Genomic DNA, 60,948 nt, shown 5'->3' with positions numbered 1-60,948 from the left:
AAAAATGCCCGGGAAAAAATGACGGGAAAAATTGGCCTATACCAGTTTTTCGATTATTAGCTTGTTAGTTTCCCCCTCTTTTTATCTACCTTGGACCCCTCTTAATATCATGTCCCCCTTATTAAACTGTTTTCTTTTGTCTCCTTTAATTATTATTTGTTCGATTGCCGCCTCCCCACCCCCCGGCCCCCTCCTTATTTTTTCTCCTCGCTCGACGTGCCTCCAGCCGCCTGCCTCGTTCGCTCCTCGGCCTCGCACTCTCTTGATTAAAATGCGCATGCGCTGTTCTTGTTCGTCGATTATCAACCAATCAGTGTTCTGCTTTCATTATGATCAACGAACAAGCGCCCTTTTTGATCACATTCTTCGCTGTTTTGTTTACTGATCCAAAGTAGAATTTACTGGTGGTAAGTTACTGTTAGAACATTGCAAAAATACTCCATTTGATTTTGGTAATGTGTGCTAATGTAGGAAGGTGATGTGATTGAATTCTTTGTATGCTCTTCTGAATAATTGGGTGCAAGAATTTGCCATTTTCGCGATATAGGGAAGACTTCAGTCCCACTCGTTGCGGTCTGTGCTGTTAACAACAACAACAGATAAAGAAGTAGTATAGTGAGTGATTGTATTACCGACCGGCCTTGTATCACCGAACGCGCGCATCATATGCGTCAGAAAATAATCAAATACGCTCAAACCTTTGCAACTTCCTTCCAAAGGGAACTTGAATAGAAAAATGATGAAAAATTATCAAAGAAACAATTTCGAAGTCTTTATATCCTCAAAACAATAAAGGCAGTGTATACAGCCACACGCGTGTGTCTTTACCATCCAGCCACACGCGTGTGGTTATATCCAGAACACCTATCTGTGGATACCGCCACACGCCGCCAGTAATAACAGTAAAACACGTACCGTATTAGACAGCTGGCAGCCGTCTGTTTCAAGGAGTTTTTTAACATTTTTTTTTTATTTCTCCTCATACACAGACGGCTCGCTATCGTGCAGCCACCATTAGGGGACTTGCAATGCAAAATCCCCCCGTCGGGGCTCTTCAATTTTTGTCTTTAATGAATAAAAATTTTGAAAATTAACGCGACCAAAATGCAAATTAATATTCCCTCTTGGCATTAATTGCCAAAAAACGGAGAAAAATAAAGTTAAAAGGAACAAAAACAGTGACTTACCTCGGCTGTCGCGCAAATTCACTTCCCCGTTTTATCCAATCTTAAGTACATAAACATATGGCCATTGAGTCCCCTGTACAGATCGCGCTAGAACTTCGGTCTCTGTATTTGGTGAGAGAAGCCAACGGAGTTCAGCTGAACAACCAACATAACAGAGACCGAAGCTTTTGGTCTAGTACCGTATATAATATAGGTCTGACCGTCTATATCACGATCAAAATAACCTCATTTCTTCATTAAATTCTTACATTCTAAACCCCTTTGATATCCTTAGATCGTTTCAATTTCATTCTCACCGTCTTCTCTCCTTGCTTTTCTTGTCTTGTTACAAACGGTCGTCTGTTTAACAGCAAATTCTCTTTTTCTACTTGTGTCGATTCTGGCTTCCTTCGCGGTGGCAGACCCATACAGCGTTAGCGCAGCGCAGTAGTAGACATACCGGTACACAGTTTGGGTTTACGTAACGTAAACCCAAACTGTGTATGTCTACTACTGCGCTAACGCTGTATGGGTAGTACAAGTAGAAAAAGAGAAATTGCTGTTAAACAGACGACCGTTTGTAACAAAACAAGACAAGAAAAGCAAGGAGAGAAGACGGTGAGAATGAAATTGAAACGATCTAAGGATATCAAAGGGGTTTCGAATGTAAGAATTTAATGAAGAAATGAGGTTATTTTGATCGTGATATAGACGGTCAGACCTACATACGGTACGTGTTTTACTGTTATTACTGGCGGCGTGTGGGCGGTATCCACAGATAGGTGTTCTGGATATAACCACACGCGTGTGGCTGGATGGTAAAGACACACGCGTGTGGCTGTATACACTGCCAACAATAAAATATGGTCAAAATAGCTCATCAGTGACTTTGTTGTTTTCCCAACTTTTCCCATGCCATAGAAAACACACGTTCGGTAATACGATACCTTTTCAAGTGACCAAAATATTTCACTTGCGAAGAGGGGTCCGATTGGAAGCTGATGCCGTAAAAATGAAAAACAATTTCGGCAAAATTTCTGCATGTTTATATTTTGTAGGTATTTGTGTATTTATGGTGAAAGTTTGGTGAATTTTATTGGAATAATGTGTTTGATATTATCAAATTCATGAAAAGTGTTCGGTAATACGATCCACTACCATACAGTCAGTGGCAGTCAGCAATCTTTGAGCATAGTTTACACTCGAATTTACACTCGGGTCCAGAAAAATAGAGTGACCAAGCCAGAACAATAGTTTCACTGGATCATTTTCTTTGTTCGTGCTAGAGTTTAAAATCGGGTGTATGCTAAAAAAAGAGTGCTGAATGGGCCGGGCCGCGGCCGGGCCTGTGTGACTGTGAACCAAAAACAAAATTGAAAAAAAATTCCTTATTTTCAGTCAAGGTAGACTACTGTCAGATAATTTGTTTTTCTTGTTTCGAAACGGAAAAAGCAAAAACAAAATATTGAGTGAAAATTGATTCTATTTTCGAGATTTTAAACAGAAAAACAGACATTGCATTGGTCATTGTTATGATTCAACTTTCGACAAGAAAGAAAATTAAAATGTGTAACGTTGAAGACGGGGAAAACATAAATTGGAAGTGAGAAAAACCGATCATTTTTCTGTTTTTACATATTTATAAAAATTTGTGGTTTTTCCTTTGAAAAGAAAAACAAAAATTCAAAATTGAATTGATTTACCTAGGGATACCTAGGGAAGTTTCTGAATGTAGGCATGTTATGCCTCTGTATTCAGTTCTAGGTTTTTCCTCCTCAAGATGGCTGGCTCACTTCCGGGAACAGGGCTTTCGTAGTCATATTTTATTGGCTCATTTTTCCAGCATCTATCCAGGGCAGCTTCAAAACTGTGCACACTTGGGGCAGTGACAACATCATTATTTAGGCTGTTCCATGTCTTACGTATTCTAACATAAAAAGAATTCCTATATTTTTGGGTCTTTGTCCTTGGTATGAAAAATTTTTTACTGTGACCCCTGGTATGTTCACTATATTTTTCTTCTAGATTAAGTTTTGTACATTGATCATAACTATTAAAGTGTTTATATGTTTCAATCATATCACCCCTAACTCTTCGATACGCCAGAGTTGGGATTTTTAACCGTTTAAGTCGTTGTGGATAGGAAAGCTTCCTTAATTCAGGGACTAATTTTGTTGCCCTTCTTTGTACGTTCTCTAATGCATGTATATGTTTCTTCAGTATAGGGTTCCACACAGCATGGGCATACTCAACTTGTGGTCGGACAAGCGACTTATAAACAGAGCAAAGTTATTTTTGTCAAGATAAACAAAAGTTCGTCTGATCAAGCCCATAAGCCTGTTGGCCTTGTTTATTTTTGATTGCATGTGTTCTTCAAAGCTGAGTTTATCATCAATTACAACACCCAAGTCCCTTTCGGAGGTGACATGTTCAAGCGCATCATTCATTAATGTGTATGGAAAAGCTTCCTGCTGGTCTTGCGTGTTACCAATAGAGAGTACACTACATTTCTTGGGGTTGAATTTCAGCAGCCATTTTTCTGACCAGCATTTCAGATGGTCAAGATCTCTCTGGAGTGAATTGCAATCATTTCTTTTTTTTCCTTTTTCTGTTTCGTGAAAATGGAATCAAAATGATTGTTTATTGACTAATTTTGTTTCCTTCTTATTTGTGTTCACGAAAGTTGTTAGCCTCACCAATATCTCGGGGTTAAGTAACCCAGGGAGCCCAGGAGCTTACCGTGTATTTGACCATACTCATGGGACTAGTGTGATTTATGGTCTAAATATTTCTCCAAATGAATTGTGAAAAGAGAAATTATGCACTTACCATGATTGTATGGATGAAGGTCTAACGAGTGGCAGTTTTCCTGACATCTTGGCACAGACTGGAACCTCAAAAAACGAAAAGTTCTCTACTTCTACCCCCGTTTCGATCGGCCATTTTGTTGCAATTCTTAACAAAAATGGCCGATCGAGACGGGGGTAGGAGAGAACTTTTCGTTAAAAAGAGCCCCTGAAATGCAAAAAGTAGCCCCCGAAATTTGCCAAAAAAAATTTAAAATGGAGCCCCTGAAAAAAAAAATTGTCAGTGACTTAACTTTAAGCCAAAGTCAAAACCTAACTCAAACAGGTTTTGATAACACACAATCTAATGACAAAACATTGTAAAATTATTACAAATACTTCCTTTGGTTGTTGATTGTAACTTTATAGTACATACATTTCCTCCATCTGTTTTGTTAAGTGGACAAAAAGCTCCCCTTGTATGTTGAAGAAGAGATTTTTGCAGTGCTCCTCTACCGCTCTCCTTAAAGGATCTAGGAGAGCTATTTATTGCTCCCCTCATAATTATAAAACTGAGTCCCTGTTGTTGGGTTTTCTCCTTTTTTTCAAATCAACTTTTTGTTGGGGTGGACTTGTCCTTTAATATATTCTTTATTAGCATTATTATCACAGACATTGATCAAAACTCACCTCAAAATTTCCTACATAGTGAAAGTCCTGGTGAAAGATACTAAACAAAATATGCTGGGAAATGCATATTGGTTCATCCCTATATACTGTGTGGGCTAGTGGCTAAAAATAGGCATTTTAAAGTCTTTATGCTGACTTAGACTGTGTGAGCCTCTGAGAGGAGCCGTGGAAACGTCAATATATAATCAACTTGGCTGTCAGAAAATGTGAAGATGTCACTAAGTTGGTCTACATTGTTCAATCAAAATATAGAAAGAAAATTTTAGGCAAACTCAGCTATTGACTTTTTGGACACATGTCTACAGCACAAATCTAGTGCCAAAGTGTAGCCTACCCTAGTAATAGTATTGTGTTCAAATAATTCCTTGAGACACTGTAGAATCAGTCAATTTATTTATTGACTCGGTGCTTATTTTTTCCTTATCTATATTCACCAGGACTGCAACAAGATGCCAGTGTTAGCAGAACCAGAGCAAGGCAAGGTTGAGGGTGAAGTAGAAAGCCAGCCCATGGATACCAATGAATCCATTCCTCAGGAACCCTCGACTCCCACAGCACAACCCAGGCTCATGATCACACAGATTGTGACTGAAAACTTCAAGTCTTATGCTGGCAAAGTTGTCCTTGGCCCGTTCCATAAGGTAAGTTGGTGTGGAACATGGAGCAGTCTTGGATTGTCCCTCTAGGTCGAACGTTTCCATCTAAAATTTTGTGGGGACAAGGCCAGAATTAGAATCCGGTTGCAGAGAATGTCCATTTTGATAGCACAAATTTCACATGTGACAGAATTGTTGTTATTGTTCATCAGCTCTATTGAAAACTAGTGTACCAGGATTCATAGTTGCAAATATGTATGTTCGAAATTTCCGCCTTGCTTATCTGAAAAGAGAATAAAGGAGTAAGAGAGAGAAAGAGTTCAATCCTAGTTTGATATTATCCCAGATAATTATTTTACTTCTCAAATTGGATTAGCATTTGTGGTTGTGAGAGATTTCGACTCTGTTCTGTTCAGTCATATAAACCGGTAAATACATGTAATTACTCAAGAAATTTTGTGTAGCGATCCTAAAAAAATGTGGAGTAATGTGTGATGTGCTACCAGGAAAATTATTCCCTTTATTATTTTGTATGCAGAGTTTCTCCTGCATTATTGGGCCGAATGGAAGTGGAAAGTCTAATGTCATCGATTCCATGCTGTTCGTCTTTGGCTACCGTGCTGCAAAGATTCGATCCAAGAAACTGTCAGTACTCATACACAAGTCAGAGGATCACAAGGACCTGAAGAGCTGCACCGTTGCTGTCCACTTTCAGAAGATCATTGATACAGGGGTGAGTTAGAGGTCTACCTAAGATTAGCTTAGGTTCTTTTTTAGGAAACTTAATGTAAATGATGTTATTTTAACCCCAGCGTACAATGCACAATCTATTGTGATAATCCAATTTTAAAGAAATTATAGAAGCAATTGATATATATATATTTCAGCTTATAAAACCTTAAGATACCGAGGTTTCAGAAGATCATTGAAACAGGGGTGAGTTAGAGGTTTTCTTTAGGAAACTTATGAAAATGATATTGGTTTAACCCCGGCATACAATGCACAATGTATTGTGATAATTAAAGAAATTGTAGTAGCATTTGATATGAAGATTCTAACCTATAAAACCTTAAGATACCAATCAAAGGTCTGAATAGTGATATACGATCTAATTGAAATTCCATCATTCCTGTCGAAATGAAAGCATACTCAATTCCAAATTGTAATGACGTCATCATCAACTGCAACTTAAGGTGATTTGAATGCTACTCAGATCAGAAGGCTTGCATCAAAAGAGAATTTGAATTTCAGTATTCCTCGCATTTACATATATGCCAAACTTCAAATGGAATAATTTTATTTCTTGAAACTTTCATATTTAATGCAAAATTTGATTTGTTTGTAAATCGTATAGCAGGTGAATCGTGGAGTGTGAGCAACTTTACAAAGGACTGGTGATCCTTTCTTGAGAAAAGTTATAAATGCGCACCAAATATTCATGGTTGTGGATTTAGCTTATAAGAAATAACTGTCAGTCATTCGTAAAAGTCGCTTGTATTGTAACTTCCGAACTGCTTTGTGAAACGGCCCCTCGATGTATTTCCTTATATTGAATAGGCCGGGGTTGATGAGTATGAAGTGGTACCCAACAGTCAGTTTGTGGTGTCAAGGACAGCACACAAGGACAACAGCAGCAGCTACTACCTTGACGGAAAGAAGGTCAACTTCAAAGAATGCACAGCTCTCCTCCGGCAAGCTGGAGTAGACCTCGATCACAATAGGTTCCTCATCCTACAGGTCAGTAGCGTAATGAGCCAACAATTTTAAGGGGGGGGGGCTAGAAATGGTGTATGGGGCAAAATTTCTATATCAGCTGCAAATGAGCATAGATTTTGTGACCTTTTTATGTGACGTCATAGTGATGTAAGGCAAGAACTACTCAAGTACTCCAATACATTAAATACATAAAATGGCTAAAAGGTAATTTTTTCAAAAGTTTTACTTCAAATTATATTTTTCTTTCATGATGACATAAAACAGTATACTACCTGGGCTATATGAAGATTACTGCCCCAGGGGAATGGATACAGGGGAATGAAGAAAACCACAAATTCCTGATAATTGGGTACGTGGTTTATGGGAAAGTTGTTCCTGCCCCTTCTCATATTTTACTTACACACTTGCTAATTTAAAATCTACACTCTATTTTAAAGCAGCCGTAACTTTCTTATTGCTTGTCCGATTTCTTTTAAACTTTCACCGTTCTGTTTTATTTATATTTTCTGCTTTCCAACACACCATTCATGACCATGGCTGGATTCCCCTTTATATACAATAAGATTTAAAGTCTTTCCATTGTTGACGAACTCTCTGTTTGTAGGGAGAGGTTGAGCAGATAGCCATGATGAAACCCAAAGCCCAGACAGAACATGAGGAAGGCATGCTAGAATACCTTGAGGACATCATCGGAAGCAACCAGTTCAAGGAACCCATCGAGGAGCTCGCAAAGAAAGTAGAAGAACTGAATGAGGAAAGGGGTGAGAAGGTAAGCTATTGTCATTAAGTGATGAATTGAGCTAAAGCTGGGGTAAAAATTGTTGCACTTTGAGACCTCTAGAAATATATAAATCCAGCTATTGTCATTTTCATTATTAATTTTTAAGATTCCCTTACTTGTATGTCACAGAATTTCCATAACTTGAAAGTTCACCATGATTGTTTTCACCAACTCCACAACAGCTGCCCATTACAGGAGTGGCTCATTCAAATGCAAAGTACATGTTTCAAGCGCAACTTGATTAAAAAAAATTAGAAGTGGACATTGGGGACTTCCATTTGATTTTGTTAGTTGCAATTAAAACTCAACCCTGTCTGCAACAGGCCAAAGAGTTTCCATCTTAAGAAGTTTGTAATCATTGTATTGACCATTTTAACCTGGCATCATGGTTCAGGACTAGCGTGTTCATCTCGTGTTCAAATTGGAACGCAGTTAGGGTTCAATTCTCAGCTAAACTATACCAAAGAAATTGAAACTTCTGCCTTTTAGCTTGGCACTCCGCATTTAGATAGAACAAGAGTAATGATAACTTTATCATGTTATGCAGGGCCTGCAGGTAGAGCAGTTTCTTATAACTGAAGTGGCAACATGTAAATAAAACACCATTATTTTTATTGAGTACTGTACCAATTTGATTTATCCCTTACCAGTTAACTCGTGTCAAGGCAGTGGAATCAGAGATGGAAGAGTTGGAGAAACCGATGAAAGAAGCCCAGGAATTCCTCAAGACTGAGAATGAGGTTACCAAGAAAAAGAACAAACTCTACCAGAAGTACATGTAAGTTTGACACACAGCTTTACATGTATAGCCTCCTTCCCTTGTTCTAACTCTGTGCTTTACATTATGGGAAGCTGAAAATGTCATCATTTCTTTCACATTGTATATTTCGCATAACTGCACAGTTCTTTCCCCCATGCTTTAATGATGAAAGATGAAAAATTAGTTTAGCTATGATTCCCCCAAAGTTATGAAGTTTTGTCTCGCCTGAACGAAGTTTAGCAGAGACCTAATAATTACTTTTGGTTTGGTGGTCTTTTAGTCTGTTTTCAAAAGATATGGGACCCGTTTCATAAAGGACTTGCAACGGTTGTAACTTCAACATTATGGCAACTACCATGGAAACAGGGCTTAGCAGCCAATCTTAATCAAGTTGCCGTAATGGCAAAGTTACAACAGTTGAAAGTTTTTATGAAATGGGCCCGTGATGTCATGTCCGTCATTGTATGAAGTTTTTATTCATATTCTCCTGATTTCTTTATTTCTGCATCATAGAGTAGATTTTAAACAAATGGGAAAGATTTGACTCTTTTACATAGATAGCAAGTACAAGTACATATTTTTTTAAATACTTATTCATCATTTTACATTTGTTCTATCTTTTGCAATGATGGCTTTACTGAAATGGCAAAATTGGCAGGGTTAAACTTTCTTATTGTTTGTCTGATCTTGTTTATAACCCGCTCCTCTGTGCTTTTCGGATATGTCTTTTTATATCATAAACAACTTTCTATTTTCCCTTTTAATGATTTTACTTTGTGATGTTTATTTCAGCTCTGAGTGTAATGAGAATGAAGCCAAGGCACAGGAGAAGAGGAAAGCCGTCCAGGATGGACTGAAAGAGATGGAGGAAGGTCTCAAATCTCTGGCTTTAGAGAACAAAGAGAAGATCAAGGAACACAAAAAACTCTACAAGTAAGGTCTTGATCATACTTTTTATTGATACCTATAACAAGGCTCCACATTAACTTTTTTTGGTGGTGGCCCGAAAAATATAAAGAAAAACATTAATTAAAAATGAATAAAACAAATTTCTGAAATATTAATTCTGCAGTCACTACCACTAAGTTACTTCCATTTTGTACATCTTGTATGTAAATCATGCTAGCTGGTATTTTACTTTGCTTATTGATTTGTGGTAATATATAAATTGTTCTATTATTGTAAATATGAAATGATTGAAAGAGAACAAAAGAATTGTATTGTTCCCAGGTATTATATACAAGATAATATAGCAGGAGAAAATCACAGAAAAATATGCAGCAAAATTAGAACAATGCTTAAAAAGGGGAAACAAAAATATTCAATGGGAAGGGGTACAAATGGTTTAATCACTATAAAAAAATGAAAGAAAAAATATTATAAAACGGCAAAAGTTATATCTGGAAAAAACAGTGAGAAAAGTACTTCCCTATATTTGACAGAATGATGGAAAAATTCACATTTCATATCAATGAAATGCCTTCCCAAAGTATTTACTTCCTTAAGAGTGGTTTAAGAAGTCATTTATAAACAAGAAAGAAAGAAGCTGTCTGTTTATTTTTGGCTAGAAACGACACAGCTTCGAAAGAAACCAAATATCAACATACATACAAATGCACACGTGGGACTGTGATGTACTCACCTATGAGTTTTATATTTCTGGTGGCCCCGGGCCACCGCTAATGTCGAGCCTTGCCTATAATAAGAGCAAAATTGAAGGATTACTATAAGGTATTCTAATTGTTAACAAATTGTGTGATAGGACTGATCCATTTCTGATTTTTGATTACAAATCTAAACAGGGTGTATTCTTAAAAACCCACATTTAAATGTATCTCCTGAGCACAATTCTAGGAATTGGATTTGAAAAAAAAAACACCACATGTTGATTTTTTGCCCTCCTCAGACAATATGAGAAACTTGCAGAAGTAGCAGAGCAGAAGAAAGCAGACTTTGCTGAATTTGAGAGGCAAGATGTGAAATGTCGAGAAGACCTGAAACACACCAGAGAAAAACAGAAGAAACTTGTCAAGAACTTGCAGAAAGAGAAGACAAAGGTACCGATTTTGTGGCATTTAAATGATATTGTATAAAATGGGGATGTGGGTGTGGTTGGAAAATATGCAGGTGGGTGTTTCATAAAGCTGTTTGTAAGTTATGAGTGACTTTATGATCAACTGGTGGCCCTTTCTTAGGCGCTGAATTGGCATCAATGAAAATTTGATGTATATTATTTACCACAAGAAAGGATCACCAGTCGGTCTTAAAGTCGCTCGTAACTTACTTTATCAAACACCCACCAGAAGTAGAGTGAATACAGGTGGGTTTTTCATAAAGTTGTTAGTAAGATACGAATGACTTTACGCATGACTGGTGATCCTTTCTTATGCTATGTGACATCCCTGTGTAATTGAGTTACAATTGAGACCTACATGTAAGAACATGTTCCAGTCGTGCGTAAAGCTGATCGTAACTTTATGAAACACCCACCTGGTAACTTAACCAAAGTCAAATCTTCTAGGACCACAGGAATCTGTTTGACTTTGTATTCATTTGACTTAGAAGAAGAGCTACATGTGCATGTATATAGCACATGTTTGCATAATCTGGAGGTATTGTGGAGTAGTGGTTTAGTCACTTGACTCTTAAACCAAGGGTTGATGGTTTGAATCCTACCCGGCGCTTACGTGCTTTGGCAAGGCACTTATCCACGTTCGTCACTCCACCCAGGTGTTCAATGGGTACCCACTGGGATTTGAACCTCATTGTGATTAGATCCTCCTGTTTGCACTGGTATAAAAATGGTTGCCTCGCTAGGATGCTGCCCAAGGAGTGGACATGGTGCACTTTGTGTGTGGAACAGGGATTTATGCAACGATAATGTAATAATAATAATTACATGTAAAGCACTTTAAAATAACATAGAATATGAAGCGCTTTATAAATGTTACTAGTTTTACTAAAATTTTGTTTCTACTTGGACCAATATTCCAGTAAGGAGGGTCAACTCGTGCGATATTACTTGTACTTTGTTTTTATCAGATCACATTTAGTTAAAGGTCAAGTCCACCTCAGAAAAATGTTGATTTGAATCAATATAGAAAAATCAGACAAGTACAACGCTGAAAATTTCATCAAAATTGGATGTAAAATAAGAAAAATGTAACATTTCAAAGTTTTGCTTATTTTTAACAAAATAGTTATATGAATGAGCCAGTTACATCCAAATGAGAGAGTCGATGATGTCACTCACTCACTATTTTGTTTTTTATTGTTTGAATTATACAATATTTCAATTTTTATGAATTTGACGATAAAGACCTCCTTGCCTGTACCATAAAATGTTAAAACATTTGTAATACCACATGTTCAAGAGGAATAAAACTTTGTTTCATAGGACTACAGATAGAAATTTGGAATATTTCATATAATAAAATACAAAAGAATTAGTGAGTGAGTGATGTCATCGGTCCCCTCATTAGCATACCGACCAGGATGTACATATAACTGTTTTGTGAAATGAAGCGAAACTTTAAAATGCCATAACTTTCTCATTTTACATCCGATTTCTCTTTTTATTCAAATCAAGTTTTTGTTGGGGTGGACTTGTCCTTAAACAATGCCCTTGACTGAAATTTCATCTCTTCTCGGTCCTGTCTCTTTACAGCTGGAAGGTTTACTGAAAGTCCCGGGGGAAAGTGAGATTGAGATCGAGGAACTTGAGAAGCGTAAAGTGAGTCTGGAGGAGAAGCTTAAAGTAGAAGAGGGTAAGATGAACGACATCATGGCCTCTCTCAAGACAGAGACAAAGGGATTACAGGCAGAGAAGGAGGTAAGTCATTGGCCCGTATTCTGAAGTCAGGTTTAACTTCGACTATTGTCTAAACTCTGTGCTAAAATTATGGGCAGCCAAGAGTGTCAAAATTTTTATTAAGTTGTATGTTTCTGATGTTTACTGTGCTCTTTCCTGATTCATCGATGGTGAAGACAATCATCTATTTATACTTCCTACACAATTATGAATGATTTGCGAGCCAAATGAGGTGAAATATTATCTCTCTACTGTTAGTGATTTATGTAACAATTGGCTATCCATACTTAAATCATAATTTTAAACCAGAGTTTAAGTTAAACCCGACTTCAGAATGCAGGCCAAAGGGTTCATCATCACTTGATCTTCAATTTTTCAGAATTAAAAGGGTACTCTGGGCTGAGAATACTTATATCTAGATAAATCGAGAAAAATTCATTGAGCAAAATACTGAAAATTTCATCAAAATCTGATATGAAATAAAGTTAATGAATGTGAAAGTCAAGCAATATTATTTGAAAATACCAATGTGCATGCCATCATGAATATGCATGAAATAGATGGGCTGATGGTGTGTTGGCTCAGTTGGTAGAGCGTCCGTCTCACAACCGGGAGGTCGGGGGTTCAAACCCCGGCCGCCTCAGACCAAAAGACGTCAAAAGATGGGAGTTGCTGCTACCCTGTTTGGCGTTCAACGATTAAAGGGATAGAGCCTCGTCGATCTGGCGCTGCACAGCTGCTGTCGGGCCCACGATCAATTGGGCGAAGCAAATTTTCGTAGTATTTCATTTCATGTCTATTTCGAACAATAAATTATGGATATTTTTTTTTGATGAGGTCCCCACTTTCCTATGTGATTACATGAGATAATTATTTCATATTTTCATGCATATGTGTATGATTTGTCTCCCTGCTGATAAATTGGGTTGTAGCAATTATGTTCTTACAAATTAAATCAATTTCTAAATCTATTTCTGTCATTCTTGAAATGTGGATGAAGTCAGTTTCACTCTATAGAATACAAAAGAATAGGCGGGGATATGATTTCATCGAATTGCTCATTGCATATTCATGAACACATGTATGTTATCACTGTTTCATGGAACTAACGCAAAATTTAATAATGCCATAACTTTGTTATTGCTTGGTTAATTTTGATGAAGTTGTCCGTGTTTATTTGAATCTGATCTGATTACTATGTCTGCTCAGCTTATGTTTTTTTCCGCCTAGAGTACCTGTTTAAGATCAATATTGAGTTTTATCTTTGAGCGGATGCTTCTCAGTTGTTCATGGTCATTTTCGTATTTCCATTCTCGTATTTCCTGCTGACTTGTTGATTTATTCATATTTGTCATCTCATTTGTAAACTTATTTCCTTGATTTTGTATGTGTAATGCACCAGTGAAAAGCAAATTTCCCATCAGGGGATAATAAAGTTATCAATTCAATTCAATTCATGATTCATTGAAGGCTAAAGAGACAAAACTGATGGGCTTCCAGAAGGAGCTGAATGAAGCCAAATCACAGAAGACGATAGCGGACTCAGAACTCAATCGTCAGCGCAAGAAGGTAGAGGGTGCCAGATCCAAGCTTGAAAAGGCACGTGACAATGTGAAGACCATTGCTGAGAATCTTGTGGAATGGCAAAGGTTTGTAATTTCAGTGATTGAAAGTCTTGAGAGTAATATGATAATAATAATATTAATAACGGCATATTTGCCAAGGGTAGCCACTTCGGATCCGAAAACTGTTCTCCCAGCTGGCCCTTGTACATGTACATGTATTATTATTACTCCGGCTTTAACTAGGCTAACTTGGTGCTCAAGCATTCAAGGAATTTCTATGGGATACCTATTCACCTCATCTGGGTTGAGTGCAGCACTATGTGGGTAAATTTCTTGCTGAAGGAAAACATGCCACGGCTTGGTATTGAACCCATGTCTCTAAGACTGAAAGACGAGTTTCACCACCACTAGACCACGATGCCCCTGCTGTGTGTGAGCATGCATTTTTTGTGGTGGAATATTTATAATGAAATGGATGTGTGGAAAATAAACTCTTTATCTTCCGTCCACTGTGAGGGACTAGGTGGTTACCGGGGGCATTATTTTGTTTGTACATCTTTCCCATTTTTATTCTCTCAATAACTAGAGAAATATTTGATAAAGTCAGTTCAAACTCTGCCCAAATATGCATTGGAGTGACAATTATCCACTTTTGGGGTATCAAGGTCAAAGGTCACAAAGTTTACAATATACCCTGAACTAAATTGTTCTTGCGAAACATGAAATAAAAAAACAACTTTCTTTACATATCAGAATGACGGTGATCTGACTATATTTGGGGTTCGTGTGGTCCAAGGTCGCAAAGTTTATTGTCTATTCATTGTATTGCTCTTAAAGGTGGAGTTGATTTTTGCCATGTCTGTTGAAAGCAACATACAATGAATGTAGATTCACGTATTAGATTTCTACCCAGTAAATTAGATTGCATATTTGATCTGAAATATAATTCGGGTAAATTTTTTTACCAAGAATAATTGAACTTCTTGTATAGTATACAATATTCAACTTTCTTAAAAGCCTTTTATTTTGAGTTTAAAAAATGCAATCATGAAATTGTACCTGGTTTTGGTGGAGGATTTTACTTGTGAGGCTGCAAGCTTTCATCAGACCTCTGTCGTAGATGCTGTTATTACTGATTTAGCATGTGGAAGAGCTGTGGTTTAGTAGTTCTGACTCACCTTGTACTCAAAGGGCTATCATTTGTTCAATTCCCACTGTGGTCTAACATTTTTTGGCAAGGCATCAGTCCACACTTTGCCACTCCCCACCCAGCGAAAATCATTATAGTTTGTCCTGCATTGGCGACTGACTGGATTACTCCCAAAGGAGTGGAGGATGTGCATACAGTTGAATGCGAACAACAGCACTGCAATGTTCGGCGCACCCAGAGAAACCCTGTATTTGATCATCATATTATATTTTATCAAGTAAATTCATAATTGAATATCTATACACATGGCAGAATTTGAACAATTAAAATATGTTCATTTTCTGGCGGGGTTCATTAACTTTTGAGCAACACTTTATGATGTTGTGCAGGAATGAATGATTGAATCCAATGATAATAAATCTGTAAGCGCTTAGTTAAAAAATAATTCAGATTATTTATTATTACTATTATTATTATTATAATGACAAGGTGAAAGATGAAACTTTCAGTTATCTATGATTTTCTTTTTTAAATATTTTTCATGCTAGCACTATCAAGAACCTTGAAAAGGAGATTCCTGAGATGGAAAGCAAACTGGATGCTTCAGAGAAGGAGCTTGTGGAGGTCAGGGAGTCTGAAGGAAAGGCTAGCTCGGGGGTAAGAATACTCTTTTAGTTGCTGGGATGTTTAGTTGATGCTCTCTTGCATATCTGATGTCCCCTTAAGGACAGCTGTTCCCTTGGAAAGTTGCCCCCCCCCCAATTTTCAGAAAAATCTGTACTGGACAAACAGAAATGTGGTTACAGATTGCTAGAGCAAGAGAGGCCCATGTTACAACCGGTAATGTTGCAGCGATGTCTGATGTCGCAACAACGAGCTATTTACATCTTGGATCAACGTTTGACATCACAATCTGAATGATTTGACTGGGATTACTGCTGGTGCTCTGTTTTGCTCTGAAAACATTTCTGCGTGGCCGGTACTGTATGAACACTATTTCTCTCCAATTCTTGTGTATCTTTGTGAGTTTAAATGGTAGCTAGATGAATTTGTTGGCGGTCATCCAGATCGCCATACCACACATATGACAGTGCAAACCCGTTTTAGAGAAAATCAACTTCAATGTTAATTTCAATAGATGTCCTTCATTTGTGTGTAAGATCTTCCCATTGTAGATGACTTTACAACTTGAAGGAAACAATTTGAACTAGTAGTATCACACATTAGTATGTGTTTAAAAAATATTTGAAGAGGCATCACACATGTTTAGAGGTGTAAAATGTACCATTGTAGATGACTATCCATGCCTGTCTATTAAATTCATGGAATTCAAAGATTTGTTTTGATATTTTGATCCCATCAGCTGAAGGATCTTACCGTGAAGGTCCAGGAGGCACGAAGCTCCATGCAGTCAGCCAAGGATAGAGGTACTCTCATCTCCGCCCTCATGGAGCAGAAACGGCTTGGCAAGATCAGCGGCATTCATGGACGATTGGTAAGAAAGTCACAACAGGCCATATCAGAAGAGCGTTTCATGGAAAGAATCGTCAAACTTTTTACCTGACAATTATCATTGTAACATGTACTGAAAAATGAGAAAGAATACTGATAATTACATGTCAAAATACCGATTTCTTAAGTTTTATGTGTTGTTCTATGTTATTTCTTTGACAGTACCGATTTCCTCACCATTTTCAGCCTTGAAAATACCGAAATGTTGTTCTGATTGGCAGCTCTGCATAATGCATATGACGTCAAAGCGGCCTCCCTCAGAGGCTTATAGAGATACGTGTGTTAGTGGAGTTGTCAGATATTGATGTAAGCATGTAATGTAAGGAAATTCTCATTCTAGTTGTCTTTCACAAGAAAACATGCAGTAGTTTGGAGATCAAAATATTTCTATTTTTCACTTAGGGTGATCTTGGAGCCATCGACGACAAGTACGACATCGCCATCTCTACTGCCTGCGGGGCACTGGACTACATAGTGGTCGATACCATCGAGACTGGGGAGAAATGTGTCAGTTTCCTGCGTCAGAATAATATTGGTGTAGCCACATTCATCTGTCTCGATAAGGTACGGTTTGAGACCTTCCTAACTGTTTTTTCAGAATTTGTATATGTGTGTTTCTGTTATGGTAACTCTCATAGGAACTCAGCAGGACAGCTTTTTTCCGCCAAGCTGGTATATTAACCAATTACATAGGAAACAATTTAGGTTAATCAGGATAGTGGCTGACTTTATAGACCAAAGAAAGCTACTCTCTGGTCTTTTTTTATCAAAGTGTAGACAGTAGCAATTTGGGGATTCGAACTCGCAACCTTACTTTGATGCTTGTATGAGAAAATGTAATATGAAGTAGATTGCAAACAAATGTATTCTGTTTATCTCTTCCGCTATAGATCAGACATCTGGAAAAGAGTGCTTCATCCAAAATGACCACGTGAGTTTATTGATATTTCTTTAAACTTCTATTCATTTCATCATTAATATGGACAAATATGAAATAATTCAGACCATCAATAAAGGTTCTGATGATAATCTGACTGTCCGATTGTTAATGTGTGTTATTAAGAATACATGTATATACCAAATAATTCTGGTGGGGGTTTCATAAAGCTGTTTGTAAGTTTAGATTGGTGAACCTTTCTTACGTGCTAAATAATCACCAATGAACATTTAAGGGTGAATATCATTAACCACAAGAAAGGTTCACCAGTCGTTCTTAAAGTCACTCTTATCTTACAAACAGCTTTATCAAACACCCACTGGGTAGAAAATTTGTAAATTACAAAGAAGTGGACAAAACAAGCATGGTACTTCATGCAGATGTAGGCTCTTTATATCACTAGTAATACACTGGAGCATTGTGGGGAAAAAGAGTCATATTTTAGGAATTATCTCAAGTTATTTTTTGAATATTTCTTTTTTTATATACATTTTCTTACATGTATAGGCATTCCAGACATGAATGTTTTGGGTTATCCTTTTGAATAATTAGAATTTTCTTTATTTTATTATTCGATAGACCTGACAACGTGCCTCGTCTGTATGACCTGGTGCGTGTGAAGGAGGAGAAGTTCCGCATTGCATTCTACTACGGTCTTGGAAACACCCTCGTCGGCAAAGACTTGGAACAGGCCACCAAGATCGCCCTTCAGGGTACAAAGCGCCATCGTGTGGTGACGCTTAAAGGAGAGTTGATCGAATCTTCAGGTGAGAGTTGTTAAAGACCATAAAATTTCATGTTTTATTTTGTCATCAAACCTTGTTTTTATTTTCTTAATTTCCACTCTACAAAGATAAGGAAAACAAATTTTCCGACAGGGACAAAGAAGGAATGAATTACGACATGATATAGATTTTATTTGCATGTGTTTGTGGATGAGTGTCAAGAAAGGAAAGGTGAAATAGAAATTGTAAAACTGATGTAAACCAGGGCTCGACACTAGCGGCGTTCCGACGGTCCCGGACCGGTAAAAATGGCTGTCGGGCCGGTAGATTTTCAGAAATAGGAAGATTTACTGGTCCCACATGACCAGTAAAAAAAATCATTGTCGGGCCAGTAATTTTTTCAAAAATAGCAAGATTTTAAGGGTCCGACATGACCAGTAATATAAACCATTGTTGGGCCAATAACTTTTCCAGAAATGGTCAAATTCACTGCAAACCATTCCCCCCCCCCCCGATAAATTCTGTCATTCACACACAGAATACACACAGAATGAATCGCACGTAATTGCTACTAGTGCAGATACAGTACAGTGTACAGCTAGCCAGCAACACAACTCACGTGGTAAATTCTTTACTGGCTGCACGAACGAAGCTTGGCTAAACTCTGGCAGAAATCTCTCACAGAACTGTCAAAATTCGCGGTTCATACTCATGAAAGGCTCTTATAATGTCCATATTTACTAAAAATTGGAGTAACTCTGTCATTTGTAAGCAGTAAAAGGATAAATTTTCACTTCTGTTTGGTTCAAACAGATCGGGTTTCGGGTGATATCGTCTGAATACAAGTTAGCCCCACATATGCATTTATGTGTGTGTTGATACACTTGGTTTCTGACTTTCTTTCGTAGCTATTTTAATTTTGAGCCAAAAAGAAATTGATAAATTATTTATGATGATAGTTTTAGCTTTCTTCCTCTGTTTTCTTCCTATCTTTCTTTCCTTCTTTCTTTTCAATCTTTCTTTGTTTCTTCCTTTTTTTTTTGTTTCTTTCTTTTTTTCCCTTTTTTTTCTTTAATTCGTTCTTTCATTCTTTCTATCCTTTTAAAAAATGTTTTTCTCTATTTCTTTTTTTTTCTTTCTTCCTCCCTTCCTTCCTTCCTTCCTTCCTTCCTTCCTTTCCTTTCCTTTCCTTTCCTTCCTTTCTTCTTTCCTTCTTCCTTTCTTCCTTCCTTTCTTTTTTATATTTTTCTTTCTTTAATTCTTGAGTCCATCCATCCTATAGTATATTCATCTCTTCTTCCTTTCTTTCCTTCCTTTTACCCTTTTCTCCTTCATTCTTCATTACTTTCTTTGTTTCTTCCTTCCACCAATCATTTATTTACCTTTTTTTATTTCTTCTTTTCTTTGTCTCTCAGTCTTTCTTTTTTTCTTCCTTTCATCTATTCTTTTACCTTTTCATTTTTTTATATTGCTTGCATCTTTCCTTCTTTCCCTTCCTTTACTTATTTCTTTCCTTTTATCTATCATTTTACCTTTCCTTTATTTCTTCCTTATTTCCTTCTTTCAATCCTTCCTTCCTCTCTTTCTTTTGTCCTTCTTTCCATCTCTCCTTTAACCCTTTTTTTATTGCTTCTTCTTTCTTTCCTTTACTACTTTCCAGATTTGTTCTTTCTTTCTTTCTGTATTGCTTGCTTCATTTCTTTCCTTCATTTCCTTTTTCCTTTCTTTCTTTCTTATTTTTGATCCTTCTTATTCCTTCCTTTCCTTTAGTTCTTTCTTTTTTCCTTCCTTCACATCTATCCTTTCTTTACCTTTTCTTTTTTTACTTCCTTCCTTCCTTTTTATTCTTTCTTTCTTTTCCTCCCTTCATTCCTTTCTCTTATTCTTTCTTTCTTTTCCTTCCTTCCTTCCTTATCCTTCCTTTCTTTCTTTCCTTCTTCATTTCTGTCATGCTTTCTTTTTGTCCTTCATTTCTTCATTTCATTGCGGGGGGGGGGGGGGGTGGTAACGAAAGGCAAGACAAATAAACTTGCGCCTTTTTTAATGTTTTCTTTATTTTGGGGGACCAGTAGATTTTAGGTTCGGACCAGTAAAAATTAGAAAAACTGGGTATCTACTGGTCCGACATGAATAGGTTGGACCAGTAGAAAAAATGGGTTAGTGTGGAGCCCTGTGTAAACTGCCTGCTTTTCCAAAAATTATCCTTTTCAGGACCAAATATTTATGCCCACTTAAGAATAGATAGTGTATTTAGAATGAAAACTAATTTTGATGTCCCCCGGTTTGCTCAATTGGTTGCCGTAGATTCTGAATAGCTGAGAAGTAAATATGGAAACGAATAAGAACAAGCAAAAACATGCAAACACACTGAAAGTATCAGACATTATATCAACCGGTGTGTTGGCTCAGTACTGCGTCCGTCTCATAACCGGGAGGTCGTGGGTTCATACCTCTGCAGCGTCAGACCAAAAGACGTTAAAAGATGGAAGTTGCTGCTACCCTGTTAGGCGTTCAATGATTAAAGGGATAGAACCTCATCGATCTGGGGCTGCACAGTGGCAGCCGGGCCCACGATCAATTGGGCAAAACAAATTTTCATTTCTGGTGTCTATTTCGAACAGTAAAATATGGATTTTCACTTTGTTTTCATTCCAGGTACAATGAGCGGAGGAGGCAAGCAGGTCAGCAAGGGTCGTATGGGATGCACCATCGTCTCCGACGTCACCCCCGAGCAGGTGGCTGCCATGGAGGCCGAGCTGGAGCAATGCAGGGTGTCGGCCAGCCAGAAGAGGGACAGGCTGAGGGAGCTGGAGGTGGAAGTCAGCCAGTTGGGGAAGAAACTGAGGGAGGCCAAGCTTGCTGTCAAGAAACACAGTATGGGCATCAAGGTAAGAGAAGATGGGGTGTTGCAAGAAACTGAATCAATTGCAAGAGATGCAATCGATTGCAAAAGAAAACCAAAGCTTGCTGTCAAGAAACACAGTATGGGCATCAAGGTAAGAGAAGATGGGGTGTTGCAAGAAACTGAATCAATTGCAAGAGATGCAATCGATTGCAAAAGAAAACCCAAGCTTGCTGTCAAGAAACACAGTATGGGCATCAAGGTAAGAGAAGATGGGGTGTTGCAAGAAACTGAATCAATTGCAAGAGATGCAATCGATTGCAAAAGAAAAAATACTATGCATTGATTTCAAATATCAAGAAACAGCATAGGTATCAGAGATGTTGCAAGAAAATTGTGTACATGTATAATCAGCTTGCAAGTGATGCAATCGATTGCAAAAGAAAACCCAAGCTTGCTGTCAAGAAACACAGTATGGGCATCAAGGTAAGAGAAGATGGGGTGTTGCAAGAAACTGAATCAATTGCAAGAGATGCAATCGATTGCAAAAGAAAACCCAAGCTTGCTGTCAAGAAACACAGTATGGGCATCAAGGTAAGAGAAGATGGGGTGTTTTGCAAGAAACTGAATCAATTGCAAGAGAAACAATCGATTGTAAAAAAAATTACTGTGCATTTGATTTGAAATATCGAGAAAAATAGTATGGGTATCGGAGATGTTGCAAGAAAATTTTATATAATCAACTTGCAAGATTGCAATAAAATTATAGTCAACTTGCAAGAGATGCAATTGATTGCAACAAAAAAGTTTACTATGTACTTGTTTTGAAAAAATAGTATTGGTATCGGAGATGTTGCAAGAAAATTGTGATCAACTTGCAAGAGATGCAATCGATTGCAAAAAAAAAATTATTATGCATTTGATTTCAAATATTAAAGGGGAATCTAACCCAAATAAAAACTTGTTTTTTTAAGGAAAAGAAAAATCAGACAAGTTGATAGGTGAAAGTTTGAACAATATTGGACAAACAACAAGAAAGTTATGAATTTTTAAAAGTTATAAATATTGGTAATCACTATACCCATGGAGACTTCAAATTGGCCGCATATGGGATGTCATAGTGATGTAAGGCAAGGACTTCTCTTCCATGTACTCCAATACATATTATGGCTAAAATGTCATTTTTCTCAAAAGTTTTAATTCAAATTATATTTTTCTTTCATGAGGACATACTACAATATACTATCTGGGTTATATTTAGATTACTGCCCCAGGGGAATGGGTACACCACAAACCACAAATCCCTGATAATAAAGTACATGGCCTATGGGAAAGTTGTCCTTGCCCCTTGTCATAATTTACTTAGAAGAGATCACTAATAGCAAGGCTCCACATTAACTTTTTTTGGTGGTGGCCCGTTCGGGCCACCAAAACCTTCAAATAATTTATTTTGGTGGCCCACTAATAAAGTTTGGTGGCCCGAAAAATATAAAGAAAAACATTAATTAAAAATGAATAAAACAAACTGAAGTATTCTGCAATCACTAACACGTACCACTATTCTTTGTACATCTTGTATATAAATCGTGCTTGCTGTTATTTTACTTTGCATAAAACAAAAGAAAAAATAAAGAAAGAAAAAACAAAGAACAGGTCATAAAAAAAATTTTGAGAAAAACAAAAGAAAATTTAAGAAAAATAAATAAAACAAAATTATCAAAAAATGGGGAAAATTATTATTATTCAGTAGAAACATGTTCTTTAATCAGGTATTTTCAATGGGAAGGGGTATAAATGGTTTAATCACTGAAAAAAATGAAAGAAAAAAATAAAATGGCAAAAGTTATCTGGAAAAAACAGTGAGACAATTCCTTCCCTATATTTGACAAAATGATGGAAAAAAAATCACATGTCATATCAATGAAATGCCTTCCCAAAGTATTTACTTCCTTAAGAGTGGTTTAAGAAGTCATTTGTAAACAAGAAAGAAAGAGCGGCCTATTTATTTTTGGCTCAAAGAGACACAGCTTCGAAATAAACCAAATATCAACATACATACAAATGCACATATGGGACTGTGATGTACTCACCTATGTGTATTAATGCATTTGGAAATCGGTCTTTTTGAGTCAAAAGAGAGGTCATAATTCCTCCTTTTAATGCTTTCAATTAATCAGGTTTCAGTAATATGGACTGTAGAAGGGCATTTCATTGGTGTAAAATGTGACTTTGACGTAGATTTCGAAAGTTCTGGGGAAGATTTCTTAGCAGTAACATTTCGTATCGCAGCTCCCTGGGTCTGAATAGTCTGCTCGTGCACAGCTAGCTGCATTGGTTTCATGCATGCAAAGCTCAGCCAGACAGCCGGCACGGCCGGCTGAATAATAGTTACTGTATGCTAGCGGTAGGCCTACATACTGTCATGACTATGCACTCTTTGTGTGTGTGTATTTGTGTGTAGATTAACAAAAAAGGCGCATGACGAATTGGCTTGCAATTTTAACTGTAGAAGGTTGATAAATGCATGCAAAATCGGGAGAAAAATTGCGCTACTTTGAAAATTATTGGTTGCCCGATTCGGGCCACCAAAACTTAACATTTTTTCAATAATGGTTGCCCGAGATGAATTTTTGGTGGCCCCGGGCCACCGGGCCACCGCTAATGTCGAGCCTTGCTAATAGTATTAGTGATCTCAATATTAAAGCAGCTATAACTTTCTCATTGCTTGTCCGATTTCTTTCAAACTTTCACCATTCTGTTTAATTTATTTTTCTCCTTCCCAACATAACATTTTATGGACAAGGCTGGATTCCCCTTTAAGAAAAATAGTATGGGTATCAATGAAAGGAATCGGAGATGTTGCAATAAAATTATATATAATCAACTTGCAAGAGATGCAGTTTATTGCGAAAACTTAACATGCATTCGCTTTCAAATATCATGCTGTTAGAAATGTACACTGATGTTGAAGATAATTTCAGTTGGGGTAATTATTTTAAAATGTTTTCGTACAAAGTACCATGAAAGGACCCCCAAATGTCTGTAAAGAATTCTGTAAGAAATTTTGTAATTGCTAAAATATAATCAAAATAAGCATGGTATTCAAGTCAGATGTCAGGTCTTTTTTTTCAAGTAATGATAATACACTGCCCGACACATGCTTATTACTGTTGGTGATATTTGGTATGATTGTTATTAGCTTAGATTTCATGATTTTACAAAGTTCAGTTTGTGTAACTATACCAAATCTAGGTCTATGATAGTGATAATTAACCTTGGTTTTTGATACAGAATTTCTCAGTAATTCAGTGTTTGCTGCAACAATAGTCATTTATCTTAACAAGGAGTTTGATTATGATTATGATAATGGTAATACAACATTTTCTCCTGAGACAATTGATGTGGACTTCATTTCATCAGATTTTGGTCTTAAGTTAGGGTTGCAACAGGGTTTTATGTTAGGTTTATGGTCGGGTATAGTGTTGAACCCAGGGTTGAAGTTGGTCATTCGATTAGTGTGTGGAATTTAGAGTGGAGCGATTGTTACCTGAGCAAATGACATGGAATCTTAGTAATAGGCATTTATATAGCGCCATCTATCGCAATATAATCTATTCCAGGTGCGCGTCTTACAAGGAGTTACAATTGATCCAATCATCGTAACTATGGAAATCCAGCAGTGTCATAAATTTTTCTACAGGAAATTGGCACAATGTCCTTCGTAAACAAAGAGAAGCACAGTAATTTTTCAAGAAAACATTGAATGCATGAATAAACATCATCGTTATAAAATATGTTGAACAAACATGCGTTATAGATGTTGACGTTGCAGTTATAATTGCGATTGATCGGATCAATAGCAACTCTTGTAAGACGGGATTTACTATGATAATGACCTTGGCTTCACGAGAGTATGGTCAGCCAGTGGACATGATATGATGCTGTCAGGGTCCTTATATTCTACACATAAATTTAGCGATAATATGGTTTGATATCAATCAGTTCTTATAAAGTGGGTTACCAGAATCAGTGCACATTTGTTTGTAATTTACTTCTTGCAGGCTAAAACAGAAGAGGAACAGCTTCTGAAAGAGCAGATTATTACATTTGAAGCAGAGCTAAAGGAGGCCGAGCAGGAGACAGATTTCAAGACATTAGAGAAAGCTGTTGAACAGGCTAACAAAGGTCTGTATCGGGAAGTTTCACTTGTCTATAAGGACCGACCAGTTTTCTGTTTGCTCTGAATATGAGCGAACTCTATCAAACAGTATTAATTAAGAATTACAAAGGGTGCATATGAAAATTGATGTGGATCCCGTTTCATAAAAATTGTTCAATCAAACTTTGTATATAAGTTGTGCACTTGTAATTACACTAAATTTTTGAGAAAAAGAACCTAGGGCTCCATAACATAGTAAAGCTTAGTGATTAATCTTTGGCTTCAATCACAACTCAGAGTGGCCGACCTGCTCGGGTGCCGCTAGATTTAAGCAGCGCCCAACGATTTTTGTAGAAGTCGAGCGGGCTGTAAAGCAGTGCCCTTTTGAGTACCATTACTCATAGCCAAATCTGGGTCGAATTGGGGGAACTTTTGTGTTTCGCATTCAAGCACTGATTGGCTGATGACCCACGGGTTCCTGGACGGTCTTCAACCAGCCACCGGCTTATTTTTATTTCAACTCTACGCTAAATCTTGAGCAATGCCTTCAAAGCAAGTGGTTCCCGGATGCCTGCCGCTCAGTGCCCGGGTGACTGGCTAAAAACGCACCGCCCGGTCGCTGAGCAAGCTTATATTGGGGGTTGTGACCATTGACCTATGGCTGGTTTCCATGATTGTTTCCATTAATTATTGTGGATGATCAGTTGTAAAAATCAGCCCAATCAATCAACATTAATGTGCTATTTGTAATGTTAGGTTTACTTTGTGCATACCTTATTTACTTTTGTTGTAATTGTATGTGATTTTTATATATAACTTGTTGATGTCATCACTCATAGGCCTTCTTAGGCCGGTTGTCGGTTGACAGGTGTGATTTTTTAATAAAGAATAAACGAAACTAAACTATCAATAACCAATCTTTATATGACAGGGTCCTGAGCATGATTCGTCCTAACTTTCCTTTCATTGTCTTGCCCAATATACAACTGTAGGCTGAGGTTTTCATGTTGGTTGTGTAAAGACAAAGAATGAGGTGTAAATATTGACAGCATGCATTTGTGTATATATCTAGTCTTATTTGAGCATTTATTCGTAGGACCTGTCTATAGAATCATTTCATTGTCTCCCTTGGCTAGTCATTATTCACAGTTGTTTTAATCATTTTGTCCTTTCAACAACAGCATATGAACAGGTCGCAAGTGTGACATCCAGCATCGAAGCTGAAATCAAGAAACTTCACAACCAGATCATGGAAATAGGGAGTAGTAAGATGAAGTCCCAGCAGGCGATTCTGGACAAGCTGACCTCTGATATTGACGGAGCAAGCAACGGAATCACCAAGGCTAATGTTGCCATCAAGACAGCCAAGAAGTAAGTGGGATGGGTTCAGTATTCTGTTAGCAGATGATTTTCATGTATCAACTTTTAGAACTAAAGGTATCGATTGCGTATATTTCTTACTAATGCCTTTGATGATCTGTATTAAATGTGTATCATGCTATTTTTCTGTCATGGAACATCAAGCACCCTCAGAACTGTTAGAACTAAAGGTACCTCTCATGTATAATTCTTATGAAAAGCCATGAAGATGTATATTATTTTTATATCGTGTCACTTTTTCTATTAATGAACATCAAGCGATGCAAGGAAAGTCTATAGATCATGGATGTGTTAGAAGCATTCCAATGGTATCTTGTGTGTGTAATTCTTTCTAATGCCCTCGATAATATGTGTAAATTTTGTCTCTTTTTCTATCAAGGAACATCAAGCGATGCGAGGAGAGTCTTGAGAACATGGAGAAAGAAGAGAAAGAGAATGCGGAGATGGTGACAAAGATCGAGAAGGAATTCAAGAGGTTGGAAGAAGATGCTACTAAGGTGCTTGAAGAGTTTAAGGAGTCAGAGATCCAGCTTAAAGAGATGGAAGGGACACTGGAAGAGAGCAAAGGTAAGGAGAATGAATGGTCAGAAAGTCATGTTAGGTTTGAGGCCATTAAAGGTCAAGAGGTCGTATTAGGTCACAAGGTATTCAATGTTTGTCATAGTTTACATGGTTGTATTACTGTCGGGTTGCCACCTACATGTAGGATCTTGAAGAAATCAAATGATAGATCCAGCTAAGCGAGCTGGAAGGGAAACAGGAAGAAAGCAAGTGTAATAGAATGAATGGTCAGAATGTGATGTTAAGTCAAAGGTTAATAAAGGTCAAAGGGTCATGTTAGGTCATAAGGTATTTCATTGTTTTCCATAGTTTATATGGCTATATCCCTGTCCAGTTGACGAGGTTCTTGAAAAAAATTTATAATTAGAAATCTAGGCAAGAGAGATGGAGGGTACACTTGAAAAGGAGCAAAGGACATTAAAGGTCAAAGGGTCAAGGTAGGTCAAGAGGTAGTATTATAATGTCAAAGAGTCATTACTCGACAGATTGCTGTCAATGTATTTATTATCTCTAATTCTCTTTTCTCTTCAGTTTCGTTGGCTGAGTTTCAGCAGAAAGAGGCGGATACGAAGGCCAAACAGTTGGAGGTTAAACATGAGCTAGAGTCCTATGATGGCACCATTAAAGAGAACCAACAGAGAATAAGGCATTGGAAGAAAGAGGCAAGTCATTTTACACATAGCATTTGACCATAACCATGTATAAAAATGATGCTTTGAAAAACAAATCTATTTCTATGTACAGTCAAACCCTGTCTTAAGTGGCCACTAAAATTGTCTCCCATTTGAAAGCAACATTACCTGTTTATAAAGGCTGTCTGCCTACAATGGGTGTTCTTTCTGCTTCCCTTTAATAGGCAGGTTTGGCTGATATTAAAGTCACAAGAAATGCACACAGAAGAATTGTGAAGTCAGGTGATAAAATGTTACATTCAGTATAGTTTGTTTCTCTGGGCTCGTAGTGTTGTTGTCTATGTTCAACACTCATCATGAAGGAGTGTATTTTCTGTAGGGGTTCACTAACTTTTAAGCACCACTGCATACTGATTTTACTCCCTATCTTCTCTTTTAGTTGGGCAAGTTAGAGCTTCACATCATAGACCGAGAGAACCCTGAGACACTGCCGGAGTATACGCCAGAAGACCTTGCATCGGTCAACACTGAGGATGTTCAGTATGAGATCACTGTGGATGAAGAACAGATCGCTAAGATGACGCCAAATCTCGCTGCTATTGAGCAGTATAAGAAGAAGGTGAGAAGAGAATGTTGAAGAAAAGTTCCATTGATTTTATTTTTTTTCTTTCTGATGAATTCATGTGTGTTATGATTCTGTTGCCTTTCTATCAGGGGTCGTGGCTTCAAATCACATTCCAAGGCAAGCATTAATTTCAAATTTTTAATTTTTTAAAAATTATTATTGACTTTTTTTATTGAATTGAAATTTTCAGTGAAAATTTCTTATCATAAAGAAAAATGATTTTTTTTTAATTGTGATAAATAAATTTTACTTATAAATAATGATACACTTATGAAACATGTTCCGTTACAAAAATTTAATTTAGGATTATGATTGGTTTGTACATTTTGATTTAAACATGGAATCACAGTATTGAAAGGCGTAATCTGGGCTGAAAACAATAACATCTGAAGAAAAAGAGTAAAATTCATTGAGCAATACTCTGAAAATTTCATCAAAAATTGATGAAAAATGATAAAACATGGAATTTTGACTTTCAGCAATATTTTGTGAAAACAATTACTAGTATACGCATTCCCTCTTGTAAATGTAAATACCATAAATTTATAATTTTCTTCAAATTCTCATTGCTGACCCGGAATCGTCTCCCACCTTCCTTTCCGCAGGAAGAGAACTACTTGCAGCGGGTTTCCGAGTACGAGGCGCTGACCGAGAAGCGCAACGAGCAGCGCCGCCAGCTAGAAGACATGCGTAAGCAGCGACTGGACATGTTCATGCGTGGCTTCAGCACCATCAACGACTACCTCAAGGAGATGTACCAGATGATCACCCTGGGTGGAGATGCCGAACTGGAACTCCTGGACAGTCTGGATCCCTTCTCAGAAGGAATCGCCTTCAGGTCAGTAGCATAGATTTCTGTAATCCATCCTAATCCAAATCAGGATTAAATCATATCTGCTCAACCAGCACCCATATGTTTAATAAGACCAGATTTCGTCTCCTTCGGATGGTCTTCAGAGACAAGTTTCATTGTTTATTTTTGCTGTATTTGAGTCGAGTTGCTGGCCACCAAGTCTGGATGCATTGTGCAGCTTATTATTGTCATTCTTTGACAAGTGGTGGTCCTGAAAAGGATCACCAAAACTCGACGTTTCGACAACCTCTTCTCCTGAAGACGACAAGAACACACATGTCGAAACGTCAGGTTTTGGTGGTCCTTTACAGCACCAACACTTGCCCAAGAAAGATACATGGTGTACTGAGAAACCTTCTACACTATTCTTCTTCGCCATGGAAACCTTCAAAAGCTTATTGAATGTTGCAGATTTGGCTAGAAAGTTGTGAAAAGTAGTCCCCCAAAATAAAGAAAAAAAATAACCCCTTTTATTCTTGCCTTTTTCACTTTTTTAAGCTCCCTAACCCATGAGAATTTGAGAGATTTACAACTTTTCATCTAAACTAAAAACTGGCATATCATGTCGGGAAGATTCAAGTATTCCCACGCGTATTGAGTGGGATGTACATATTTTGTGAAACTAGTAAATGTTGTCGTTTTTTTTTGGGGGGGAGACTCATGTTGTGTAATTCAATGCATCCTATCAACATTACCTTGTTTCTTTTCCTCACTCAGCGTGCGTCCTCCCAAGAAATCCTGGAAGGTCATTGCCAACCTGTCTGGAGGTGAAAAGACGCTTAGCTCGCTCTCTCTCGTCTTTGCTCTGCATCAGTTCAAACCAAACCCTCTCTACGTCATGGACGAGATTGACGCCGCCCTTGATTTCAAGAATGTGTCCATCGTCGGCCATTACATCAAGGTACAAAGTTTGACATCTCCTTTTTAGCTTTTAACAATTGTTCTAAATCCTAAGTCGAATACCACTTTGGCGATTATTCGAGTGATCGGAAGTCAATTTATGTATAATTTATACCGTATTTATCATCAGTTGAATTTTGTGGGTAACCAGATCTAATTGAAGTAGAATATGCCAGTCTTCCTTGCTTAATTCAAATAATCACCTGAAGTTCAATCATTCTCCAGAGCCCATATGCAAACGTGTTATTTACATTTTCCAAGTCAAAATTGCCAAAGTCAAAGTGAGCGGTAGATTATTCTGTTATTCGATCAATCGCTGGAACCATCCCTATTTCGCCCCCCCCCCCGAAAACAATAACAAATTGAACTTGATATAAAGTTAAATAGAAGATGACGAAATTACCGTTAATACCTTTCTTTTCGTTCTCCATCATTCTTAGTTTTTAGGATTATTTAAATTTACATACATGATTATTGACCCGTTATCTTTAAGTTGTGTATTTGCCGATTATCTCTTTTTTTTGTACGTATAATTAATTTTTCGTAATGGTGTTTTCGCTTTCAGTTCCTTTGTTCTTAATTTACTGAGATATCTTGTATTCTTTTTTCCCCTTCTTTCTTAGCGCTTACTGTTTCTTTCTCCATCTTGTATATATTTCCTCTTTCCAGCTTTCAACTCTATCCCTTTTGTAGATATTTTTATTTTAACCTTAATGTAAATATACGTTAGCTTATTTTGTTTAGATGTCTTAAAGTAAGTAAACATTCAAGTATATATTATTTTCTCTTTGGGGACCTTGCGTTAACAAGCCCAGCTTCTTTAAAGTCTCCTCCTTTCTTTCATGACTTTAATATTAGTAACAGGTTATGAACTTTACTTTGTAACACTTAATTTGTTAATGACAAGATGTGTCATCTATACTGACTTTTTTGTTTCTTTAATAATTATGTTATTTTGTTATTATTTCCTTTGTTAAAATTTACCATGTTACTCACTTAATGTCCTGTTTGTACCAATGTATATATGTGAAGAAAGGAAATCAATTAACTTGAAACTTTGAAACTTTCATATAAAGCAGCACGTTATAAATTTTGTATGTTATTATTCTTCCAGGAGAGAACCAAGAACGCACAGTTCATCGTGATCTCCCTGCGAAACAACATGTTTGAGTTGGCCGACCGACTGGTGGGAATCTACAAGACCCACAACTGCTCCAAGACCGTCACTGTCAACCCCCGCAAACTGGCCATCAAGAATACCGTAGAGGTCTCGGGTTAATCACAAAGGATACATAAATGCTCAAGTTGAATGGATTATGCTATTGGGTAGTATATCCAGGGAAACTGTGCATATTTAGTGGGAGAGTCTTTGATTTGTGGTGAGAGAGCCCCTATAACCACTATTTGAGTATCATGAAAATGAAATATTATGGTTCAAGCTCGTGTTCAAATGTTTATATCACTTTGACCAGTACAAATGAGTGAGTTGTACGCTTAGCACATATATATATATATATTGTACATAATGTAAATAAAGCCTTTTTATGGAGCGAATATCATGCATATAACCTGCATGCTGCCTTCCAATGACAAAAGGGAGTAACTCCTTTTTCTTCATTTGGGATATTGTCTGTATGCTCTATACATGATGCTATGAAAGGAATTGAATTCACGTACCTGCAGGTCTCAATTTCTGAAATATAGATGTTTCAAAAGCTAGTACCTCTCTATATGTCTCCATACAATGACACATTTTCCTCATTTTACTAACAAACTTATTCAACAGAGTTGAATCCTTATGTGATGGGACGGCAGCATTATTTCTTAGAATGAAATTTGTTGGGGCAACAAATGAATATTAAATCATCTGGGGCCCGTTGCAGAAAGAGATGCAATCAATCTCAACTCTAAAAATCATTTGCAACTTGATTTTCAACCAATCAACAGTGCGCATTTGGGACTTGCGATTGATTTTTTCACTTCTGCAAAAGACCTCTGGGCATCATGATAAACAAATCTGTGTGTAGTCAGTGAACCTAAAGGTCTGGGGGGGGGGGGGTGCAAGTAAAACTCAAATAAAATAAATCGACCTAGCGATGCAAATTTTATTTGTGATGTATGGTCTAGGTCCATCCAGGATTCATAAGGGAAAGATGCGGCTTTGAAAAGGCATCTAAATAAATGATAGTTTAGTATACATGTACAGGATGTAAAGTTTTCTATCTGCTAATATAAACAATTTGCTAGTCATTGGCAAGGAGACTGGGATGATATTTGTTGTGAAAATTAATTAATGTTGATATGTACGGACAAAACCTTACCAAAACATGAATTTATGAAATGTCGATATCTTTTCATGCATAAATATCTATACAGCACTTCATTTACTGTAGCATTTATGTAAAAATATATGACTGTTAAGTAATACATTTCCAACTTTTCAATTGTACATAATTGCTGTAATGATAGAATTATGTACATACAATAGTTTGACTTGATTTGGTGTACAAAGATTTTATAATCATGGCGCTGGAATTCGTTGTAAATAAATACATTTTGCTTATTCTATTCAAAACTTGGTGCAGATTTGTCATTTTTGTTCTCTTGTTGCAATGCTAAAATTCCCACCATTATTTTTTATTCAAACTTTTATCCTTTCTTGCCTGATTGGAATGGACAATGAATTAGCTCCACTACTTCCTAAAAAAAAGTAAATACCCTCTGCAAACCAGTCATATCTCAGTTTGGTATCATCCAAAAGTTTGTTGATCTACCAATCCTTGCATATTTGGCTAAGGGCCATTGAACACCTCACGATTGGTCTGGGACCCAATTTTAGAATGAAATGTAAAATTTGATGCAAATATGGAGACGTGGAAGATCTTACAGTTTAAATAAATTCATAAATCATCATACCAATACTTATGAAAAAGCAAAAAGAGACCTTTTGGGGGTATTCTATAGTCCATGAAAGGGAAAGTTGTTCACATGTGACATCACACATCCTTGTTGCATTGCCAATGGGAGGATCTCCATAGCATTAATGATTGCAATATTCAAATGCTCATAACTTTCTCTTTATTTGTCTGATTTTTCTCAAACTTTCTGTTGTTATTCTTTGATTTCTCTGTTTCGACACAAGAATCAAAAATATTTTTCGCTATCTTGCGCTTTGTTTTCAAATATCAAAGCTTACATCCAAGTACTTTTCTAATCAAATGTCCAAATCAGGAATTAACATCTGGCGAACATTTGATTAGTGAAAAATATAGTATCTGGCTGCTGATTGTAAACTAATCAAATACATCGAGTGTATGGAGTTTTTCTCCCAGGCTTAATTACGATTAGAAATCACTTAAATTTTGATCATGATGGTAGCATTGTCATGGATTTGAAATAGATGTTCACTCGATCACACCATCTTTTTCTGGAGTGCTTGACTGAATCTCAACTTCAAACCTTTTCTCCTTATTCTATGAAGCTCTCGCTAAATTTCTTTTACATTCAATCATGAACTCGAGTGGGTTATTGTTGACAAGTTACATATCATTAATTAAAAGCTTGTGATGTGCCTTTTCAAGCTTAATAAAAATCTCAACATTCATTTTGGGCCAAGTTATTATTAGTCATATCTTCACATCATAACTATATTTAGAGCATACAAATTCGTATAACTAAAAATAATGCAAAGAAACAGAATCAGATTGTTTTTAATGATTTTAATAGTAAAAATAGTTGAATATGCTATCATAATTTAGAATCCTAATAACATCACAGCGGATCACCACGTGGAGAGCTTTCATGAAAAGCTATATCCATTATTTACACTGAATGATATGCTGTCAGCCAATTACTATTAATCAGATGCAAGGATTTTCTATATCTATTAACAGTTGATGAACATCACAAGCTTTTTGTTTTAAGAAATGCACCCCCTTATCTTAGGTGAGTAACAATCGTATAGGTACAGACAATTTTTCACATATCGTCGCACGCACCACGAACCGTCCTCGTGGAATAGATACAGTGCGCTACCGCGCTTTGCGATTTCACCACGAACCGTCGTCTCTGTTACAAGGTCCACTGTGGCGTAAATAATTCACTTCAAGAAAATATAAAGATACGGGATGAACCTTTGGAACCTAAACCATCGAACGAAGACACCGGCAAATAATTTGCTTTTCTTGTAGGTGCACTCATTGCTGGTTTTAAATAAGCTTTTCTTTAAATGCGTTTTCTGCCAAACTAACTTTTCATATCGAAGTGCGTAGAGAGGACAGTTCGTGGTGCGTGCGACGATATGAAGCAATATATAAAAGCATCTTGGGGGTGTTTCAGATTTAAAGGGGGTACAACAGGTCGAGAATAATTATATCTAAAAAGAATAGAGAACAATTCACTGAGCAAAATGCTGAAAATATCAAAATCTCAACAAATATCAGAGTAATTGAATTTCAAAGTTTTGTAATATTTTGTGAAAACGATTATGTGCATGTCGTCATGAATATGCAATAGGTGGGCTGATGATGCCTAATCCCCACTTAATGCTTTTTGTTTTTACATGAAATCATAATCATCTTTTTTCATACATGTGTGTATGATATGTCTCCTGTTACATAAAAAGTTGCAGCAATGATTATCTTCTAGTACAAATAAATCAGGCGTCATCTATATTTTTTACATTCCCATTCGGAAACAAACTTTACTCATTGCATATTCATAGAGACAGACATTTCTTTGTCCGATTTTACATTATCTGAATTGAATTCAAATCATATTTTCAGCCTGGTGTACCGGTACCCCTTATACTCTCCAGTCATTGGATTCCCCCATTCTACCAATCAAAGCTAGTTCACGGGTGTAAACTGTGCACAAGCACGAGAAGTATAAAAAGGTCATTTGAGATGAACCATAAAGATGGTTTTCAGATTCACTGACATCAGCAATTTGTGGTTTGATTAAAAATTTTAAAATATTCTTTCCTCACATCCAAGCTGAAGAGTAACAAAGCCCTCATAATCAATGGTATTTGATAGAAGCCCAAAGAATAATCAAATGTGCCATAATCAGAAAATAAAACAAACAGATTTCCAAACTTTACCCCTGGAGAGCATTTCATCAACATTTTTGTCTGACAAGTTGTCAGATCTGACAACTTTCTTTGATTCTGATTGGCAGAGAGGCACTGTTACTATGGTAATTGTCGGATGAAACAGGACTTGTCGGATAAAATCGTTTCATGAAACACTACCCTGATGTCCTATTCTAGTCACTGTACCAGCCGCACAGAAACTTTGTTAGCCTAACAGAACGCTAAAGCAAGGCTCCACACTAACTTTTCTTGGTGGCCCAAACAATCTACCAAAATCATCAATTTCATATTTTTGGTGACCCTAAAACAATAGAAAACATTACAATTTACCAAAACTTTGGTAGCCCAACCGGGCCACCAAGTGTTGGCTTTTACAAAATTTTGGTGGCCAGACTCTCATTTTTGGTTGCCCCGGGCCACTGCTTATGTCGAGCCCTGGCTAAAGTGAGCTCAGTCACATCTATCGGACTGTGACATCAAAACATTCATTTCAATGTATAAAAGTAATGTTTTATTGCAACATTAGGCATCGCTGCCACATTACCGGTTGTAACAGGGCCTCTGTTAGTACATTGTTAGCGCTAACGTTTCTGTGCGGTCAGTACTGGTCTATACAAATACCTTTCATTCTCGGAATTTGAATGCTTTGCTAGGAATGCTTATGGAATATCTCAAAGGTCATTTGAGGAAAGTTGATCATGAGCTAACCGTGAAGTGGCTTATGAGATAATAGTATGAGTGCATTGCAGTGGTGGATCCAGGGGGGATGGGGGGCATTTCCGTCCTGTGCCCCCCCTTTATGTATATATGTCCTTCATTCACAAGTGGAATCCCCCTTTTAAGAGTCGCAACAAATATTTTAACGGGAATATGCAGTTCATAAACAAGTGAGACCCTTTTTTTTAGCTTGGGGAAAGTGTGCCCCCCTTTTGGAAAATCCTGATCTGCCCCTGGTGCATTCGCACTTATGACAAACATAGCTGACCCACACTCAGATCCTTGTGGGACATCGCCAGATAGTGACCTAACTCTAAATGGCCTAAAAGAAAATATATGAAGAATAAATATATATTTATGAGGTGAAAGATAAAACCATCCATTCAATGAGGCAAAGCCGAGTTCAATGGATCATTCATTTCATCTTTCACCAAATGAAGTATTCTGTCCAATGCACAAATGAAACCATCCATTAATTTGTTTATACGACACCTAAAAATAGCTCCTTTTTCATTTGAAATTTATAAATTTTGATACAAAATATGCTCATGCAATGCGAGCTTGGTCTGTTGATTGTAGCGTACACACAACACGTGCGTTGCAAACGAGCAAACAAGAGCGTTTTTACTTGTGTTGCTTGCTGTCTTGGTGGATGCGTGCAAAGGACAAAATCGTATGGATCTAAAATTGAACAATCAACAGATCCAAATTTCCACAGATGATGATGTCATCTAGGTGTCATATAATATTTATTCTTTTATGAAAGTGCCAATATGCAATTGAGGCATTATTTGGTTTATCCTTGCTTTGAGCAATAACTAGTAAAAACAAATGAATATATGACTGTCAGAACAATGCTTATCAAGATAATTGACTCTGAAGGACTTGAAGGAATGCTTTAATATCCTGTGTCTTACTATTAAAGCAATGTTTACTTTCACTTCAAGAGTTAACAAAGTATATCACGCAGTATCTGTAAAGTGAAATTCCACTATTTTTTCAATGTCCATAAAACCATTATCAATCATGTCCCTCTACACTGCTCCCTTTCCTGAGAATTGCCTGATATTGCAACAGGGGCTGATGGGGGAGGATGGGACAGGCTGAGGTTTCTGAACTTTCCTAGCACGCTGACAATCTACATCAAACTACATCATGTATGTTTTTTCAAATGAACCTAAAACAAGCATCAACCGCTGTCCTTCCAAACTGCTCTGTTTCCTGAGGATTTGCTGTCTGACTTTGCAGTGGATGCTGAGGGTGTATGATGGGCCGAGATTTCAGAAGTTGGCACAATGGCAATCTCTGTTCTTCCAATGAACCTATTAAAAGCATAGTACCAACCACTGTCCTTCCACATGGCTCCTTTTCCTGAGGATTGGCTGGCTGACATTGCAGCAAAAGCTGAAAAGGGAGGGTGGGATGGGCTGAGGTTTCTGATCTTTGACTAACAAGCTGGCAATCTCTCTCTGCTTTTTCAATGTCCACAAAACCAAGCATCGACCATGTCCCTCTTTTCATGAGGATTAGCTGTCTGACGTTGCAGCGGATGCTGAGGGGGGTGGGATGGGCTGAGGTTTCTGATCTTTGACTAACAAGCTGGCAATCTCTCTGCTTTTTCAATGTCCACAAAACCAAGCATCGACCATGTCCCTCTTTTCATGAGGATTAGCTGTCTGACGTTGCAGCGGATGCTGAGGGGGGTGGGATGGGCTGAGGTTTCGGAACTTTGGCGAGCACGCTGGCGATCTCTTTCTTCTCATCGTAGTTTTCCCATAGATCATACAGTTTGAGAATTTGTTGTGTAATTTCAAGAATCTGAAAAATAAATACAACAAAAATACTGAATAAAAAAAAATGAATTTAATTCTTGGTCTGGCACGAAAATCTTAACAATATCATCATACCTTGTACACCAGATCAGAGCCTGAGAAGATCACACCAGCATCTTCTAAAGATCTCTATAACATGAGAAGCCTATGCTGAAGAGTCTTTCTCTGCGTCAGCATCTCCTCTTTCGAATAATTTGTCATTAAATTTAAGAAATATATCATTAGAGACTCTAAAATCAAAACTGGAGTCATATCTTATCTAACATCATCAGTTTTCAGAACTAAGCCACTTATCAAAATGATCTTATTCTTTCTATTTTTCTTATATGCCTTTGAATAGAATATATCTAGATAGATGCCACTATAAAGATGCTTATTATTATTATCCTTATTATTAAGGTGATGATTGTCATTATTATTGTCTTGAGCGTTGCTGCCAACATTATATTAGCTTATCTAGGAACAAGAATTCCTGCTTGGTACCATTTACAACACAGTATGTCTATGAAGTCATACCACAGCAAGCAAATGTATAATAATAATGTTTACCAGTGATTACCTTACCCCTACATTGTATGTCCTAGTTTTATGAAATACATCCTTAATAATTTAGAGTTATGATGACATTTAAAATAACTTAAAGGAAAAACAGAAAAATCAAAGAATAACAACAGAAAGTTTGAGAAATATCAAATAATGAGAAAGTTATGAGCATTTGAATATTGCAATCACTAATGCTATGGAGATCCTCCAATTGGCAATACAAAAAAGATGTGATGTCACTTGTGAACAACTTTCCCAGTACTTTGTATATATTTCACTTTAAGTGCCTCTTTTATCACATCTACATGTATCAGTAGATCATGAATTCTTTCTACAGGAGGGCATGTAATACAATTTTCAAAGAAAAAATTATGGATAAAGAGTTTGTATCACCATGAGGAAGAGCAAAAAGACACATTTTGGGGGTATTTTAGTCCATCAAAGGGAAAGTTGTTCACTTGTGACATCACACATCTTTGTCGCATTGCCAATGGGAGGATCTCTACCACCATAGAAAAAGCAGGGTTACACATGTTTCGCTTCTGCTATGTAACTAAGCAAGACAAAACTGGAAGAGATGGGTTTCCAGACACTTGTAGAGAAATTCTTTAATGTAGAAGGAAGTTCCATGTTTTGGGGGCTACATTTGAAAAGGTCCAATCCCATTTAGCACTTAATACCCCATCAAGTTGTAAAATAATTCATAACAATATATAAAATCTCCTTTGGGAACCACCCAAAATATCCAGTAAAAATAACACAACATAGTGGGAGTGTCCTGAGAATATTGTATGATTTCCTTTGAATGTGCAGATTTGCCAATAAAGTGATGAATATAAGAATATCTAGAATAAAAACTTGAATTGAATACTTTTACTCTAATGCACTTTATAGAATTAGAGACTTCAGGGGAGCGAACGTTTCATCAACATTATTGTATGACAAGTTGTCTAATCTGACAACTTTCCTTTATTCTGATTGGCTGAGAGGCACTGTTACTATGGTAACTGTCAGATAAAACATCAGAAACTCCCTAGGAGAGCATTTCATGAAAAACAGACTTGTCAGATGTTTTATCCAAAAAGTCCTGTTTCATCTAAGAGTTATCATAGAAACAGTGCTTCTCAGCCAAGGCAAGGAAAGCTGTCGGATCTGACATCTTGAAGACTGAACTGTTGATGAAATGCTCTCCTGATATAATAATAATATAGGGTATTTATATTGCGCACATATCCACCTTGTTAGGCTCAAGGCGCTCCTATATTACCCGGCTAAGCTAGGCGTTCATAGCGCACACAGCTTTTTAAGGAATTACTTCCTACCGGTACCCATTTACCTCACCTGGGTTGAGTGCAGCACATTGTGAATCAGTTTCTTGCTGAAGGAAATTACGCCATGGCTGGGATTCGAACCCACAACCCTCTGTTTCAAAGTCTGAAGACTAATCCACTGGGCCACAACACTCCATATAAGAAAATGATGAGCACTGTATAAACAGGTATGACACTGGAGACAGAGCTTCATAAACTTATGAACAAACTGATTCAAATGAAAAAACTGGTGACTGTCTTACCTTGTCTAGATCCACATTGAGATCAGCAAACCAAATCTTAGTATGATCATTCTGGGATATCACACACGCCATATGGAGGGAAGCTGTTGAGGGGATGTTAACAAATTGGAAGGGATTTAACAAGGTGTGTATCATCCTCATTGATATTTGTACCCCGTTAATGTCAGAAATGAATCATATTATATTAACATTTCTGTTATAAGAAACAGTTTAAAGATAAATGAAAGTAGTTGCAGTAAACACTGATTTCACAAGAAAGTATGTAAAACCAGGCTTAATTGTCACTACATCACATAGGACCTAGATAAGATCTGGTACAGTTACATAAACTGAACTTTGTGAAATCTTGAAATCTATGCTGAAAAATGTTCACACTGAAGATCACCAACACAGATAAGCACACGTGGGACAGTGTATTAATATTGCTTTGAATGTCGGCCCGACGCTTGACCCAAATCTTGTGCTTATTTGCTAATTTCTCAGCAATTACACAATTTCTTCCAGAATCCTTTGGCACATTTTTTTTTTTTATTCATACAAAGAGACACTTTCCACGACTGCTCCAACAACGCTCGGGCGGTGTGACCATGCCTTAAAACTGACACTCAATTTACCTTCCTACTGCTACTTGTGAATCCCTGCACTACCCCCCCCCCCTACACGCAAAAGATCAGGATATCACTTACCTAAAGCAATTAAATATGGTGGATATAGCAAGCAAACATCTGTTCTAAGACTGTCATTGATTATATGCCTACATATTATAAATAAGAAAACAATGTTAAATTAGGGAAAACAATAGTAGCTTGGGGCAATTTGGCCCCAAAAATGCTCTCAAGAGCCCCGGAAAATCCCCATTTACTGAAATATCAAAGCTTTATCCAATGAAGATGTTTGTTCAGCAATAGCACGAGGGTAACACAGCAACTGCTGCATGATGTCTGCCTATGAAAGAAATCATCTAGGCAGCTTATATCTTTATCACCAAATGATGAATCCTTTGAATTACACAGGAGGTTGTGAAAAGTAGCACCCAAAAAAATAAAAAGCAATTTTTTGGGGGGCTTGCATCTAAATTGATTGAAAAAGAGGCTGTTGAAAGACAAAGTTGGTTTCTGCGAGTCGGAGTAGGTTTTATCTCATTTTAACATCCATTCTAGTCAGAAATAATGTAGGCCTCATGAGACATGAACATGTCAACTTGGGCAATTGTTATTATTTCACAGAACCAATCACATGTATGCCTTTAAAATTTGTCTACACAACAGCACAGAAAAGATAAACAAAGAAATAAATAAGAAATAAAAAACAATAATAATACAATAAAAACAAATAAAACGTACATTATACAATTTTGATGCCACTATTCATTTAAAAGTACATGTATGTTTGATAAGTATTTTTACTGGTGTGTCCAGACTAGAAGTTTTTTAGTAGTTTTAGAGCTTTATTCTAAAAATCAAATATAAATACCGACATAAGGTGTTAATTGGCATAATTAATAAATTTTGTAGATTGTGCCTGGGTGATCTGCATGTCGATTTTTGTTGAGATTGCACAAAAATCATCCAAGAATTAAGACCTGCTTTTACAATTTAAAAATAGCATGGGCTAGATAGGGCTAAATTTTCAAATACAGATCTCCAAGTTACTTACCAAGCGAGAGGTAGGAGCTGATCTTCTTGTCCAAGATCAGATGCGTATTGTATAAGAGGCCTGTATGGGTGATACACTATCAAACAACAATCCTGTAAAATAAAAGTATCAAAGTAAAGATCAAACATCAAATTCAATATGTGGTTATTCTCAAATTGGCTTACGTCCTAGTTAACTTTGATATAATAGAGTTCAATAGAGTGCATGTTGCAAGACCATTCAGGAAGTAGATGCACAAATTATTTCAATCCTCATATTGTAATGAAAAAGAAAAATTGTGATAGAAGATGGAGAATTGATAATCTGTACCCTGTTTTTAATTAATTTTGGATGATTTTTTTATTATTTGGGGGTGGCTGGTCAAATTCGTTTCACACCAAACACTTTGAAAAACACTAGAAATAGCAATAAATAAATATTTTTGCTGCAACTTTGGGGTTCAGCCAGTGAATTTTGGACACTACACTCTGAAAAGCAAAAGCAATACCAGAAGTAAACATGCAGCTGCTACATCACAAATCTTGTGAGCAATGGGGAAAAATCTGAGAAAGTAGTTTGATCCGCAAGACTTGTAATGGACAGACTGACCACCCACCAAACAGTAGGCTAATTCCTGTACAGCCCCTTAAAACTTTAATTGGCAAGGGTATAATGATACAGCAACAAATGATAATTACACACTCAGGCAAATAAATCAATACACGAATACATAAATAAATAAAAAGTCCTGACACATGAAAAGTATGAAATAAATATGAGAGATTACAAAAGAGATAAAGTTGAAGAATAATGGTTGTAAAATTACCATGATTTCCAGGAGGTAAAATTCACATTCCAGGATCTGCAATAGAAATGAAAAAAAATCACGATGCATCAAGTCATTGTGATGAAATGACACAAATTCTGCATTTTTCATATAGTGTCATCTGAATCCCACATCTCCATGGCATTGTAATAATAGTTGTAGTAGAAGTAGTAATCACAGGTGCAGTACACTGTAGTAGTAGTAATAGTAGTAGTACTAGTAGTAGAAGTAATAGTAGTAGTAGTAGCAGCAGCAGCAGCAGCAGTAGTAGTAGTAGTAGTAGTAGTAGTAGAAGTAGTAGTGGTAGTAGTTGTGGCCCAGTGGATTAGTCTCCGGACTCTGAAACAGAGGGTCGTGGGTTCGAATCCCAGCCATGGCATAATTTCCTTCAGCAAGAAATTGATCCACAATGTGCTGCACTCAACCCAGGTGAGGTAAATGGGTACCTGGCAGGAATTTATTCCTTGAAACGCAGCGCGCATAACAGCTGCACTCCTAAAGCCAGGGTAATTATGCTGCATATACTGTAGAGCGCTTAGAGACTTCTGACAAAGTAAGTATTAAGCGCTATATAAGCAAGTATAATTATTATTATTAGTAGTAGTAGCAGTATTAGTAGTGTAGTAGTAGTAGTAGTAGTAGTAGTAGTAGTACTAGTAGTACTAGTAGAATTAGAATAGTAGAAGATGTAGACTCTAAATTTGTCACATAAAAATTTCGAAGGTATTTACAAGACCTTGATTTCTCAAGTTTATTGGTCAAGTACATAGAATCTGCTGAATTCATTGCGGCATCCATTAATGCTGTATCGTTCAAGTAGATTACAAGGAGTAAAACAAAACAAATAAAGGCGATTATTTACCAATTTGATTGTGTATGGAAATTCTTGTCCAGAGAAGGCATATGGCAGCTTTTTCACTGTGGAAATAGAAATTCAAACTCTGAATGAAATAATTTACATTTGAGGCGATCTTTTAAATTGCTTACCATCCTTCAATTCAATAATCAATTCTAAATAGTTTTTAGGGGACTTATACAGTGTGTTTATAAATCCATAATTTCACTGTAATGTTTATAAAAAAAAATGAACATGCCACGATGAGTTAGAAAAATAACTAAATTTATTTTTTTTTTATAAATGAATAACAAATCTTCACATAAACATTAAAGTAAATAAATAAATAAAATGAAACAATGAAATAAATATATTCATAAAATATGAAAAAATAGCCTATATCAAGAATATAATATATCCAATGGATAAAAAATTGGATACAGGCTGTAACTTGTTTTTTAGGCAAGTTTTCAAAATGCAAATTATGGCAATTCTGAATAAAAAAAGTACAGAAGTATATTTGCTAATCTGCCTGTATGGACATGCAGAAGAATCTAAGAAGGGAAATATTGTAACATAATAACCCAAAGTTTTAACAATTAGCACCAAACTGAAGATGAAAGACCAGTTTAACGTACCTACTGACTGACAGGCACTTATCAATCTGCTATTGATCAGAGGGCCAAACTCCTGAAAAAATACAAGCAAAAAAAAGAATAACAAAACAATGTAAAAACATTAATTTTCTGCTGTGAAAGCACAGTCATACATAGATTTTTGACCATAGACATCTGGTTTTGCAGCTATGAAACAAATCCACAGTACTTCTACTCACATTCAACTAGAGTCTCTTATTTTCTATGAGGGAAACAGAAAATTTTACAGAATTTCACGGAAAATGCATTTTTCAGGTCAAAATATTTGAAATACAAAAAATTCAATTAAAATCATGAAAATCAAAGCTAAATCAAATCAATAAATAAATCCATAGAATGTTTGCAGTATTTACAAGTATTTGTATTCAAAACTGTACTTGTATCTGCAGATGTTTTTCTAAGGTTTTCACAATTCATAGCTCCAGTTCAACAGCTACATTTGTAAAAGTGCTAATTGTAGATTTTCAAGAATGTAAAAAAAAATAAGTAACTGAAACAACATAATACACAGGCCACAGAAAATCAAAATGATGAATAGTGGATGACATTTTCATTAAGTGCCATCTCATTCTAGTGTTCTATTTCAAGTTCAAGATTATTATCTTCAATGGATTAGATATTTAGTTTATTTTCAAAATGATTGACAACGTAGAGGAAATACAAACCTCAACTTTTGATGCTAAAAATAAACAGGTTGGTGACATTAGAAGTGGATCTATACTCTTAAGGTTGTTCCTGGAAAATAAATAAACACACACAAAAAAACACAATAAAGAGACTTGCATGTATTTATTGTGATCAGCACAATTTTTGTAAGAACTAAAGTTTCTCTATCAATAGTTCATTTATTCTTCTTCACCTTTTCATACCTACAGATTTCTTAAGCTAGAAAACTATCATTCCTTATGTATTTAAGGATGTATGATATATCCGAGTAACAACAGTAAGGTCCCCCCTCCCCTTCAAGAAAAAAAAAATTAAAAAGAAAAGCAACAACAGTGTATTATGCATATGTACTTGATCAATCATTTGATATAAAGATGCAAAATCAAATGATAAGCAACATACGTCAGTATGAAAAAAAATATATGTTTCAACAATTATTTCAATATCACAGGATGCAAAGACCTTTATTACAACCTGCATGGATGACGAGGGGGGGGGGGGGAATAGACAGGTGGTACTGCAGGGCTCCACACTAAACCCTTTTTAATACTGGTCCAACCTGTTCATGTCGGACCAGTAGATCCCCACTTTTTCAATTTTTTACTGGTCCGAACCTAAATTTACTGGTCCTGCAAAATAAAGAAAAATATAAAAAGAGACTTTGAGTTTATTTTGCTGACTTTAATTGTTTTTATTGCCCTCCACAACATTTTTTAAAAAGAGAAAATATAATTTGTATCAGTTTGATATATTTTTTACTGGTCATGTCGCACCAGATAAGCTGGCTATCTCTGAAAAACTACTGGCCCGACAGCAATTTTTACTGGTCTGGGACCGTCGAATCAGTGCCAGTGTTGCGCCCTGGCCGTACTGAATAAAAACAAACACAAGTTGGAGAAGAAAAGGGAGGTGAAAGCAGTATAACATAGTTGCTTACTTGGAATAAAATCTTTTGAAATAGATGGTTGCAGTGCTGACTACTTGTTGACGAACTTTGAGCTGTTCTCCAAGTGCTTGAATAACTAGAAAGAATACATTGTAATATATTACAGAGATATTTACCAAATTCCAACTAGATCTATCAATAATCAATCCATACAATGAATAGTACACATTATACAACTCCTAAGAATGTTCAGTAATCTGATTGGTCCAAATTGGATCACATGATATTCAGGGAATCTCAAGGTACAAGTAAAAGTTTAATTTATCAGCTAAATTAACAATCAAATAATTCAGAACTATTGGAATTTAGTAAACAGTTTTCTTTATCATTAAAAGCATGATGAATGAGGACAGTATACACTAGAAATATGTACAATGTAAACAAATTTTTGTTATTTTTGGCTTCCATACTTTTAGTGCAGAGTGTGACCATGGTCTGAGTTGAAGTGGAAGTTCACTCGGAGTTTGTTGTAAAAATAGCAGAAAAGTTCTAGTGAAGGTTTGAGGAAAATCCACTAAAGATTAAGAAAGTTGTTAGAATTTGAAGTTTTTGATTTGTGACGTGATAAATGAGCAGCTGCCCCATATTTTACATGTAATTAAAATGCATAAATTTCACTTTATTAATAGTTCGTGATGACTTATTTTTTTTTTTTTTAGAAACGGGCGTGAAATAATTTGTTAATTGATATACCCGGTACTGAAGCTACAGTAAAAACCATTTCCAATTTTCTAATAAAAGACAATTCATCAATTTTTTTTACTATATGGTATACAGGAAAGCTTGTCGTGTATTACATCACAAATCAAATAATTAAAATTCTATTAACTTTTTTATTCTTTGATGGATTTTTCTCAAAACTTTGGAAATATTTTGAATTATTTTTTTCTGCTATTTTTGCAATAAACTTTTTGTCAGGTGAACTTCCCCTTGAAAACGAACTTCAGAATGTGGACCCAAGACCTTAATTTTTTTTCATGGAGATTACCTCCTGCATAGAAGATCATGACTTTTTGGTACTCCTCTTCTGTTAGGATCTGTAAATCTGTTTGGCGATCCTTCATCAGGACTTGTTTATCCAGAATCCATTGCTGACTGTTTTTAAGATGAAAGAGAATGATTAAAAAAAGTTGTTGTCATGAAAAGATGAGAAGAGCTTACGGCCGTGTTTTCCGTCGCCATCTTGATTTGTCTTCAGCTTGGCGACGTAAACACGGCCGTAAGCTCTTCCCATCTTTTCATAACAAATATCTCGTTTTTTTTAATGAATTCTTCTTTAAAAATGAAATCCATAGACCATATCGCAGAAATGTTGGAAATGAAGTTGGACCCCATGTACATGTTTTAGGGCTAGATCTAGTTCTTTTAGAGGGAAAGTAGAATTCTCGGAGGCGAAAGTTTCTGGTTTTGTACCCGTACGTGGGGGAATATAGATTGGGGTCCCAGGCGTCAGTGGGGAGTGATCGTACGTAGAGTATATGACTTCACTCCCCAGACGCCTCCAGGCATTGTTATCGGCTGCACAATCGCAAGCCATCTGTGTACGAGGAGAAACAATGTTAAAAAACTCCTTGAAACAGACGGCTGACAGTTGTCTACCATATATTGAATTGAACTATTAATATTGAACTCCACCGCCGCCGTGTAGAGAGTACCGTACCGGGTGCGGTAGGCCGTAGCCTAGCCTAGGCCGAGACCAGGCCAGGGGAAGTGCGTTATCGACTGTACCAGCCACAGCTCAGGCAGAGCTAGAGCCAGTGCTATGCGGCGAAAGAAATAGGCCTACCGACGCATAGACCCTTATTTGTTTGCTACAAAAAAAAATACACGAAACGCTCCGCTTAGTCTACAGATTAATAAAAAAAAATTACACTTACCAATGAGAGCTTTGCCAAAAGTTTCCTGCCATTTCTATAGCGAAGAACTTCCAATTTATCAATAAATAATGACTTTTCTCGCTCCTGCTCTTTGTGTAAATTGTAATTGGTATGAATTGTTAATGGTGTCTCTGATGAAGCAAAAAAAAAGGAAATATACACAGAGTGCAGTGCGCCCCATCCAGAATCCCCGCCCCCGTAATTTAGTGAAAATTTTTGCTGTCATAACAGGGGCGGTGGAATATATTTAGGTCCATGATTGAACTAACATCAAATTGTTAGACCCGTGTAAAAATTCCAACATTGGCCCATTTATTGACGTTGGGCGAATGTTAACGTGTCCACCGAGTCAACATCAATTTAAAACATTGGGCCAATATCAGATAGCAATGTTGGGCTAATTAATGTTAAAATGTCCAAGAGCGAAACATGAGCCGAAAATGTGTAATATTCCAACCTGAAAACTGGACATTCTATGCATTTTTGTAACTATGAACAAGACGGGTACCTTAAAAAACAAAAATTGATGCGTATTATTTTTACTTCAGAAAAGGTATTTAATTTTGAAAAAAAGAGGCATTTTTCATTTTGAATAAAGGGCATTTTTCACACGGGAATTTTTTTCTTGGGGGGGGAGGAGCAAGTCTCTCTCTGCCCCGTGTCTTTATCATAAATTTGGAATTTGCTTCATGTAATGCATATCACTGAACAAAAATATGCTTCTCTTCATTTAAAACCCATCTCAACGTTCATAATAAACACGTGTATGCCTGACTTATATTAAAACATAAAAGTGGTGCTACCAAATAATTACGTTGGTTTTCTGTCTTTTCCTGCTATTTATTCGAAAAAATAAAGTTCGATCATAGCTTGAATATCAACCTTTTCTTCATTGAAAGTCCTATGAAATGTTTCTAAAATACTATAAAACCATTTTCGCTATATTTCACGATTGAATAAGCACGAGTAAATATTGCAATTTTAATCAAGTTTAACTTTTCTTAAATCATTACTTTATTCACACAACACAATATTATATATAATAATATTATTATTATCATTATTACAATATATATTTATATTGTGTGAACTTTTGCCATTTACAAGCTTTCTTAAAAGCTTTCCACAGGTGTTCCATTTTCCATTTATTTCTATCACAATATTAATTTACTATGCTTATATATTTGATCTATTTTTGTATAAACATGTGTATTTCAAATGTACATATTTTGTTGTTTTTTGATGGAAAAGAATAAATGAATTGAATTTAAAATTCAAAATCAAACAAACATAGGTGTACATAATAGAAAGGGAATAGCCCAGGTAACGGACATTAACAAAAAAGAAGAACATATAAACGATCAAGTTTTGAGCATAAATACATAATTTGGTCTCAATTTATATAATGGGTAAAATTACACAATACAATCTGATGTACATAAATGGTAGACTCTTAAATATTTAGTAGGTGTGATCTTTTTTATCCTGGTAGCCCATATACCAAGTTACACTGTTAAACCCCGATTTTACAGAAAAAACACAAGATTTTGCAGAAGGCAATAACAGAATCATTCTGTATATTCATAAAACAGGAATTTTCTACAATTTAACAGAACAGGTCTGTTTAAAAAAGGGAAAATTGTGTTTTATTTTAAGGAATTTTGTAAGGTTCCATACACCAAATACCAATTTCCTGTAATTTTACATGATATAATGTAAGATTACGCAATCTGGTAAGATTACAGGTGTTCTCGAGACGTACTCTGCTGCAGGAACTTCTTTTATTTTAAAGATAAATTTATTAACAGTGTATAAATACAACAATTTAATCAAAAGAAAACTTCTATGGTGACTTCCAATCATACATGTAACGTTCCTCTTGTATCAATGTTATTATAACTAAAAGAAATGTAGAAATGTAGTGTACTCTCTATTGGTAACACGCAAGACCAGCAGGAAGCTTTTCCATACACTTTAATGAATGATGCGCTTGAACATGTCACCACCGAAAGGGACTTGGGTGTTGTAATTGATGATAAACTCAGCTTTGAAGAACACATGCAATCAAAAATAAACAAGGCCAACAGGCTTATGGGCTTGATCAGACGAACTTTTGTTTATCTTGACAAAAATAACTTTGCTCTGTTATATAAGTCGCTTGTCCGACCGCAAGTTGAGTATGCCCATGCTGTGTGGAACCCTATACTGAAGAAACATATACATGCATTAGAGAACGTACAAAGAAGGGCAACAAAATTAGTCCCTGAATTAAGGAAGCTTTCCTATCCACAACGACTTAAACGGTTAAAAGTGATATGATTGAAACATATAAACACTTTAATAGTTATGATCAATGTACAAAACTTAATCTAGAAGAAAAATATAGTGAACATACCAGGGGTCACAGTAAAAAATTGTTCATACCAAGGACAAAGACCCAAAAATATAGGAATTCTTTTTATGTTAGAATACGTAAGACATGGAACAGCCTAAGTAATGATGTTGTCACTGCCCCAAGTGTGCACAGTTTTGAAGCTGCCCTGGATAGATGCTGGAAAAATGAGCCAATAAAATATGACTACGAAAGCCCTGTTCCCGGAAGTGAGCCAGCCATCTTGAGGAGGAAAAACCTAGAACCCCGGGGGGCCACTTCCATTCACGAGTGGATACCATGCGCGACCATGGGGTCTCGAAAAAAGCACCCTAAACACGTAATTTCCATATTCTGAAAATGCACCCCTTAACAAGTATTTGCATGTGAAACTTTACCCTTTACAAGTATTGGAAACAAAACGATACTCTTGGCAAATATTCCCTGAAATGGACCCCTAAACAAGTACAGGAATGTTTTATTGTTACGGGTCCTTCGGTCGTCGGCTTTACCTTATTTGGTTTAGTACGAACCCACCTTCTACACCTCGCGCAAATATAGGACTCTAAACACGTAGTGTTGGGGCAAAAAGGACATCCTTTGTAAAACATTTTAATTTTGTTTTATCATCCCCGCAAATTCGACCCTAAACACGTAATTTTTCTAGCGAAATAGATACCCTTTTTTCATTATTTTTGTGTTTTTGACACCCTTATCACGTTACGTACGTAACGTGCCCTATCGCGAAAAGGACATCCTTTTTACGTGTTTTTTTGGTCGCGCATGGTATCCACTCGTCAATGTAAGTGGCCCCCGGGCCTAGAACTGAATACAGGCATATAACATGCCTACATTCAGAAACTTCCCTAGGTAAAAGGAAGTGAGCTTGCGGCAATTACTATACATTGAAGATCTTCACAGACATGTACATATGTACAACCTGAAGTTGATGAGCTAGATCTACCTTTGAGTGAAGCATCAGGATTATGACTACAAAAGTGCAGCGAGGAAAATGCAAAAGTTGATCAACTGATCATCGTCATTTTAACATATTTAATAATGCTTCGTTAGTTCAAGTTTAGTTTTTCCATTTCCATCACATGCATTGTATACATAAATGAATACAAATAAAATATACATCATATACATAAACAAAAATAAATCAAATATAATTGCAAATCAAATACCGATAAATCATGAAAATATTATACAATAGTATTAAGAAAAGGTTGTTTGGAAATAAGGGGATCCACTAAGAAAGCACTGCTTGTAGAACGTGGATCCCCTTTCATAATATATCACACAATGGAAAATTAAGAACTCCTTCGCATGTGTAGGAATTGAAATTTAATTTAGCTACCCAGAAATTGATTAAAAGAGAATACTGTAAAAGCCGATATTTTCGCGTATTTTTAGCGAATCGCGGGCCCACATTTATTGCTCGAAAAAAGACATGAAATGAAATACTCCGAAAATTTGCTTTGCCCAATTGATCGTGGGCCCAGGAGCCACTGTGCAGCGCCAGATCGACGAGGCTCCATCCCTTTATTCACTGAACGCCAAACAGGGTAGCAGCAACTCCGGTATCTTTTAACGCCTTTTGGTCTGACGCGGCCGGGGTTTGAAGCCGACCTCCCGGTTGTGAGACGGACGCTCTACCAACTGAGCCAACACATACACCGGTCTGAAAATTTGTCATGTCACATTTTGATCTGTAATCCATTGGGTTAAGCAATATTTGGAATTTGTGTTTCTTAGATCCATTTTTCAAAAAGTTGGTAAAAGTACAAAATGTTGATTTATGTGAACATGCAGAATCTTACACATCTAAAAGCTCTGGTCTTAGTGACTTATGAATATTAATGAGTATGCGAATAACTGCAAATACATGTGTATAGAGACAATCAGATGACAATAAAATCAGAAATAAAAAGAATGAAATTCTAGTTTACTTTTTGAATCACTAACTGTACTTTCTTTTTACTACCTTTTTTTGTACATGAGGTGCACATCTCAATTTTTTTTCTACACAGGATGTAATTGCAAAGTATTGCTGTTGGTGATATATTGGCGCTGACTAATAAATATTTCTGCGTGTTGTTAAATTCACGGTCGATTATGGCACGCATATAGGGAATCAATTAAATATATATTTCACTTAAAAAATATATCTTTCTCTTCCACTAAACCATTTCACTTAAAGAAATTTATATTTCACTTTCAAAAATATATTCCACTTTATCAAAAAAATATATTTCACTTTAAAAAATATGTTTCACTTTAAAAAAAAAAGTATTTCACTTTTCCCCAAAAAATATGTTTCATTTTTCAAAAAAATATATTTCACTTTTCAAAAAAAAAGATATTTCACTTTTCAAAGAAATATATTTCACTCTTCTAAAAGATATATTTCACTTTTCAAAAAGAAAATATTTCACTTTTCTAAAAAAAATATATTTCACTTTTCCCAAAAAATATATTTCACTTTCCAAAAAAATATATTTCACTTTCCAAAGAAATATATTTCACTCTTCAAAGAAATATATTTCACTCTTCTACAAGATATATTTCACTTTCCAAAAAAATATATTTCACTTTTCCAAAAAAATATATTTCACTTTTGAAAAAAAAATGTTTCACTTTTCAAAAAAAAAATCATTTCACTTGATACATTTTAATTTTGAGAGAAAACAAATCCTTTCACTTTTGTTGGATAACACATGCGGCTGCCGTATTAGACCGTAACTATCCTCACGGAAATATCCATTCCTCTCGCTACGAAAAACATTTCACTCGTGTTGCAAATTCATTTCACTCAATTGCAAAAAAATACGTTCCTCTTTTTTCTCGGCCTGTAGGCGGCGCGCACCATTGTTGGCGGGACGAGGAGAAGGTACATGATATATCTATCTATCTATCTCTCTCTCTGCCTAATATATATCTATCTGTTTAAATATGTCTATCCTTCTATCTATCTATCTAATATCTATTTATTTCGTTTAATATGTCTGTATATCTGTGTATTTATCATTCAATCTTTATATCTATCTATCTATTTATCTACCTATCTATCTTATGTCTATCTGTTCAGAATACATATGTCTATCCGTATGTCTACTTTTTATCTTTCAATCTAATAACTATTGATCTGTCTAAATAGTTATGTCTGTTTATTTGTTTGTTTAACTATTTAATATCTATCTATCAAATTTGTTTAATATGTTATTCTATCTATCTACCTATCAATAAATATATCGATCTATTTTCTCTCTCTCTCTCTCTCTATCTATCTATCTTTCTATCTATCTATTTATCTATCTGTCTGTCTATCTGTGTATGTACCTATGTATCTACCTGTCTCTGAATCTATGTGTATATCAAATATGATATCATTATCACCGCTGGGAATCATCGTATTTTTTTCATCAATCATTATCAGTATCAGCCTCCTCATCGTATCTTTTTATCGTCAATGTCTATCTGTCCGATACCTATCTATCTGTTTATATCTATCTACCTATCCATCTGTCTATCTATCTATCTATTAATCAGGGGCCGCGGAACGGTTTTCAAAGCGGGGGGGGGGGGGCTGACCATGCAAAAAATCACAATCATACGGTCATTTTTACGGTTTTGGAAAAAAGTAAAGGGGGCTGCCCCCCCCCCCAGCTTCCGCGGCCCCTGTTAATATATATCTATCTATCTTCTATTATCTATCCACCTATCATTTATCTCTCCATCAATCTATCTATTTATCTATCTTTGTTATATGTATCTGTTTGAATATGTATGTCTGTTTGTCTATTTATCTTTCATACTTATATCCACTCATTTGTTTAAATAATTATGTTTGTTTATCTCTGCATCTACGACAGACCACCTAATTCGTCCGTACGACGAATTAAAATCTAATTTCACTTGTTACATTTTAAATCTGAGATAAAACAAATCCTTATTTCACTTTTGTTGGATAACACATACGGCTGCCGTATAGACCGTGAGTAAATTTCGTTCTTCACGTAAATATCCATTCCTCTCGCTACGAAAAACATTTCACTCATGTTGCAAATTCATTTCACTCAATTGCAAAAAATACGTTCCTCTTTTTTCTCGGCCTGTAGGCGGCGCACACCATTGTTGGTGGGACGAGGACAATGCACCACGAGGTGGGCCCATAAACACAAATTGTAAAGTTTGAATTTATCGCTGATTATGCACAATAGCCAGGGCAATCAGCTGTTGCATTCGGCCCTACGATCAATCTTTAACCTTAGCACGGTCTGGCTATACGTTTTGTAGGCATGAGGCATGAATACTTCATACATACACTATCTACGGAGCTGAATGGTCAAGGTAGAAGTGTTGAAATTTCCCTTTTCTCCCTTCCGTCTGTCTTTTACTTCATTGACATACGATGGTCATAATGATTGATGAAATGAAGCTTACAAAAAGCTACATTTCACCGGTCAACTCGCTTGTACCTGCACTGCAAAACCAAATTCTCCATTTTGTATGAGACATGAATGGGGGGGTCACCATCCTTAGAACAGACATAAAAAGTGAGTATACGGGACTGAAGTTGGGTAATGACATCATGGACATTCTCGGCTAACACCACAGAGATGTATACTAATTGCGCGTTATATAAGTATCTCTATGGCTAACACCAACCTTTTCGAGCTGAGCGATGACGTCATCATCCATCTTCAGTCCCGAATACTCACTTTTTATGTCTGTTCTAAAGATGGTGACCCCCCCCCCCCCCTCATCACGTCTCGGAAAAAATGGAGAGAATTTGGTTTTGCAGTGCAGGTACAAGTGAGTTGACCAGTGAAATGTAGCTTTTTGTAAGCTTCATTTCATCAATCATTATGACCATCGTATGTCAATGAAGTAAAAGACAGACAGAATGGAGAAAAGGGAAATTTCAACACTTATACCTTGACCATTCAGCTCCGTAGATAGTGTATGTAAAAAGCATTCATGCCGCATGCCTACAAAACGTTATAGCCAGACCGGCCGTGCTAAGGTTAGCGATTGATCGTAGGGCCGAATGCAACAGCTGATTGCCCTGGCAGCTGTGTATAATTAGCGATAAATTCAAACTTTACGATTTGTGTTTATGGGCCCACCTCGTGGTGTATTGTCCTCGTCCCACAAACAATGGTGTGCGCCGCCTACAGGCCGAGAAAAAAGAGGAACGTATTTTTTGCAATTGAGTGAAATGAATTTGCAACATGAGTGAAATGTTTTTCGTAGCGAGAGGAATGGGGATACTTACGTGAAGAGCGAAATTTACTTACGGTCTAATACTGCAGCCGTATGTGTTATCCAACAAAAGTGAAAGGATTTGTTTGATCTCAGATTTAAAATGTAACAAGTGAAATTAGATTTTAATTCGTCGTGCGGACGAATTAATTGGTCTGTCGTAGATACAGAGATAAACATACATAATTATTTAAACAAATGAGTGGATATAAGTATGAAAGATAAATAGACAAACAGACATACATATTCAAACAGATACATATAAGAAAGATAGATAGATAGATAGATGGAGAGATAAATGATAGGTGGATAGATAATAGAAGATAGATAGATATAAATTATATTAACAGGGGCCGCGGAAGCTGGGGGGCAGCCCCCTTTACTTTTTTCCAAAACCGTAAACAGGCCGTATGATTGTGATTTTTTGCATGGTCAGCCCCCCCCCCGCTTTGAAAACCGTTCCGCGGCCCCTGATTAATAGATAGATAGATAGACAGATGGATAGGTAGATAGATATAAACAGATAGATAGGTATCGGACAGATAGACATTGACGATAAAAAAATACGATGAGGAGGCTGATACTGATAATGATTGCTGAAAAAATACGATGATTCCCAGCGGTGATAATGATATCACATTTGATATACACATAGATTCAGAGACAGGTAGATACATAGGTACATACACAGATAGACAGACAGATAGATAGATAGATAGAAAGATAGATAGAGAGAGAGAGAGAGAAAATAGATCGATATATTTATTGATAGGTAGACAGATAGAATAACATATTAAACAAATTTGATAGATAGATATTAAATAGATAAACAAACAAATAAACAGACATAACTATTTAGACAGATCAATAGTTATTAGATTTAAAGATAAAAAGTAGACATATGTATTCTGAACAGATAGACATAAGATAGATAAATAGATAGATAGATAGATATAAAGATTGAATGATAAATACACAGATATACAGACATATTAAACGAAATAAATAGATATTAGATAGATAGATAGATAGAAGGATAGACATATTTAAACAGATGGATATATGTTAGGCAGAGAGAGAGAGAGAGATAGATAGATAGATAGATATATCATGTATCTTCTCCTCATCCCGCCAACAATGGTGCGCGCCGCCTACAGGCCGAGAAAAAAGAGGAACGTATTTTTTTGCAATTGAGTGAAATGAATTTGCAACACGAGTGAAATGTTTTTCGTAGCGAGAGGAATGGACATTTCCGTGAAGAATACGGTCTAATACGGCAGCCGCATGTGTTATCCAACAAAAGTGAAAGGATTTGTTTTCTCTCAAAATTAAAATGTATCAAGTGAAATGATTTTTTTTTTAAAAGTGAAACATTTTTTTTTTTTCAAAAGTGAAATATATTTTTTTGGAAAAGTGAAATATATTTTTTTGGAAAGTGAAATATATCTTTTAGAAGAGTGAAATATATTTCTTTGAAGAGTGAAATATATTTCTTTGAAAAGTGAAATATATTTTTTTGGAAAGTGAAATATATCTTTTAGAAGAGTGAAATATATTTCTTTGAAGAGTGAAATATATTTCTTTGAAAAGTGAAATATATTTTTTTGGAAAGTGAAATATATTTTTTTGGGAAAAGTGAAATATATTTTTTTTAGAAAAGTGAAATATTTTCTTTTTGAAAAGTGAAATATATCTTTTAGAAGAGTGAAATATATTTCTTTGAAAAGTGAAATATCTTTTTTTTTGAAAAGTGAAATATATTTTTTTTGAAAAGTGAAAATATTTTTTTGGGAAAAGTGAAATACTTTTTTTTGAAAAGTGAAACATATTTTTTAAAGTGAAATATATTTTTTTGATAAAGTGGAATATATTTTTAAAAGTGAAATATAAATTTCTTTAAGTGAAATGGTTTAGTGTAGGAGAAAGATATATTTTTTAAGTGAAATATATATTTAATTGATTCCTTATATGCGTGCCATAGTCGATCGGCAATTCACAAAATGCGCGAAAATAACAGCTTTGCCCATCGCATTCTCAACAAGCTAAGTTGTACGTGTGCGCCTCAGGATCATATGTCCACAAGTGCCAAAATTACCGATTTGAGAAATATATATGTACCGTTGAAAATAAACTAAAATGCAGAAATATATCTAAAAATAAAGAAAATTTTGAAATAATTAAGATAACAAAAAAATAGAAATTCACAGAATCAAACATTAGTGCAGAAATAAGGACAAACACAAAAACAAGACAATCGCAAAGAATAATAAATGATAAAAAAATACGTAGATAACCATATAATTGAATACAATCACAGAAATATAGGTTCATATAGAAATAGAGAAAGTTTGAGAAATGTGAAGACATCCACAGAACTAAATACAACTTCAGAAATATAGACAACCGCAGAAATAAAGACAGCTTGAGGAAAAAAGACCCACAGAAATAAAGACATTTTTAGAAATATAGACAGCCAGAGAATTGTAGACAACCTAATAAATATAGACAATCTCAGAATTTAAGAAAACTTCAGAAACATAAACAACAGAAATATAGACAACCTCAGAACACAAAAACTTCGGAAACATAAACAACAACTAGAGGCAACCTCAGAAATACAGACAACCGCAAAATTAAACAAAACGACTGAATTATAGTCCATCGCTAATAGCGCTAGCTCGTCGAAAATAGAGACCGCAGAAATTCTGGAGAGCACAGAAATATTGTAGAGCTGAGAAATAAAAGTACAGCACGTGAAACATACTGGAAATGAGAGGGCAATAGAGGGCGTACTACCACCACGCACGTGTATGATGCATGCATGCGACGAGCACCGGCGTGAAGTTGGTTGGATATTGGATATTCGATATTCAAACTGTGAAGTTGGTTGGATATTCAGGTTCGATATTCAAACGCGTGTGAAGTTGGACAGATATTCAGCATTCGATATTCAAAAATTAGGGGTTTTGAAAGCTAGCTAGGGGGTTAAAAGGTGGAGCACGTCTCGGGCAACCATAAAATAGCTGGCTTGCCCTAATACGAGGATTTTTTAGGGGACAAAAGTCAGTGAATAAAAGGGTTGGAAATTTATAATTTAATTTTTTTTTCAAGGGGCCCCCAGGGATATCCCGACGGCCTAGCCAGGGTAACCACCTATCCTAACTTGTAGAACTCGACTCGGGCAACAAGATAAACACCTGCTTCACCGGCGCATGCACATTTAGGGGGCTCAAATTAACAAAATTAAAGGGAATAAAGGGCTATTTAGACCATTTTTTTTAATTAAAAAAAGTATTTTTTTCAAGGGCCCCCAGGGATATCCCGACGGCCTAGCCAGGGTAACCACCTATCCTAACTTGTAGAACTCGACTCGGGCAACAAGATAAACACCTGCTTGACCCGGCGCATGCACATTTAGGGGACTCAAATTAACAAAATTAAAGGGAATAAAGGGCTATTTAGACCATTTTTTAATTAAAAAAAGTATTTTTTTCAAGGGGCCCCCAGGGATATCCCGACGGCCTAGCCAGGGTAACCACCTATCCGAACTTGTAGAACTTGATTCGGGCAACAAGATAGACACCTGCTTGACCCGGCGCATGCACATTAAGGGGGCTCGAATTAACAAAATTAAAGGGAATAAAGGGCTATTTAGACCATTTTTTAATTTAAAAAAGTATTTTTTTCAAGGGGCCCCCAGGGATATCCCGACGGCCTAGCCAGGGTAACCACCTATCCGAACTTGTAGAACTTGATTCGGGCAACAAGATAAACACCTGCTTGACCCGGCGCATGCACATTTAGGGGCAACTCGGTAAAGCATCTCATCAGCAGATTTTATTCATTAATGACACTCAGTCCTAATTCCTCCGCCACTATCATATAGTTTCGAAAGCCGAGTGATACTTGTATTTTGTTTTATATGCACAAAGTTTGTATAGTTGTTACCCATATTTTTTTTCTCGAATCAGTCTAATCATTATACATACTTATTTTTTTGTTATCAGATTACAAAGTAAGAAAAATGAGAATGGGTTGGGTCGAATGAATATCTTTAGCCTTTTGTTGTAGATCGGCATCTCTGCATGCTCTCGCAGAAAATAGGCATACCGAGAAAATATGGGGCCGTATGTCGATACAAAACGTATTGTTGAAATATAAAATATGAGTTTAACGTTCCTCTAATCTTCAAATGATTCTCAGGAGACATTTTCTACTGCATGTGTAGCCATCAATTCAATTAATCAACAAGGACGGAGTTATACCCCTAAAAATAATTGTCTCTTACTTTAGTATTTGTTATCCGATTTTAATGAAATTTTTGGCATTTTGCTCAGTGAATACCACTCTATGTATCAAAATATAAATATTTTCAACCCGGACCATCCCTTTAAGTTCAAAGCAGTTCAGTGCGGATAATAAACGAAATATATTAAAGCAGCAAAACCTAGCAAAAGTGGAAAATTTGTATAAGTCACTAGCGAGCGAAGCGAGCTAGAAAATCTTGGCATTTTAAAAAGATTTTAAATATAAATTCTAATTATGTGATGGTCGCATTGGGAATTTAGCCGATCAATCAATCAATAATTAGTCACGCGATATCGTATAAAAGAGACAATTATTTTTAGGGGTATAACTCCGTCCTTGTTGATTAATTGAATTGATGGCTACACATGCAATAGAAAATGTCTCCTGAGAATCATTTGAAGATTAGAGGAACGTTAAACTCATATTTTATATTTCAACAATACGTTTTGTATCGACATACGGCCCCATATTTTCTCGGTATGCCTATTTTCTGCGAGAGCATGCAGAGATGCCGATCTACAACAAAAGGCTAAAGATATTCATTCGACCCAACCCATTCTCATTTTTCTTACTTTGTAATCTGATAACAAAAAAATAAGTATGTATAATGATTAGACTGATTCGAGAAAAAAAATATGGGTAACAACTATACAAACTTTGTGCATATAAAACAAAATACAAGTATCACTCGGCTTTCGAAACTATGTTAGTGGCGGAGGAATTAGGACTGAGTGTCATTAATGAATAAAATCTGCTGATGAGATGCTTTACCGAGTTGCCCCTAAATGTGCATGCGCCGGGTCAAGCAGGTGTCTATCTTGTTGCCCGAATCAAGTTCTACAAGTTCGGATAGGTGGTTACCCTGGCTAGGCCGTCGGGATATCCCTGGGGGCCCTTGAAAAAAATACTTTTTTTAATTAAAAAAAATGGTCTAAATAGCCCTTTATTCCCTTTAATTTTGTTAATTTGAGCCCCCTAAATGTGCATGCGCCGGGTCAAGCAGGTGTTTATCTTGTTGCCCGAGTCGAGTTCTACAAGTTAGGATAGGTGGTTACCCTGGCTAGGCCGTCGGGATATCCCTGGGGGCCCCTTGAAAAAAAAATTAAATTATAAATTTCCAACCCTTTTATTCACTGACTTTTGTCCCCTAAAAAATCCTCGTATTAGGGCAAGCCAGCTATTTTATGGTTGCCCGAGACGTGCTCCACCTTTTAAACCCCCTAGCTAGCTTTCAAAACCCCTAATTTTTGAATATCGAATGCTGAATATCTGTCCAACTTCACACGCGTTTGAATATCGAACCTGAATATCCAACCAACTTCACAGTTTGAATATCGAATATCCAATATCCAACCAACTTCACGCCGGTGCTCGTCGCATGCATGCATCATACACGTGCGTGGTGGTAGTACGCCCTCTATTGCCCTCTCATTTCCAGTATGTTTCACGTGCTGTACTTTTATTTCTCAGCTCTACAATATTTCTGTGCTCTCCAGAATTTCTGCGGTCTCTATTTTCGACGAGCTAGCGCTATTTGCGATGGACTATAATTCAGTCGTTTTGTTTAATTTTGCGGTTGTCTGTATTTCTGAGGTTGCCTCTAGTTGTTGTTTATGTTTCCGAAGTTTTTGTGTTCTGAGGTTGTCTATATTTCTG

General features: G+C 36.3%; 2 protein-coding genes across 2 annotated transcripts; one reads left to right on the top strand and one right to left on the bottom strand.

Moving 5' to 3' along the window:
* Window positions 1–299: 299 nt before the first annotated feature.
* Window positions 300–31,690, top strand: LOC121429841 (structural maintenance of chromosomes protein 4-like). Its single transcript, XM_041627086.1, has 24 exons — window positions 300–407; window positions 5,080–5,283; window positions 5,777–5,971; window positions 6,796–6,975; window positions 7,559–7,723; window positions 8,386–8,513; window positions 9,288–9,428; window positions 10,402–10,552; window positions 12,163–12,327; window positions 13,777–13,955; window positions 15,570–15,678; window positions 16,385–16,516; window positions 16,936–17,097; window positions 17,424–17,464; window positions 18,050–18,237; window positions 20,851–21,083; window positions 25,099–25,222; window positions 26,378–26,567; window positions 26,956–27,143; window positions 27,669–27,799; window positions 28,209–28,388; window positions 29,000–29,232; window positions 29,965–30,148; window positions 31,262–31,690. The coding sequence occupies exons 2-24, from the start codon at window positions 5,092–5,094 to the stop codon at window positions 31,424–31,426; spliced, it is 3,756 nt and encodes a 1,251-aa protein (XP_041483020.1). The 5' UTR covers window positions 300–407; window positions 5,080–5,091; the 3' UTR covers window positions 31,427–31,690.
* A 4,806-nt stretch (window positions 31,691–36,496) lies between these two features.
* Window positions 36,497–47,488, bottom strand: LOC121429842 (cyclin-C-like). Its single transcript, XM_041627087.1, has 11 exons — window positions 47,346–47,488; window positions 46,457–46,563; window positions 45,460–45,544; window positions 44,522–44,591; window positions 43,839–43,890; window positions 43,228–43,283; window positions 42,366–42,401; window positions 41,561–41,652; window positions 40,591–40,658; window positions 39,905–39,987; window positions 36,497–37,774 (listed from the first exon to the last, which is right to left on the bottom strand). Exons 1-11 carry the CDS (start codon window positions 47,375–47,377, stop codon window positions 37,625–37,627), a joined length of 831 nt encoding a protein of 276 aa, XP_041483021.1. The 5' UTR covers window positions 47,378–47,488; the 3' UTR covers window positions 36,497–37,624.
* Window positions 47,489–60,948: the final 13,460 nt, after the last annotated feature.

This window comes from Lytechinus variegatus, chromosome 16, assembly GCF_018143015.1.
Source record: "Lytechinus variegatus isolate NC3 chromosome 16, Lvar_3.0, whole genome shotgun sequence".
In the NCBI taxonomy this organism is placed as follows: Eukaryota; Metazoa; Echinodermata; class Echinoidea; order Temnopleuroida; family Toxopneustidae; genus Lytechinus; species Lytechinus variegatus.
This window is presented reverse-complemented; position numbering and strand designations above follow the sequence as displayed.

Coding starts and splice junctions, on each gene's coding strand:
- LOC121429841 (XM_041627086.1), top strand. CDS start 5,092: ATGCCAGTGTTAGCAGAACCAGAGCAAGGCAAGGTTGAGGGTGAAGTA. Junction 5,972..6,795: donor AGAAGATCATTGATACAGGG/GTGAGTTAGAGG, acceptor TATATTGAATAG/GCCGGGGTTGATGAGTATGA. Junction 30,149..31,261: donor TCGTCGGCCATTACATCAAG/GTACAAAGTTTG, acceptor TTATTCTTCCAG/GAGAGAACCAAGAACGCACA.
- LOC121429842 (XM_041627087.1), bottom strand. CDS start 47,377: ATGGCAGGAAACTTTTGGCAAAGCTCTCATTG. Junction 46,564..47,345: donor TTTTGGCAAAGCTCTCATTG/GTAAGTGTAATT, acceptor TCTTAAAAACAG/TCAGCAATGGATTCTGGATA. Junction 42,402..43,227: donor TTCCATACACAATCAAATTG/GTAAATAATCGC, acceptor TTTCTATTGCAG/ATCCTGGAATGTGAATTTTA.